Raw genomic sequence first — 72,089 nt, 5'->3', positions numbered from 1 at the left:
CAAATGTTTTAGACTATTTAGACTACTTTCAGCTTAAAAATTTTATGTAAACTGTGAAGTGGGCCACAGAGGGAACAGTTTGCTCACAGAGGAGGTCTTAAACAGTCGTGTGTGTGTGTGTGTGTGTGTGTGTGTGTGTGTGTGACTTTAACTCTAGAACATCTTTCTTTCAGATCTTTGAAACAGGACTAAGTTTCAGTTAGAATGCTTTCCAATTTATAACTGGCACAATGACTCACCGGGTAAGACCATGCACACATCTGACATCCTTAGTTTGATCTCCAGAACACACACTGGAAGGATGGAATCAATTTAAGAAAACTTCCCTCTGGTCTCCACTGGTCCACTTGACACAAGAGTGCCCGAAAGCATGTACAACACACACACACACACACACTACATATACATACTAAGAATAATTACAAACTAAATAATATTAATATTTCCATCATAGTATTCTTTAACTTTTATGTTCCATTGATCTACTTAAAGGGTCAGATGGGCCTTTTGGGACTGTGACATTTGTTTTGAGAGAAATCCATTCTCTGCTTAAGAATTGGCCTTAGAGGTTGATAATTGGTTGGCTTCTGTCAAGATATTTGACACACATTCACCATAGCTTACATTATACTGCAGTGGTTACTCTCTTCTACTGAAGAAGATATTTTCTTCTACTCCCAATTTTTTGGTTGCTGATTATAAATTTCAAAAGACAACAAGGAAGCAAAGACTCTCAGATGCCATCTGAAACAGAGCTGGCAGAAAGAGGTTTTTCAAGTCTGTATCCCAAAGAAATGTCTGGAATTAAAAAAAAAAATAGGTGCAGCACCTGAAAATACAATATGCTTTAGTGCAATGAATTAATGCATGAGTTCTCATCATTTATCAAGCAGGAACTAAATGGTATATGGAGATGTGGAGCGTATTCCAGAAGGCTCTAACCACTCATTTGACCTCATTTTCCAGGGATCTTCAGAAGCAAGGCTAGTTCCTGTATTCTCCAATGGCAAGCCTCCCCCAGAGACAGCGATCTCATCAGCATTTGCTTCTCTCCTCTACAACTCAGCATTGAATGCCCAGCAGCCCACTGAAGCTTCCAGGGAAATTAGGGCTCTAAGGGGAAGATAAAGGCTCCTGAGACCCCACTGGTCTGGGCTGCAGTTGCAAACTGGGTCATGGGGCCTCAGGGATGTGGAGGTGGTATGACTTTGCTGAAGACTTGACATCCAGCCCTGTGGGGGTGTAAGCAAACGTTTTGCTGTTAAGTTTTAAACCCTTGTTATCCTCAACTTTCTTTCTATGTGAGAGTCTGATACGCAGGTAAGTTTCAAACTGGAAAATTATTTGTAACTTTTAAAACAAGGAAGTAGGTTAAAGTTTTAGGTATGGGTGCATCATGGGTCATTTTTGTCAGGCTATAAAAAGTTCAAGTCAGAGTTAGCTGTGAGGAGCAAAATGATCTCTCAACACCAGGACAATACTGACTGAAAACAAGAGGTAAAACAAGGTTCTCAAAGGTCAGATACAGTGATCCCAATCTCAATCTCTCTCCCTCCCTTTCTCTCTCTCTCTCTCTCTCTCTCTCTCTCTTGTGTGTATGTGTCTCTGTAAATGTGTGTGTGTGTCTCCATCCCTCTATTCTCTCTGTCTTGTTTTTTTCTGCTTCTCTCCATATGTTTTCTAGTATTCTTACCATGTGCATAGATGTTTCGAATATGGAGTGTTTACAACCATGGGTTCAATACATAAATCATTACCAAGTTCATTAAGCATACTCCGGAGATTAGATGAATGAACACCCAATTCCCAAAGAAAGAAGGTACAAAAGGTGGGACACTAAAGAGAAAACTGGAAAGGACACAAATAGAGCTCCATTCCTGGTGGAAGGAAGGTTGATTCTCTCATAGTATAGAAACAGGTTAATGGGCCTGATTTACATCCATTGCCCCTAATGCCTGTGGACCTAAAACATGAGCTATGGAAAAGCTTAATAAGTGTCAGTGATGGGGCTGGAGAGATGGCTCAGTGGTTAAGAGCATTGCCTGGTCTTCCAAAGGTCCTGAGTTCAATTCCCAGCAACCACATGGTGGCTCACAACCATCTGTAAAGAGGTCTGGCGCCCTCTTCTGGCCTTCAGGCATACAGACAGAATATTGTATACATAATAAATAAATAAATATTTAAAAAAAATAAGTGTCAGTGAATATCTGAAGGTTTTGAGCAAATATATTGGCACAAGCTCTCTCTATAGTCATGTTCATGAACTTCTGAAAAAAGAATGGTATCTCCTTGCAGTCAGAATTAGGTGCTGTTAGATCTGAAAATTTCAAGGAGAAAGACCAAATTCATTATTGCCCAATTAGAGCAAGTTTTATTGAGTACTAGACAAGAAGATGAACATTGGTCAGGTCCATACCTGGGAATCCCAAAGAAATGGTGCTTAATTAGGTCAATCAGATGCATATAAAGACCAAACCCACAAAGCTTTCTGCTTTCATCCAATGGGGGCAAACATACATCCTGTTGTACTTCCTACCTACACATCTCCCCCTTACGTGTGATCAAGCATATCAGCTGGAGCAACCAATTTTATTTTACTGGAGTGAAAACATGTGACTTGTTATCTTACATGAGCAATATACCCCAGAATTCCAGGAAGTTATCGCTCCTTAGGCAAGTGGGACTTACAGGTTAACTTTTGCTTTTACAGTGGGAGTTTCATATCTCTTTCTCAATAACTTGGCACAAAGGTAGTGTAGACAGGAGAAACAAACCTTAAATTAAATCCTTCTAAGTATTCCAAAATTTGCTAGCAAGGCAAACAGTGGTTCAGACTATATTCAGGGGAGATGGGCAAAGGAACTCTAAAAAACACTTTTTAAAAAATGACTGTGATGAAATTATAAAGTTAATGCAGCAACAAATTGAGAGAATACAAACTTCTTTCTGATCAGACCAATTAACAAGAGGCCTTTAGTATATGGGGCAACTTGAAGATGCTGTAGATGGAAGAGCATTGGCCACAGGGAAGCTCAGCTATTCCCTCATTTATGAAGGACACCACAGTTCATAGCGGCTCACTTAACAACCTTCAATTTGGGGTATCACTCATTTCACCAATGAGAAATTATTTCTCACATGTCTTAGGCCGTTCTTTCTCCTATAAATTTTAATTTCTGAAGCATTTGCAAAACAGTCAGTGTAGGCTGTTGGCTCCTGATTCAGAACTCCAAATGTAATTTAATAGACACTGAACTGTAAATTAAAGATAATTTACTTATGGATATTGTGTTGACAGACAAAAGTACACCTTACATTATTTATGGTAAAGTATTTTGAATAAAATTCTGTACAAATGATATAATGTATATAATTCAGATTTTCCAGGAAAAAAAAACATTCAAAAGGAAGAAAAACACTGAGTTGGATTTCATCACTCATTCTTTCATTCAATAAATATCCACATCTGGATTCACTTTGGTTACCTCTTAGTGCCTTCGATTGCAAAATGTTGTGCTTAGAGTCCTTGGGATTGATGCTGCAGTATTATGTAAACACATTTTAATAGAAAAGAGGGAAAAACATGATATATTTAACTCAAATAACAGCATCTTAAGGAGTCTGGGAATCTTTTTCTGATCAATAAGAAAAAAAGCAAATGGTCACATCCTATTGGTTGTGATATATCAGTTTGGAGTGTGTACTCTTGACATTGGCTTATCAGACATGCTGGGAGATAAACTCTTATGGGGGACAGATGAAGCCTGTTTGATGACAACTATTCATGAGTATCTCATATTGTTTTAAGTGTGTGTGGTAGTTTGAATGTAATTCATAGAGATTGGTACTATTTGGATGTGTGGCACTGTTGGGGTGAATATGGCCTTCTTGGAGGAAGTATGTCACTGGGGGTGGGCTTTTAGGTTTCCTATGCTCAGAATATCGCCCAGTGAGTCAGTTGACTTCCTGTTGACTTCAAGTTATAGGATATCGGGGGCATTGAGTATCAGCCTCAGCACCTCCCTCACGGTCTAGTTATTATCTGCTATGGTAAGTAAAAACCTGGCTAATTGGATCTGAGCATAAATGGAATAAATCAACTCATGTATGTTACTTCTACATGTTCTTTATTCCTTGGGCAAGAATCAGCAGGAAGAAGGAGGAGGAGAAGGTGATCTCCCCCAAGTTTTTAGTTTTAACAGACACAGTTAAAAAATTCTATCTGATAAACAATGATATCATATGCATTTTAGAATGCAATTTAGAGGGCAGGTAGAACCTGACAAAGCAGCATTCCCAGAAGTAAGTGACACCATCCAGGAGGGGCCAGCATCCAAGGAGAAATATCTGACATTCCAAACCATTAGATAAAGTTACTAAACATCCCTGAACCCTGGACTCACCCACACCCAGACTTGTCTGTCTGGTATCTGTTAGCAAAGGTAACTGGGGGGGGGGGGGGCGGTGAATCTAAGTAAACTTGACTATTGAAACAAAGAGTGACTGTTATCACTCTAAGGATTCATTGAAGGTCATTCCATTGTCCTTATACTGCTGAGGTATTTTGGGAATGAATCCCATTTTGAAGGGAAGAATCAAGGTTTCACAAGATTTTTACAGATTTGACAGTGACTTTTCCAAAAGACAAGTGTTCCCACAGCTCTGCTGAATGGATTTCTTCATGTGGCTGTCCTGCAGCTCTGCTGAACAGGTTACTGTATGTGAATGTGTATGTGTACACTTCCCGTGGATCTGCCTTTGGCCTGTCACTTGTCCATTTGTTGTATAGTAATTATGGGCTCCAACAGTACGACTCTCAGTTATTCTCCCAGCATGACATCTTTCTGCCATGATGATAAAGGATTAGAACTCTGAAATTTTAAGTTAGCCACCCCAATTAAATATTTCCTTTATAAGAGTTGCTGTGATCATGGGTGTCTCTTCATAGCAATAAAAACCCTAACTAAGACAGTGTGGATTTGAGTTCAGAGGGTGACAGCTAAGTTTTTGCGTTCTGGAGCAAGGGTATGAACAGAGATGTGTAGGCTATGAACAGAAAAGGTAGTAGTTTGTTAAGAGAGAGAAATACCTCTAAGTCTGGAAGTGAGTCAGAACAAGAGTAGCCTTGGCCTTGAAAGAGGTTTGGCTATGGAAAGAAGATGATATTTTGTTATTAATTGTGGGTTATTTATATATTATGCCTTTTCTGCACATGTTTTGTTTTGATGAATGCAATTTGAGTTGATGGAGCTGTATCCAGTCTTCCTCTGCCATAAGTTTCCTTTCATATGTTAATCTTAGAATCTCTGGAATCTTTCCATTCTACTCCCCTAGCATGAAAATTCTTTACAAATTCTGTGAAAAAACATAAATAACCTTTACTTACTTTCCAAAAAAACTCAGACCCAAATAATCACACAGAAACTATATTAATTGCAACACTGACCAATGACTTAGGCATATTCCTACCTAACTCTTACATTTTAAATTAGCCCATTTCTATTAATCAGTGTATCGACACAAGGCTGTGACTCCCTCTCTCTCTGTATCTTTGAACTTCTGGGGTAGAAGTTTACTCTGTTATACATTAGCTGAAACAGTTTTATTCATCAATCAATAGAAGCAACACATAAACAGAAGGATATCCCGCATCAATAGAGAACTTTGAGTGAGAAATTTGGGCTCCCTATAGGATATTTTTTTTCTACTGAAGGAAAAAAAAATGGGCGTCTTAACTAGAAATAAAGGTGCGGGTCTTAAGTCCTCACTACTAGGGAACCTAAGCTAGGAGACTTATAAGTTTGAGGCAAGTCTGTGAAATTTGGTGAGATCATTTCTGAAAATAAAAGTAATCAGAGAACCAAGAGATCTCAGAGAAAGAGTGCTTGTTTAGAACATGCAAGATTATAGAGTCAATCTCTGGGACTATAAGGTTAAATAAATGAGCAAACAATAAATAGATACATTAACAGCAGAATAAAAAGTATCATGACATATCAGAGTTTGGGGTCAGAAAGATTCTGATAGAAATCAGTTTGGTCACATAGTGCAATAGAAACGGCCCCATGAGTCAAAGGATAGGGACACAGGTGATGGAAGTATAGCATGAACTTATGATTGAAGGAAGAGTAGTCCATCAGTTGCCAGTGGGCTTTTCATATTTTCATGCACAAGCTGTGCTTTGTTGATTATGGCAGTTTTAGTATCTGCAGCATAATAGGTCCTGGGTACATGTTTGTGTGATTACTATAATAACATATGCAAAAAAACCTCAGAGAATAGTTGATGTTTGCTTACTGAAAGCCATTGTTAATGTTGTTATTATCATTAAAATGAGAAAAAAAATCATGAATATCCCAGGGATAGAAACTCTCCCCTTTGTCATTGGCAATACCATTCAACATGGCTAAGGTTTTGCTCACTAAAGAGGAGGAGCATGGAATCCATGACCAGGGTATAAAAAAGTGACCCTGTCTATCAGCAACAGTCAAAGATAAGAAATGGGGAATAAGTTGCCATTCTAGGTTCAGGAGAGTTGAACCCAGGACAAGCAATGAGCGCCCAGGTTTCGTGTGTGTCCTGTTCCTTTGTTAGTGTTAATACCCACATCCCAGTTAACATGCAGGCTTCCATACATACAGCGGGTTCAATGAAACAAAAATAACTTCATAAACAACAATAATGACAAAAGAAAAGTTAGGAAAAAGTAAAGAAAACTGAACTTATACAATAAAGTGAATACACTGAGAGCAAAAGACCCAGAAGTCTTGAATTCCTCAAATGTCTGTGTAGGCATTGATTTCCTTATTTTAAAGACTTAACACTCAATCTCTGGTTTTTTTTTTTTCCATTGTTCAAAGCCAATCACATTTTTCCATCCTACATTTCCCAGGGTTAGCTGGTTTTCTCTCAGTAATAATGCCACTTAATATGGCTGAGCTCGTGCTTATTAGAAATGCAGAACCCATCAGTCAGAATCCATGAGTTCTATTTACATAGCAAAGTCAAACAAGAGAAACCTCAAGCCACAGTGAGGTAAACTAAGCCCTTCTCGCATTGCTAATGGGTTCTCTGGAAAAGGAAACAAGACTTCCTTGTTGTTGAGCAAACTTTCTATTGCTAAGACCAGCCCACTCCTTGACTAAATAGTCAAAGAAAGGCTTATTGATATAAAGGACTCTGAGTTCCTAGGAATTTACTCCCAGAATCCTGATCACAGTCAAGTGGGTATGCTACAGAAATAATTACAGGAAAATGAGGTCAGAGCACACCAGTGAGCCATGCAGTCTTGAGATCACAGCTGTGAAGAGAGCAATTCTTAGGAATCCTTACTTCTCCTAAAGTGTGGCATAACCGGAGATCAGGCTCATACCCTGCCGCAGTGCTATTTAAGCCTTTTCAGGAATGGAGAGCAAACTCTGAGAGTGGCCAGGAAAAGCATGAAAGGGAAGCTGGCTGATAGATCATAATCTTTGGTTCTCCAAAAAGACTCTCAGAAGTGACTCCTCCTAACCACTGTCCCATGCATTGCTCATTGCATATGGGTCAACTCAGCTTCATCTAGATATAGGGCTGGGGGTTGGATGGTACGGGGGTATAATGTCTGACAGAAATTCTGCCTTTATAGAACTTATGTGAGGAAAAACTCTATCCAGTACTTATCCTGGTAAAGAGTCGAAAACTTCATAGGTACAAGCTCCATTCTTAAAGACCTTCATAAGTTAGTTCTATCTTAGTTCAAGATTTTAGAAAGCATCTCCAAATAAGAAGCAGTGTGACTTGAGTATCAGTGCATGACCAGTAATGGAGTCGGGAATGATGCAGGAGCCTATCTCTCAGGATAGAGAGGCTTTATTTAGAAAGCACTAGAAAAGGGGAAATGACAAATACAGGAAACTGAGAGAGGTGGTGTGAGAGGAGAGGGAAATAAGGTCGACAAAAAGGTTGCTAGGGTGACCAGACTTCAGAGTATGAAGGGGCTTGCTGAGAATTTCAGGGAGTTAGTATCTGCCATGCGATACTGACGGGATGAGAGAAAGAATTGAAATACCAGGTGGCAGACAAGTAGAAAAGTTTGGAAATTTGTTCAAATTGCCTTTGAACTGATGAATGCCAGGCCTAAAGATGAAACAGTTGTCTAGTTTGTTGGAGTAAAAGAACCGAATCCCCACCGTGTGTCGTGGGGAGGGAAATGTGGTGTACAAAAAATCCACTCCCCTGCAGTGCCAATTGTGGGGTCCTAAGTTCTTATAATCAAGGCCCACCCCGTAAATGGTGTGAAGCCAGTAGCAACCCATAGCATGCTGGGCCTGGGTCTTCCCAGAGTCATGGTGCTTAGAATGCAGCACAAAGTGGGTGATAAACTCCATATAAAACATTTGGATAGAATTGAGATATCAGAAGGCAATTTGTATGTGGGTGTTCATCGATATATGTGCCTGTGGAGGTCAGACAACAGCTTCAGGAGCTCCCCCCCCCCCCCAGGCTGTCCGTCTGTGATGTTTCATTTTCCCTCCTTGAGACTTGGGGATGGTTGATTAGAATACAGTGACTACACATGGGCATTGGGATCTACTTGTGCCTGCCTCCCCAGTTCTGGGTTATTGTTATGTATCACCATGCTATGGGATCTGGGAATGAAACTCAGGTCCCCATACTTGCTGGACAAGCATTTTACCCACTGAGTTGTCTCCCCATGATGTAATAAAAAAGTTGTCTCAGGATGAATTTTAATGGGTGCACTCTTTGCAGCATCACACAGTCTACCTGCACTTCACCATGCAGAGTAATATCACAGGTTCATTTCATGACATCTCTATAGTTGTAGGTCAAATAAACAGAGGAGTGTTGGGCAATCCCATGGGGTTCCTTTTCTCTTAACAGTCTTGCCGCATTCCGCATCTGTGACACTTCAATCTGGTGAAAAATGAAATGTAGACACAGTGGCAGGACTTACCACTATAAGGAGATTTCCATTGCCATAGGACTTTATAAGTTTAGACCTCCAGAGACACATCATGTTATCAGAAAACCTAGCTCAATCCTTTTCTTTAATGGGCCAGAAAATTGCTTTAGAAATATTAAGGTATTAAAATAAAATAAGAAAATATACAATAACACAAACACGAACTTCTTTAGCAATATCTAATATCAATCCCTGAATTGTGAGATGATGATGACATAAAATAACCTAAAAGGCACACACTGGCCCCTAGGGAGGTACTTTGTAAACTTCATGATGTGTCCTTTCTAAACATCCAATGAGAGGTTTCACATGACACCATGGAAACAAGGCCTTGTAAACCTAGAAGGACCGAAGCATATATGAACTCACAAAGACTATGGCAGCATGCACAGAGTCTGCTCGAGTCTCAGCCAGATGGTATCCTAGATATGAATGAAGTGGACACATGCCCCCATCCCTAACCCAGAAGCTATCTTCAATTGACAATCACTTACAAATGAGAATTAGTGCCTTCCAAAGGAGTCTCACTGGGTATGCAAACCACTCTTAAGGTCAAGTTCCATGCTCAGTAGTATATACGATGGTTTCCAGTTTTGTGTTTTTATGTTTCCTTTATTGTGAAAGTGTATGTCTCTGAATCTATATCCTCCTCTTGTACTTTACTTTGGTTGTTTTTCTTCTATTTGTTTATTTTGTTCTATTCTGATTGGTGTGTTTTTAATTTATCATGTTGTATTTTTTTAATGCCTGATTGTGTTCTAGTGAGAGAGAGAGAGAAAGACATAGCATGCATTTGGTGAGTGAGCAAGTGGGGAGATTCTGGGAGGAGTATGGTGAGGGGAAACTGTAATCAAGATACACTGTATGAAAAAGATTCAACTTAAAAATATATTGTTGAATCAAATGGCTAATCATTGTACTGATGAGAGAGTTTAACAAATAAAGACACTTACTATTAAGGCTTAGGATCTGAGTTTGATCCCTTGGACCCACATGGTTGAATTGATTTCTAAACATCCAATTGGAAACACTGAAGCATATACAGGCAAGGCTGTACCTACTGGATGTTCTGAGAGTCTGGCAGTTTGGTGGCATTTTTGTGAAGGATTTTCATGGCAGGGCACTTCCTCACTCAGAGTCACATCTCCACACATTCATAAGAATAAATTAATGCTCCGGTTTCTGTTGACCCATTTGTCACAAATGCCAAATAGTGGACGGACCTGCATGGAACTTTCACTGATATTCTATAGAAGGAGTATCATTGGCCTACCCAGACATGTCTCTAGCAGTGGCTAACATGTCTTGTTCTCTGTCGACTTCTTCATCATAAACTCAATTAAATTACATCTACCATCTTAAAATACCAAGTTCTTTCTGGTGAGGACAGATGCCCAGAATGTGTTCCAGTTCTGCAATCCATCATTAAGATCCTAGTAAAAGAAGCCAGGTGGTGGTGGCACACGACTTTAATCCCAGCACTTGGGAGGCAGAGGCAGGCGCATCTCTGTGAGTTTGAGACCAGCCTGGTGTAGAAGAGCTAGTTCCAGGACAGGAACCAAAAAGCTACAGAGAAACCCTGTCTCGAAAATCCAAAAAAAAAAAAAAAAAAAAAAAAGATCCTAGTAAAAGAATAAAAACAAAATCTACTGAGCATCTATTTTGAATCCCGTTTATTACACAAATAATGCCAGGTAAACACAACATTTTTGAAGCACATGACTCCTCAATCATTTAAGACATCCACTTTTGTGGTGATATTTTGTTTGTGATGTAACAAATAAAATTTGCCTGAAGATCAGAGTGCAGAGCTACGCCACTATTTAGGCATAGAGGCCAGCCAGTGGTGGCACACACTTTTAATCCCAGCACTAGGGAGGCAAAGGCAGATGGATTTCTGTGGATTCAAGGCCACCCTGAGCTATATAAGCTTGTTGTAGTCGAAAAGAGAAACAGAGACAGGCAGTAGTGGCTCAAATCTTTAAGGAAGGTGGAGATGGGAAGAGATGTGGATGGCCGAGAGAGGAATATAATATAAGGCGGGAAAAGACAGGAGCTCAAGGCATTCAGTCTGAGGAATTGTAGAAACAGGATAAACCATTTGATCTGAGGATATCGTAGAGGTAAGAACTTGTGGCTGCTCTGCTTCCCTGATCTTTGAGCTTTCACACCGTAATATCTGACTCTGGGTTCTTATTATTAAGAACAATTAGAAATTGCATTGCATGCTTTTATATAGCTGATGTGGCATAGTCCAGAATAAAACCCATATTTGTGCTATTTAGGTAGCAGTCACTTTGCATTCTATCACTCTGTCATCAGAAATCTAGATAACGTCCCTCTCTGGGGAGCAGATATCCTCTCCGGGAATTAGCTCTATCTTCTTTTTGACTGAGCAGCAACATGTACATTTGCCCAGACTATAGGTTTGTAGAGGACACTTGGAAAAAAAAATAAAAGGAATACAGCATCACATCACTTAAATAATTACACAGAAGCTAACACTTCTTTCCAAACAAAACATGGCCTTTTGGTGTCAGGCCAACACCATCCCCAGAGGGATGGTTGCAATGAACTTGTAAGCACAAACAAGGAAAGCTGAGCGGACACAAGTCCTCTGCTGAATTATCCTATATTGACACTGGAACATTCAGACTATAAAATATGCAAGAGATGCAAGGTTGAATCAAAGTGCACTCTGGAATGCGCACCACACCAACTGAAGAGTAAAATGTGATTTAATTTACTATATAATTTGCTTGTTCAACAAAGCTGAAAGATAACTCACTTAGTGCCACTTTGCTTATAAGTAAGCCGGTAACTGGTGCTGTTCTTCCAGCGAATGGTTCTGTTGTTGATGCCAGAGAAAGCTGTTTGAGTGGAAAATACACAAAATTAGGGGTCTGCTACTATAGTACTTAGAGTGTACCCCTTTTGTCCTCATCAAGTTTATTTCTGTACAGAGGCAATTATAGTTCTTTGTTTTTCTAACTCGATGAAGTCACTGTGTCTTGCTTGGTGGCACACAGCTAGGGTAAAAGATGCATTCAGCCAAATTTAGAACCATTTGGAACTCATGAGTTGTGAATTGTGAACCAAACTTGAATCTTTTAAAAGCTCATCTGCTCTTCAGTGCACGCCAGTTCTGCTCGCAGCATCGCAGTCTGGGCCTTCCTCAGAGGACCAAAGCCAAGGATCCTGATGTTCCTCATGCTTCTTGCAATTGTCACTCTGGGGTTAACAATGCAAACTCTTAGAAGCAATATGATGAGTGTACCACAAGGCCCTGGCATCAACACCATGAAAGGAGATATTCCCGAAAGGTGAATAAGGACTCTGTTTTTTTCCCAACCTTTTTAAATTATCTAAATGTCTCTTCAATCTTACTGTCATCTTTTTGCTGATATTCTTATACGGATGAGCTCTAATCCAAATCAGCCAGACCTGAAAGCGGGTTTCTCCTCCATATCTCTCCCACTGAAGTTTATCATACATATTCTCTTTCAAAATTAAATGTGTGTGCATGTGTAAGAGACAGAAAGAGAGAGAGAGGGATAAAGAGAGAGAGACAGAGGGGAGAGATTTAAAAGGGAAATGTATGTAAGCTATGGTTTATAAACAGAGACCAGACTTGCAGGTGTAGGTTCCTTCCTTCTACCATATAGGTCCTGGAAATGGAGCTGGTTATACTTAGTAAAAAGCACTTTTACTATCTAAGCCAGCAGTTCTCAACCTGTGGGTGCTGGCCTTTTTGGGGTCACTTATCATATGTCCTATATATTACATAGTTACATTATAATTCATAATAGTAGCAACATTAAGGTTATAAAGTAGCAACAAAATAATTGTATATTTGGGGGCCACCACAACATAAAGGATTGTATTAAAGGGTCACAAGCTTAGAAAGGTTGAGAATCACTGACTAAGCCATCTTGAAAGCCCACACTACTCATATACCTATTTTATCATCTTTGTGAAACCTCTGATTGTATCATGCTTTCGTTTCAACATAATTCCAAGATCTGGTCCTTACATGTGTATTCTGTCACTTCCTGGAAAACTCATATGTACCAGGAACTTGAGTTTCTCCACGAGTTAAGTAGCAATGAGTAAAGACAAGAACCATGGCCATTCTTGGATTCATTTAAATCAGTTGCAAATTTAAAAATTCCTGATTATCTCTAAGGAAGAACCTACAGCTGGCACAGAAAGACCTGGTAGAAGTTGTCCCATGACTATACTTTAGGGAAATCATTGCTCACAAGGAAAGCTTGCCAGGGAGGGTGGGGAAGAAAGAAAGTGGAAGGCTTGTCTGAGCAAAAGAAGCAGCACATGCAAAGGCCCAGGCAAGTGAGAGAGGAAAACCAACTCACAGGGTCTTTCAATGAGTGTGTGTACACGAGCCTGTAGCAGGTGTCCAAAAGCACAAACGTGGCTCTGGTTATGACTTCCTACAGCATGGATGCAAGGGAAGCCGCAGGTCCCAGTTCATGAAGGACATAGCTCAGCGTGCTGAGTTTGGACCCTTTCGTGAAGATAAGTACTCAGGTTTAACATTAGCTTATTGCATATTTATTTGATGTGTTGGTGTGCATGGTTGTGTGTAGGTGCACATGCCACAGTGTGAGTCTAGTGTTAGAAGACAACTTTTATTTTTTTATTTTATTTTTATTTTTTTTAATTTATTTATTATATTATGTGTATAGCATTCCTTCCACGTGTGCCTGCAAGCCAGAAGGGGGCACCATGTCTCATTATAGATGGTTGTAAGCCACCATGTGGTTGCTGGGAATTGAACTCAGGACCTCTGGAAGAGCAGTCAGTGCTCTTAACCTCTGAGCCATCTCTCCAGCCCCAGAAGACAACTTTTAGAAATCAGGTCAACCATGTGGGCCCTAGGGATCAAGCTCAGGTCCTAAGGCTTAATAGTGTCTTTACTTGCTAAACTCTCTTATCAGTACAATGATTAGCCATTTGATTCAATGATAAATTTTTAAATGGAATATTTTTCATAAAGTATATGTTGATTACAGTTTCCCCTCACCATACTCCTTCCAGAATCTCCCCACTTGCTCACTCACCAAATGCATGCTATTTCATTTTTTCTCTCTCATTAGAACACAATCAGGCATTAAAAAATACAACATGATAAATTAAAAACAAACGAATCAGAACAGAACAAAATAAACAAATAAAAGAAAAACAACCAAAGTAAAGTACAAGAGGAGGATATAGATTCAGAGACATACACTTTCACAATAAAGGAAACATAAAAACGTAAAACTGGAAACGGTAATATATACTACTGATCATGGGACTTGGCCTTAAGAATAGTTTGCATACCCAGTGAGACTCCATTGGAAGGCACTAATTCTCATTTGTAAGTGGTTGTCAATTGAAGATAGCTTCTGGGCTAGGGATGGGGGCATGTGTCCACTTCATTCATATCTAGGATACCATCTGGCTGAGACTCGAGCAGATTCTGTGCATGCTGTGAGTTCATATATGCATCAGTCCTTTTAGGTTTACAAGGCCTTGTTTTCATGGTGTCATGTGAATCCTCTGGCTCTTACAGCCTTTATTTCCCCTTTCCTACAGGGTTCCCTGAGCCCTGAAAGGAGGAATTAGATGGAGACATACCATTTAAGCCTGTGTTCCAGGGTTTCTCACTCTCCAAAATTTTCATATGTGTGTCTCTGCCTTCTTTTCAACATACTGCCGGAGGACACTTCTCTGAGTATGGATGAGAAAGACAATGATCTATGAACATAATAGAATGTCATTAGGAGTCAATTTTTGTTATGTGCCTTTATTAGAACAGTAATATTTGCTTTTCTCCTAGACCACTGGATCTATTCTCAGGTTCTTGGCCATCTAAGAACTGTTGGGGATGGGTTCCATCTCATACAGTGGCCTTAAATCCAATCATATAATAGCTGGTTACTCCCACAAGCTTTGTTCCACCATTGTACTAGTGCATTTTGCAGGCAGGACACCATTGTGGATAAAAGCATTGGGACCTGGGTTGATCTTTGCTTCCCTCTTTGGTAGTATACAGAATACCTCCCAATACAATGAAAACTAGTCAATATGGATAAAGCTTCTCGGCGGTACCAGTTCAACTTCATGTTTTATGAGTTGTGTAGCTGTTGTCTAGCAATGGTGCCTTGCTGTCACTTTGTGGAGGGAAGCAGTTAGCCTTGTCAGTAGCCTGAGTTGCTTGGGAGACCCTTTGCCCAGCAACTTAATTAAATGCAACCCATTCCCAGAACTAGGAGTTTCATTTGGCAATGAGAGATATGCACTTGTGGTTCTGTCTCCTCTGTTATTTGGCAATTCTATTTAGATCACCTTCATATAGGTATACATTTTAGGAAGCTTCTGCTTTATTAGTTTTCTCCAGAATTCCTCAAATGTCCCTTAGTTTTAGCTGTCATTTCCTATATTCCATCCCTTAACCTCTTCCCTCCCTCTCCCCATTTGGTCATCCCATTCCAGTCCCCCACACCCATGCATAGCTATTTTCCTTTGTTATGGAGATCCAGCACTATCTCCCTAGTCCATTACTCTATCCATAACCTCTGCAGTTATATGGATTCTAGTCTTCTCATTGAAGATTTAACAGCTAATATCCACATGTAAGAGAATACATACCATATCTATGTTTTAAAATACAGTTCATTAGTCAGGATGATTTTATTTATAACTCCAGTCATTTACCTGTGAATTTCATTATTTCCTTATTGTAAACATCTAGGTGACATTCATTTGTGCAGTTAAACCGTATTTTCTATATCTGTTCTAACTCTGAAGACATTACTAGTACTTCCAATTTCTGGCTACTATGACTAGAGCAACAAGGACCATTAAAAAATGGGTTACAGATCTAAACAGAGAATTTTCAAAAGAGAAAACACAAATGGACAAGAAGCACCCAAAGAAGTTTTCAGCATCCTTCATCATCAGAAAAATAGAAATCAAAACTTTGAGACTTTATTTTATGCCTGTTAGAATGGTTAAGTTCAATAGGACAAATGACAGAGCATGCTGGTGACAACATCGAGTAAGGAGGACACTCATCTATTGCTGATGGGCATTTAGACTTATACAATCACTATGGAAATCAGTGTGGTAGTTCCCCAGGAAGCTGGAAATCTCTCAGAATCCAGCTATACCACTAGTGTGTATATCCAAAGGTGGCCTCATACCACTACAGAGGTGCTTGTCCAATGATTAATTTTCTACTACAAAACAGACTCTCTGCCTTTGCGAGAATTCAGAGTTCTTGAGGAGCACACCCTTGTTTCCATGAGCAGATTTCACGCTGATCTAATGAACATATGCCAAACATATCAGAGATCCCTGTTTTTGGCTCCTGCATATGTGTTCACGTAAGTGATTGCTAACAATAACTCTGCATGGTCTCTTTTAATTAATAGTGTAAGAACTCTCCATGTTTTCTATACTTTTTCCATTACATACTGTGATTCTAGACAGGATTAAGTGTATGGAAAGTAAACACATTTTATCATTCAGTAAATATTTATGGAGCACGTATAAGATAGAAACTGTTCTGGCTGCTGAAAAGGTGAAGGACACAGATGAGGACTCTACTCCCATGATGCAAACTTGTCTTTTTGAGGGAAAGGGACAACAATTTTGTATTAATTCAAACTATGCAGTGTTAATACCTGAGTGAACACCTTAATTTGATCCAGGAGGGGTCTAAAAAATATAAATATCATATGAGCCAAAATCCAAAGAATTAGTAATGTTAACAGAAGACAAAAACTGAGTGTCTTAGGTTAAGGGGAGTCTAAAGGCAACAATCAGGTTAGAAAGATAATGGAAAATTTAGGCAATGAAGTCATCTCAAGTTTCAACAACTATAAAATGAAGAACAGAGCACATAGGGACAAGGATTTGGGGCAATAGTGATGCAATACAAACCAAGCCGAAATTGTTCCCATTTCACTGTTTTTGTTAGGGGGAAGAAAAGGATGACTTGGCAGAAGCTAAGTTGAGATCATAGAAGCCATTGTGGAGAAAAGACTTTGGTTCGTTTTTGATAAAAGACTAAAAGGGACCTAAGATACAGAGGCAATGGTGCTGGGGTGATTGCAAGACAATAGTATGCTTGAAACTGCGAAGAACCTTATTATCTTGACAACTTACATCTCTGTGGGAAGGAATTGACTAGAAATTAGGAGAGAGGTGGAAATGGCAATGCCCCTCTGGAATCCCTTAGCCAATAAAGGATGAGAAGGTGGATAATGTTCCTGTGTCTTCAGACTCCTGGGTCCAAGTTCTTAGTGTGCAGCATCAGGACTCATCCCATTTACAGTCAACTGATACTTTTTTTTTTTTTTTTTTTTTGGCCAATGAATCCCATTGACTTTCCCCCTTCCCTTTTCTTATTTTTCTATATCTTCACTCTTTATTCTAATCTCAATTTATATATATATATATGTATATATATATATATACATATATATATATGCACGCCTTGTGTGTTGTCATGCAACCTTTTGTTGACAACCAACATCTCTAGTAATTTTTTTGACATTAGTCACAATGTACAAGAGATGTAACATAAAACTACTCTCTTTCAGGTGTGATGTTTGTATGGTGTGTGTGTGTGCACGCGCACAGGTGTGTATATATATTGTGCATTCGGCAGAACTTAATATAAAGGTGCTATAGGGAAAAGTAACAGGAGATCCAGATACAGACCAATGTGAGTTACTAGCAATGGCTCAAAGAAGCAGTACCCAAGGTCTCCATAAAGGTAGTACCAGCGGTGACAGGGTTAAGAAATAACCAGCAGAAACACTTGGGAGGACTTAGTTACTCTTTCATATAATGGCGTTAAGCCCCTACATCTTCCTTCAAAATAAGATGATTGACATAATGAGAACAATAATATGCAATGGCAACCATGTCAATGGCCCAATGAGTCTGCTCCTGATATGCTCAGGAAACCAATTTCTTTGCAATAACTCATGCAGAGAGGAAAAAAAAAAAACAGGCAAAAAGTGCTAGGCACTAAACATGCAATTATAGTTTTCTGATTTTAAAATTGTGTTTGGGTATGTGGTGCACAATCTCTAAAATATAATTACCGAGGAACATAGTTTAATTTGTATCAGTCACAATTTACGGCTTGTCTATGTTTATAGAAATGATTATGGTTCGAAGCTCCTTGTGCTTTCCTCGATGCATAAAAATGATTATCAAGGCTTTAGCAGAAGCTGCCTTCACAGAGAATTGGCAGCAACAGGCCCTTTAATCAGGAGCAAGATCCTACAGCGCCAAGACATGCAAATATGCAATCTCTGAACAACAGTTAACTTTTCATAATGAGGGTGTTGGGGACAACTGGGGTGAGACACCACAGAAAGGACCAACCTAACCAAACGCCAGCAATAAATGACTCCTGAGCACTGAAGGCTGTTCTCACTCCTGCATTATTTTGTCAAGTCCAAACACAAGCCGAGTTTTGCCATCAGTGTATCACACGATCACTGTCCTTATGGCAAATCGACTACAAGGTTGGCTGCCAACCTTCCCTAAATGATTTCATGGGCAGAGAGTGAGGAGGCAACCCACAGGTAATGGTTCCCTATGAACTCAGCAACTGAACATTGTGGAACCATAGACAAGACATTTCCTTGCCCTGTACTCTAGGCTTTCTTATCTCTGTCATTAAAGAAAAAGAAAAAAGAGGAAAAGAAAAAGAAAAAAGAAAAAAAAAGATGATGGAGAAAAATGGCTTTGAAGATTCTACATGTCCCAAGAAGTGATGAATGCTTTTCAAGAAAAGCATTTAGTTTTTAGAGTAGCCAATCAGTGACTATCTGTATGCTCACATGGGCACACTTACCACATAGATACATAGAGGCCACATTAAGGCCGTTCAATATCAACAGATATTTCTTTTGTGTGTTAGAAAGATGGAAAGGGTTTGAGATGTAGATTTTCTGTAGTATTCTATTTATTAAACAGTGTGGCTATGGACAATTTTCAGACCCTTTCACCTGGTAGAAAAGAATATGAAGTTTAGAGGCCTGAATGTGACAATATGGATGACCCACCTGTCCTGAAGATCAATTCATTTATTGGGCCACCTTGAAAGCTGCACACCCTGTTTTTTGGTAAGTAGTTAATGCTCATTTTTCACAAGATTAAAAGTTATTCGAGAGAGGCAGATAGAATTATAAATGCATTTAAAGGGATACTCTGCTCCATATATCCCTATTATAAGGTGTTTAGATAAGACTTCACAGGTACAAAGTTCTCGCTGATCATTATATTACACTGGTATGAAATACAGGCTGCGGAAATGTCATTTCATACCCCAGAGTGGGTTTAAAGGCTGCAACCGCATATGTAGAATGATTGTGTTGGAAGCCATTTCACTGTGAGTTTCAAATAATAACTCTGTATCGAACTACCTAACAAGTCACAAGAGAGGAGAAGAAAAGGAGAAGGTTGGGGAAGAGCGGAAATATTAGCTTCCACAGGACTATTGGGTGAATGGAGACAAAGACTTGGGAGAGAGAATAAACCATGGGGCTTTATGAGGCAAGTTCAACCCAACAGTGATAATAGCTAAATAAAAATCATATGAAGAAAGCATACCTCTGGGGTGTAAGAAAGGTTAATTAAGGTTAAAGAGGTATAAATGAAAAAAGGGTAGAAAGGTAAGACCATAAGGTTAAGTGGAAAGTCTGTCACATGGGTCTTAAAAATAACAACAGTGTTGGCCTTTTGGAGGTATGGGAGGGTTTTAAGCAGAGAATAAATGGAATCAGATTTTAAATTCCTCTCCTTGACGGTGCTCCATGGAAAAGAGGCTGTAAAGGAGCAAGGACAGAGTCATGCGTGATCAGGTGAGGAAGGCCAACTGGAAATGTTCATTCGGGAAATTGGAATAATGAGGAAAGAAGGATTAGGCTCTTAGAAGAAGTTCTCAACCTGTGAATAACAACCCCTTTGGGGGTTAAATGACCCTTCCACAGGGGTTATGGAAAGCTATTAGAAAAACATGGATATCTATCTGTATCTATCTATATCTATATGTATATCATATATATATGATTCACAACAGTAGCAAAATCCCAGTTATAAAGTAGCAACAAAAATGATTTTATAGTTGGGGGTCACCACAACATGAGGAACTGTATTAATGGATCATAGCATTAGGAAGATTGAGAATCACTGCTCTCAGTATTCATCTTGAAGGCCAAATGGTCAGAATTTCAAGGTGGTGTGGACTGTTGGATATGAAGTCATCTAAATGATCCCAAATGAGTGCATTTAGTGCAAAACAAGTGAATCGTCATCAAGTGAGAGAAGAGGTCTTGAGTCAGCTACAGATTCTGAGTGAATAGGTATTTAAGCATTAATTTTGAATTGAGGATTAGATGCTTAAGTTTAGCACATGGCACTGAAATTTATTTCAACGTTATAGATACACAGGAGACATTTAAGACAGAAATAGAATTATCGTCCAGCCCAACAATAGTTCTCAATGTACACACAAAGAAAAGGAATCGCCTCAGAGAGACATGTGCACTTCTGTGTCCTTTGCATCATCATTCACAAAAGACAGATATGGAAACTGTCTGTCTACCAGCAGATGAACAGGCCAGCGTTTTCATTTCATTTTCTTATAGTGGAATATTATTCAGCATTGAAATAAAATCTTGTCACTTGTTGTAATATGAATAAAATCACTCTCAAAGAAAAAAGCTGCATGACTCACCTATATAAAAATATAAAAATTAGATAAAATATAGAGAAGTATAAACTAGAACACTGACTACCAGGGACTGAGAGGTTTGACAATTAACATGTAGATTAAATGATATGGACATATAGTAATATAAAATTGTTAGATGTCTAATGTATAATAGAGTTAAATGTATAATAATATAATTAGTAAGTTGTATTTAATAATAATGTTACAAATTGGAAAAATGCTAAGAGATTGAATTGTAGTTGATCTCATCACACCCCTGTGGTAAGTACACCAGGAGATAGGTATGTTATGACTACAGTAATTATTTCATGCATGTGTCTTAGGGGTCTTATTTGCTCATATGATCTACCTTAAGTATATATAATACACAAATACAATAAAAGATAAAAAAGAAAGCAAACACCCCCTAGGAGTGCTGAACTGTTGAAACTATGTAGAAGGAACTAATTATCTGGTTAGAGCCTTGAGGCTGAGGATCAAGAGAAGAAATTAGTAAAGTCCATGACAAGGAAAAGACAGCTGGAAAACGAGCAGCTGTGGGAGGCAAAGGTCAAAACAGAAATAAACTACTCTGGAAGCCAAATTAAACAAAAAAAAAGAAGATTTTAGGGAAGAGGAAGCATTGAAGTTATATAGGTTTACATGAAAAAGTAGTGATCACTGAACTATAGTGTACACAGAAGCTGTCAAGAGAAAGGGTTGATGATCAACGGTCCATCCTGGGGGGAAAGAAAGAGGCCAGATAGGGCAGGTAAAGACCATGTTTGTAAGCTACTTGTTCAAAGGGAAGAAGGGCAGAAGCTGTTAGGAAGAATGTGGTCAGGAGATGTGTGCTTTCTCTCAGTTAGGTTGTGAAACAAGGAGAAGTTGATTCAGATGTTGTGGGAATTCTGAGGACACAAGAGACATTTCTCTATGAGGAACAGAAGGGGAAACTGGCTGACTCAGAATAGCAGACACCACGTGCATGCAGGTCAGTCTGTCAGAAGTCCAGATCGTAACGGCCAGGAGGTCACAGGCGTTAGGGGTAAGGATCATGAGGTGTGTAGAAGGCTGGCTCTGCCTGATGGTCCGTATTCCATCATGAGTGGGTCTGCACTGCATCACCCTGTCTCCTGCCCCTCATGGATTCTTCAGTGTGAAACCCAAGATCTGCTCTCTCTGTGCTTAAGAGTCTCCAATCGCTCTTCGAATTGATTAAGAAAAACTCTAAAGTCTGACTAAATTTTTCTGGCAATTCTGAATGTGCACTTAAGGAGCAATCAAAACATATATAAAAGAGAGAAATTCAAGGTCAATAAACCTCCAGAATTATGCAGCTAGAAAATTTACTTTAAAATGCCATTTTGATTACAGAAATTCAAAATAATAGAATTTTTAAAATTGCTTGTAAGAAGAGAGATGCCAGGCTTTAATGCAGAGAAATTCTGGACACCTTAAGCTTCCCCAGGCCCTTAACTGAATGTTTGGGTTCTATGTTTGTAGCCTGAAGGTAGCACAGGGAAAGCCAGATTTAGGGGGCTAGTGGCAGAAATGAGTGGGAGTGGGAATTAGTGTCTAGCTAGTGAAGAGGTGCTGCAAAAAATGTCAGAGAAGTCCCATCCTATGTCAGATGTGAGTGCAAAGATGCAGAGCAGGCGAGCCAGGAGAAGCTGCAACAGATGAGAACAGGGTGGGAAAATGCTGACATTTTCAATCCCACTGGTAAATCTTCAATAACAAATTCAGGATACTGGTCTACCTCCAGTCAAACACAAGATTCAATACCTGCTTTTTTCTTGGGCTTCTTGAATGCTGTCTTCCATTAGAGTGCAATTTCCTCATCCCAGATAAGCATTTATTTTACTTTACAGTGTGTGTGCGTGTGTATGTGTGTGTGTATGTGTGTGTGTGTGTGTGTGTGTGCATGTTGATGTACACATGCGTATACACATTGGTTGATGCCCTTCCTTAGAAGTCATCCAGTATATTATATTCATGGATTTCTTTTTTTCATGAATTTTCACAGGATGTTTCATTAGCCTGGAACTTGGCAAGAAGGCTAGGCTGAATGGTCAATAAGCCTCAAAGCTCTTCATGTCTCTATGGCCCCTCCCCAGCTTGAAGAGTACAAGTTTCAGACTACCACACTGGATTTTTTACATGAGCTCTGGGAATGAACTCAGGTCCTCAAAATTGTGATATTTCTTTTAGCAGCTCAATCATCCTCCCAAACAACTAGATAACTGTATTTCGTGGCCTTCTTAGTCCTAATGGCTGTGTGTGATGGTTTGCTTTTTGTCAACTTGATAAAAAGCTAGAGTCATCTGGGAAGAGGGAGCATCAGTTGAGAAGATACCTCCATCCAATAGTCTGGATACAAGTCCATGGTAAGTTTCTTAATTAATAATTGATTGATTGTGAGTGGCCCCATCCTTGGACAGTTGGTCCTGGGTTGTATACAGAAGAAAAATGAGCAAACCATGAGAAATAAGTCAGTAAGGAGCATGCTTCCATATTTTCTGCTATACTTCCAGATTCTTGTCGTGATAGAGTCCTTGCCTTGTTTTCCCTCAGCGATATACTGTGATTGGGACCTGTAAACCAAATAAACCCTTCCCCAAGTTGCTTTTGGTCATGGTGTTCATCACAGCAATAGGAAGCAAACTAATATATTGTACATTCAATATGTTTACTCCTCACAAGACTTCACTTGCTAAAAGTTTGGTCCTAAGTGTAGTGATGTTGCTAAGTGATGGAGTTTTCCAGAGCTGAGGCTTAGAAGAAGATGAATATATTCATTCTTTATGTGTCATAAGACCTTTTCTTCTCACTGAGCACCCATGATTACCTATTTCACCATATTGTTCTTTAGCCAAGGAAGCCCTTTTAGGAGCCGAAAAGATATCTGTACCTTGTTATGAAATATGATCAAATGGGAGTTAAATCTTACTTGTTTACAATATACACAACCTCCAGAAGTTTGTTCTGGCAATAATAACAACAACCAAAACAAAACAAATAAACAAAGAAATAACAACAACAACAAAAAAAGCATACAACTCCAATCCTTTTAGCTGTTAGCTTGATGGTGTCCTCCTGTCCGGAGAATGCTTCCTTGTTCTTGCCCCCACTCCACCCCTACGATCTTGGACCAGTACACACATACAGAAAGCTTGCCATATGTCACACTTGCCTTCTGAAGGACGTCATAGAGGTAGCACGTGGACTCCTCACAAACAACTCATGATCACACTGATGTCACAGGTAAACAAAAGTGCAATTATGCTCAGAGATCTTATTATTCAGAGGCACTAGTCTCAACTATCAGATTTACTGGTATTCAAGCCTTCCCAGCCGGAGCACGCCTACAGATGCCTCTGAATCTTTGCTCTGGGCCAACTTCACAGAGTAGCTAAGTTACAGTTTTCATAAGCAAAGTTTTATTTCCGTATTTTCATACTAAAACTGCTTTTTCAACAGGCCCAGGTTTGGTCATAAACAATTAAACTCATCCACTGAATTTGAGTATAAGCCAACTCCAAATGGTCTCTTATTCTATCTGAGCCCAAGAAAGAAGATAAAACACAGCTTGTTAAAATGTTATAAAAATGACAGAAATGGATTGTGGTTACTTAAGAACTCACTCCTGTGTCCCAAAATACCCCCCAAATCTATAAGTGTATTAGTTATCCCATAGGTGCTATCTAAAACAGAGAAGTGGTTAGTCTTGTCTATACATATTTTGTTTGATATTTCTTTCTTATGATTCTCCACACTGATGAAGTCATTCCTGGAAGCCCATAATCCCCTGTTTATAGGTCTTTGTAAAAGATCCACCTGGCAGGCATTACAAAGGAGTCTGACCTGTGCACATCAGACCTAGGCAGAGCAAAAACACAGTGCTTTCTACAGGTACTCATTAAGACTCAGACCCCTCTGGCTGGTCATGCTTTTCTCACAGTGCATTCCTTTCTCAGGATCTTCCCTGGGCCTCTTTACCTGAAGCTTGCCCTAAAGTCCTTTCCAAGCACTCTGCCACATTCTGACTGGAATGAGAAAATCTTAAGGAACACTTTCCCTGCTTTGTACATTAATACTCCAGACCCTTCCCCTGTTTATCTGGTCCACAAAACTGTAGAGAACGTTTTTCCTCATATACTGACCTCTGCTCCTCAAGTGACACACTGTCACAGTACAAAGTGGAAGAGAGGTAGTTTTGTTGTCTGTGATTGAGAACCTGGTTACCTTGCTATCCCATCAGTCTGTAAGTGATTGAAACATGATTATTACTTCTGCTTTGGTTTGTATCATTAATCAGTCACTGAGAATTGATGGCAGATCTTCTGTCAGTTCGATGAACAAACATCATTGAAGATCTGATAAAGATATTTTGAAGTTTGCCTGTGTGTGCATGCGTATATATTTTCAACATACACTAAATCTGCTCAAAGTCTCCCACCTAGGACACCAGGAGGTTATTCCAGATTAGCAGACTGGACGATATGGCTTTCTTTAGAAGTTGGGGAAGGGCCTCTCCTGGGTTAGGTTATTTAGCAATTTCTCTGCTCTCTACTCATTAAATGCCTGTAACAATATTCTCTCCTAACTTTGGATATCAAAAAATATCTCCATAATTGTTAATTGGCTTCAGAAACACAAAGCCAGCTCAAGTTGGAAGCTTCAACTCAACATTCTATCTATACCCCCACAATATCTTTTCCAAACAAGTACCATGATTACTCTTTATATAAGAAAAACCGAGTAAGGCTTAGATAAAAAGACATTGCCAAAATCACAGGTAGGAAGAGACTGAGGTTACATTTTGGCTGAATAATTACCCCCAGACTCAAAATGCCCCAAACTATTGCACTTTAAAGTGTAAGAGAATGTTCTGGAAGCATAGTCAAACCAAAGCTGCTCTGTCAATGTCTGAGAAGGCCACATAAGGGAAGCATCATTTGGATTTGTGCTTGATGCCATCAGAGTCCTTAACTCTCAGAGCCCACAGTAAAATTCTTAAGATGCTCCTCTGCCAAAACAGTTGCATTCTGCTTCCTGCTGTATGTTCTTTGCTCTCCTTCTGCATATATCATCAAATTTCAATTTTCCTGCAAAGGTGTCCTAGTGACATTCTAATAGGGTACTCTTGTCACATCCTGTCTCAACAATTTTCTTTGTCAGTAACCAAAATTCAGCCTTCTGTCATTTCTGCCATCATTTTCTACCTCTTGTGTATTCTGCCATCAAATCCCTCTGAGTCAGACACTATGAATGGCTGATGAGAAGAACATTTTCTGTAACAATAAATGTCCTGCTTCTGAATCTGAATGAGATTAGCATATTTAGTCCCAAACTGTCCAGTCTCTCTATAGTCAATTCCCTCACCTATATAAGTGAAATAATAAACCTTGTCTTGTTAGGGGATAGAGAAACAGCTCAGTTGACAAAGTGCTGGTTACATGAACAGTAGGGCCTGAGTTCAGATCCCCAACATCCATATAAAAATGCAGACTAAACACTGTATCTACAATCCCAGTGTTGGGGAGTGGAAGTGGAAGGGTCACCAGAGTTTGTTGGGTAGCTATTCTATCAAAATTAATGAACTCTGGATTCAGTGGATATCTTGTCTCAAAAAATAAGAGAATAATTGAGGGAGATATTTGATATTGATTTCTAGAATTAATACACACACACAGGGAGAGAGAGGGAGGAGGGAGGGAAGTAGGAAAGGAAAGAAAGAGAGCGGGAGGGAGGTGTTTGTGCAGCCATACACACAGAAATCTATACATATGAAACTCATAACCTCTCATTTTAAAATAAAGCAAAATATTTTGGGCACATAATGCAAAATATAGACCACATGCTCAAAATTGTTATTCCTTCTCTACAAATTTGCCCTTCTTGCTGTGTTTGGCACAATCCTCAGAAAGGTGCTGCAAATGTCTTTTAGCGGATTTCCTTGAAACACTACGCAGATGATGTAGATTAACTTTGGTGAAAAGAAAATATTAGCAAGATAATCTTTTTAGTGTGGAAGAGAAAGAGGGTGAGGGAAGGAAACATGCAGTCATCTCTCGAGGTTGCCACTGTGAAGCATCATCAATAGCCACGCCTCCAAATCAAACTTTTCCCTGCTTTGCTCATGCACACATGGCATGTACTGAAGCCATGGAAGAGGCTATACTTCAGAAGTACAAGGCCCCATGTTTAAAAATATTATTACACTATGTGAGTAGGTATCTCTGTGATTGGTTCAACAGAAAGCCGAATAGCCAAGAGCTAGGCAGGAGAGGGTAAGAGGAACTTCCAGGCAGAAAGAAGAACTCAGGGGATGAACCAGGTGCAGGGGAGATGCCAGTGAGATTAAGAGCAAGTTGGACGTACAGAATGGAGAGGTTAATAAGCCACATGGCAGAACGTGGATTGATGTTCTACAATAGACCCAAGTTCACTTTTTCATGAGTAAAAAGGTATCACAGACATCGCGAAACATAGTGTGACACAAAAAGGTGACTTCTTTCTTGATAAGAATGTCACTATCAACACACACCTTATTACAGTTGTTATCAGTTATATATTCTGTAGGAAAGTATCTAAGAAGGCTTTGGGAACAGAGCTGTGATGGGGCGCACTAACCCTTTCCCTTAAACAAATGATCTGCCCAGACTGTTTTCTTGTCTATGAGTGTGAGAAGGTGCAACGGCTTCCAACAGGGCCCATCTCCCCAACCATGGTGGCCTCACCTTACACTTTCAGTTAAGACTATAAACTCTTTGTTTTTTCCTTCAGTGAGGAAACAGTGGGTGAGGAACAGGACAGGTCCTAGGTGCAGCAGGTTTCAATTCTTTAGAAGTGCCTTAAGCAAAGGTAACCTGAAATTTGGCTGATACCCTCTCATCCTATTTACTCAGTAGGCTGATAGAACACCAAACCTACTCACAGCGCATTCCAGATTTCTCCAGTTGTGTTCTCAGGTTGCCCATGAACATAACAGTCAATGTGCAGCGTTTATTTGCTGCTTCCTAGCTGACTCCCCAACCCCCTAACTGTGATCCTGGGGTTGTCTTCTGAATAAACTACTTGTCTCAGGATGAGTTTCTAGGGGAAGACAAAACACAGCAATCAATGTCAGTATATAACACTTGAGTGACTGCATGTCAACAGTGTGGCATGCTTATTTGAGCTGAGGTTCAGCCAGGCAGCCAGAAAGAGTAGAAATATATATATATATATATATATATATATATATATATATATATATAAAATAACATGTAATATAATATTGTGTATAATAATATCTGAAGTCTATGTGACAGCTATTAGAAGTATGGACTGGAAGAACAGAGCAAGAACCCTGCTTTGAAGCTTCCCACAGGCTCATGTTCATCCTCTAGAGACCCTGAGCTCTACTTTCAAGAATTTTAAATTGATAGTGGTAAGATTCTACTGGACACAGATTCTACAGTCAATGCATTTTGTACTTAGACGTCTGCAAAAATCCTCTATAACAATACGTAGCTTTGTGCTTGACTCTGATGTGAAGAGTGAAGGGCAGATAAGTTGCTATGTTAAAAAGACCATCATAACCAAAATAAATACTCACAAAATCAGATTATTGGGTATTTATATCTAGCATTGAAGAAAATTTGATGCCATATAATAGCAAAAACAAAATTTAAAGTCCTTCTTGATAAGGTCATCCATAGACATGCATCTAACATACACCCAGCTCTGTGTTGACTCCATTGCATGCCATGCACCTGTCACTTAATACTAACTACTCTGAAAATATGTCTTATCTCATGAAATGTGGCAAATTGTCAGCTCTTTAATGACTGAAAGCATTTTATCATCAACAATGTTGTTTCACTAATGTCATACTCCACAGCAGCTGCGGTTTCTTCTTATATTTTAATTTTTTTGATGGATCTAAGTGAATAATTAAATCTTCCTGCATCTTGGGGGTATTTCCTGTTTAATAATTAGCCTATTAAACTCCTCCAACTGTTCTTACAAGAGATTCAATTCTGGATATTCTAAAAGAACCATTGTATGCAGTGAATTAATCTTTCCTAGATACTTGGAATAGTCATGTATGGAGGGTTTTCTTTTTTGGATAGAATTGTGAAAGAGTTTTCAAGATCATTATCAGGTGCTGTGAACTTGTTGAGGGAACCAAGGTGAAAAATGTTGATTGGTGATGAGTATATTTGAGTTTCTTTTACGTCTACAATCAGTGAATTTCTTCTGAGCCTTTTCTTTTTCTGTAATTTTAACCACATTATTATATTTATTCTTTAAATAGAGAAGTGTCGTTCGTTTTAAAGTATAGGAAAGGAGATAAAAAAAGACAACTGTCCTGGAAGGATCTTATCAGATAGGAAGGGTGCTGCAGTCAGTAACACAAGGGAGTTTAGGGTGTTATAATGATTTTGAGCTCTCATTGTGGTTGTAGCTAAAAACATCTATGTGTGCTAAACGTTGTAGAAAAGCACAACAAATACAGTTAATTTTAGTGTGTTATAATTAAAAAGAAAGAAATAAGTGGGGAATGAGAGTAGAATGTTGCTAAAAACAGAATGGTATGGAAATGCTTATTGTGTAGGAGAAACAGCACAGAGGTGTCTGAAAGTTTAAAGTCATGCTCAGGAACATTGGAGTTTTAAACTGATTTCTTAGATTTAAGGCCTGTGGTGTTTTGTGTCATCATTTACAACCAAATAGAAATCATGGTTTGACTTTATATAAGATTTCTCTGAGGCAAACAAAATGTCTCAATGAAAAGATCAATCTTGGGACCTTGATCATTTTCAAGGAAAGATTTATTTACATTTTCCATATTCATGTGTGGAGCATTTTCCACATTCATACTTAGATTAAATCTTTTAGCTAAATATTAAATCATACACATAAATAGTCATCAAGAACTGCATAAGGAATTCTAGCTTTGTGTGAAAAACGGAGAAACAGTAAAACTTCAGAATTACCTTAGCAAAAACTCGGACTTTCACTTTATGTATTTGATTAGTGCAGTATCCTAAATACTAAATGTGTATGATAGTTTATTTCATGCCTGGGAAATCAAATCCCATCATGGCTCAGACCTCCCAGGGTGATGCTGTTGCAATGTGTTGATCTTGACCAAAACCTTGACCATGTTATGGACCTAGGACAACATGGACTCTGTGTTATCAAAACCAGACAATGGTACTGGGTTCCAGTCTCACTGGTATAGGAGAGGTATCCTTGGACTACTCTAGATATCCCCTTTTCTTTACTTAAAATTCTTAAGAGTAGAATATGCTGGAAATATAATATCTTGAGATATACAGAGACTAAAGCAGTCCAGGCTCAGTTACAGGCACCTCACAAAACAGAAAGTCCCTCATCCACTTAGCCTAAACTAGACTGACATGTTTGCCCAGGACATGAAATCTAAGCAAGGCTATTTTTGGGGGTCCTTCAGGAGACACCTGGACAGACAAAACTCCATTTCTTCCCTGCCCTAGACAATACTTCACAGCCATGCAGGATTTTCCGACAATGGCTTCCTGCTTAGAAGTAAGTAGTAAATCTACCTTATATGCCTTGTTCAAAGGAAGAGTCTGTGCCACCACCCTGAACAAGCTAGTAGGCAATACAGAGTGGCCTATTTCACAATGGGTGGCATGTTATCCACAGAAAATACAGGATCATTGTAAATGCTTCTAATTGGTAAGAATTATTGGACCTCTGAGTTAGATAAAATAGTTTTTACCTAAGTTATTTTTTATGATAAGTAACAGGGTCCCTGTGAAAGTGCACTGTTCTATCTTCTGTTTTCTCTACCTATCTGATATTAGTGTTGGATAATTTTGTTGAGTTCCTTGGAATGATCGTTTAAGGTTTGTTTTGTTTTGGTAAGAACAGGAATCAAATGAAGAAGAACAGGATTTCCAGTTGTTTGAAATTATGCTGAAGAGTGGGAGAAATCTTGACATTTGACTGATCTCAGTCTCTACCTTCATCCTGGCCCACCATACAGCAAGTGATTCACCTTCCTGAAAAGTAGGTGTGAATTCTCCAGGGTCTTCATCTCTGGTATTAGGCATGAGACCTGGAAAAATGCAATGCAAAACATGAGTCTCCAAGGGTATTCTTGATCAGATCTAGTTCAGGCCTGCATAGTTCGTCTTACAGGTATTCTAGCCATCAGGGACTTACTACATGAGTCCAAGCAACGATCAGCAGTAGATTTTGTTACATAGACTTTCTCATAGATTGAAACATGAAGACAGAGAAGGAGGCTCCTAGGACTTAAAGGTGCTTACAAAACTTACCAAGTTCAGGAAATGAATAAAACATAAAACAAGGTCCCTCCTCAAAGCTACAGGAGCTACAATGGCTGGGACACTTTCATCATAGAGCTTCATGAATGTACCCACAATCCTGCAACTAACCCCAATCATCTCATTGAATCACCAAGTTAGACATGAGTGGCTCAGTTCAGTGGTCTACCATCAGTGTCCTTTCTGGGAAAAACAGACATTTACTAATGTCACAACAGGAAAAGACACAAAATAGCTTCCAAGCAAGAGTGAAGTATATTTGATATAAATCTGCTGATTCTGTTCAATGATAAACTTTGTATCCATCTTTGATAGTAAATATATATGCCCAGTGGAGATTTGGGAGCCTGTAATAACCTAATGCCCCTCCGCACTGTGTTTAGAAATAAATTCTAAAATGTACAGAAAACAAGAGAATGAAAAATCGAAAGAAAAACATCTTTATAGAAATCTAGGTAGGATTGCGAACTACGATTGAGGTTATGACCATTTATTTGCAAGAACAGCAAGAAGCATGTGAGAACCATGATAATTTAATCACTGGTCCTGGAGATTCGGGACTTTATGTCACGACATCACGGAGAAAGGGTTGTGTCTTAGCAGTACAAAAGTAGAAATCAATTTCCATTTAACACTCGAAAGAAGATTGTTACTGCTCTAATATGTCATTGAAGCAAGGAGACGCCTAGGTAGAATTCCCAAACCACCATAGGGTGCATCTTCTCATTCAGGATTAGGGTAGCTGCTTGAAGAGGTCCATGTAAATTTTTCCATTAAAGTACAGAATGGACAAACAGGCAGAGGAGAAGATAAGTCAGTCATTGTGAACCTAGCCTTATAAAGTCTATCACCAGGATGTCACTCCTTTGAAGTCTCTTATTTGCTCTATCTTAGAATTCATGAGATTCTAACACTTTCACACAATACTTTTTGCTTTGATGTAAAAATGGGCCTTAAATTACCCACCATTTAGACAACACTGAAAAGATGAGATGTGTGTTGCTCCTATCCAGGTGTATTTCAAGTCAGGACACATCACACACACACAGGGTTTAGACACACTTCTAGCATGCAACATCCATTAATTCATCCAACAAATTTTTATTGAGCAATGATTATTTGCATGGCAACCCATGTATACTGCAGTAACTGACTCAGACATTATATATATATATATATATATATATATATATATATATATATGAAGGCTTCACTATCTTTATTTCTAACAAAAACACGTCAAGCACCTTGTCCAGGAATCTGTGTCTGGTAAGCACTTCAAAGGGTGTTTTATTCTTTATTTATTTTTGAGATTATGTTAATGCATTGGAAGTAAAAGCAAATAACAATAGTTATTTCATTTTTTGTTTTTGTTTTGCTTGATAAGAAAGGAGACTTCCAAAGCCTTATTCATAAAATAAAAAAAAAAACACCAGAAAGTATATTTTAATGCTCTGCTATCCGATCTTTATTAGGCTTAAGGTCTTTTTTAAAAATGCTATAACCTTACTGCATGTAATAGCTTTTGTATAATCACATTCATCTTTTGATCTATTAAGTATGATTAGTCTGAAAAGATTCTATGCTCCTTAAATAAGATATTCTATTCAATTACTACTGTCCAACAGAAATATAATGCAAGTCACATGTGTGCCCTTAAATTTTATAATGGCCACATTTAAAATGAAAAACAGAAATGAGATTTAAAATACATCCAAAATATCACCAGTTCAGCATTAAAAGCAACAAAAATATAAACAAGATATTTTACATTCTACATTCTTTATACCATGCTTTCAAAATTATATACGTACATTAATACATATGCATATTATACATCATATATACATGTATCTTTGTGTGTATGCATGCATATGTAATATATGTAATATATGTATACATATATTACACACAATATTTATCTCAACCCAAACTACTTAAAGTTCATATGCTTAACAGAAATGAGTGACTTGTTGCAACTATAGTGGAGAATGAAGGAGTGGTGTTCCATCTTTAACTGTGTAGTCCATAAAAATCTCTTATGATGTCATCAACATGAATGATTTAAAAGCTGTTTCAGTCATGGATGTTCATAACAACCAACATAAAATGAAATCCTATCTAAATTTGTTGATCACACTTTGTTACATTTCTCTATGTGTTTATACATGCATGTACACGAAGCAGGTTATAGGTGAAAGTCATAGGACAACTTGAAGAAACTGATTCTCTCTTTCCACTATGCAGGCCACTGGGATAAAGCACAGGCCATCAGATTGGGCAAGCTCGTTTACTTGATGATCTACCTCTCCAGTCTTGATTCACTTTTTAAACAAAATATTTTAGCGCAATAGTTAAGAACACTAAGATGGGGTAGATATAGGTTAGATAAAATTTGTTTTTTGCCTTATTTATGCTGTTTTTTTCTCGTGTTTGTGGTTGAAGAATTTTATTTTCTGTCATCTCAATCATTATCCTTAACTCATTTTCACTGTTTAACCCTGTATTATAATGCACACACACATGCACACACACACACACACACACACACACACTCGTTCACACAATGTCTATAAAATTCTACATAAAAGTAACTGTTCATAGAGTAAGAAACAGGAATAGTCTTCCATGAGCAAAAATTATTTTATTAATTTTTTTTACCTTACCTCAGAGTAGTGGCAGTTGAAACTAGGAGATTATTTTAAATGGAACTGTTGTAGTTGTCTTCTTTAGATATTGAGTATATCAGACCGAAAAGTACTGACACATCTGTCTGAAGTCCCTTACAATTCATTAATACTTTGTTTTGAAAAATTCTCACTCTATTCATAAACATTTAATTATTTCTCAAAATATTAAATATTCATGAATACAGAAAGGACTTGTGTGTATACATAAAGGTTTGTTTTTTTAGAAATACAGTACTCATAAAGGTAACTCGTCCTTCTCTGAGAATTTTGACATTTCATTAGCTTAATCATAGTGTTAACACTGTCGTTGCAAAAGAAGTTCCCAGAAATACAGTAGCTGTCCCTTGTGAGCACCTCAGCCAGTGAGAGACTCCCACAGAGCACTAGGAAAGGGAAGGCATCTGAGTGACCTATGGCAGCATGATGTTAGCATGTGGCGCTATGACATTTATTCTACTGATGACACACACAGTGGCGGAATACACAGATGTAATGACAGCACATTTGCAGTGCTAAGTGTCCCCCAGACACTGGTCTCCCTACTTCATATCCATCATGTTCCCTAATTCTCACACTGACTTGAAGAATGCATGGCACATGGCAATTAAGGATCCTATTGTGGTGTGGGAGGCTGATTATCTTACAAACAATGACAGAGTGGGATGGGAAGAAAGATACTTTTCCCACTCTAATGCCAAACTCTCAAACTAGACTGTCAGCCAACTCTCGGCCTCCATAACAAAATGCTTGAGGTAAACAACTTAAAAGAGAAAAAATAATTATTCTGTCTGACTATTTCACGAGTTTCAGGTCTGTTTGGTTTTGTATCTTTGGGCCTAAGGTGGGTGGAGCATCATACATGAATGTGTAGTAGAGTAACACTTCTTGCCTTGAGATGGCTAGAGTTCCAAGACCAGACTTCCTTCTGCTAGTACCCACCACCTCTCACTGGTCCTCTAAACTCTGGACTGAGCCTTCAATACATGAGCCTTTGGGACACATTTACTACAACATCCATATTGCCATTTAATTGAAATATATTTTCTAGGAGAGTCAAAGATTTAAAAAAGAAAGATCTTCTGGAGGCTCACAGATGACCTAACTAATTAGTGCTAGAGCCAGAGCCAGAAACCAAGTTCTCAGTTCCAAGAAAATGATTACTTGATAATCATAGTCTGAGATTGCCTCTAGTATTTTAGTGTCTTTCACAATATCAGCTATTCTATAGCAATAAACAATTATGCTTTCTACAGCGCTATTCATAACAACAAAGGTAATAAAGGATGTGTGGATGGACTAGAACAAGGAGACAGAGTTGTATGCATAGATTGAGTATATTTCTTCTTTGAAATGAATGAGACTGTTACATTCAATATTGCAGATGAACCTAATAGACATTGTACCAAATAAAATAAGACAGGTACATGGATATTACATTGTGCAATCTCAATCATATGATGCAACTTACATGAAGTCTAGTGGAATGGTGGTAGTTGGGACCTGGAAGTTTGGGTAGAGATAAGGAGACAACTACATAAGGGCATGAAGTTTCCACTATACAGTAAAAAAAAGTTTCTGGAGGTCTACTGTTCTACAAGGTGACAATAATGATGATTTACTGTGCAGTATATTTGAAATTTAAGACTCTATGTTACTTATGGTCTTACCACACACAAACAAAAATGATAACTATAAGGTGAAAGGTGTATTAATTTGATGATGGGGATCATTTTACCAAATGCAGAATAAAAGCATCATATGCCATATATTTATGCCATATATTTATCATTTAAATTTCATTAATACTGGGAAGGAAAGCTATTATTAGATTCATAGGCCATGATTTAACCCATTCATCCAGTTACCTGGGTAAAGACTACAGGTTCTGAGAGCTGAGCCCCACAGGATGCTCAGAAGCCTCCATCCTGGCTGTTTTCCCAGTCTAATTCTTAAAGACCATCTGTTTCACTTCACATCCTTCAGAATGCTATTTTTGTTTGCCAGGGTTTCTGCATTCTCTGCAAGGGCCTTGATTATACTATCCCACATGTGAGCTGTTGCAACAGTCCTCCATCTTGCCTTTAATTCAGGAGTCTGCACATCAAGTCTCTTTCTGCCTGGGATTTGCAAGCACCACCAGAGTTCCTCCATGTAGAAACCCCAGGGCTCCATAGTCCAGGCTTTGTGGTAGCGTGTCAAAGGGTGAGCACTGAACACATGACAGAATTAGTATCTATAGTTTCTAGACAACACTTCACACTAGTCATATTTTACTATCTTCAGATTCTGATCTGAATCTTGTGCAAATTAATTTTTTCACTAATTAAATTTAAGTTGGTCCCTTAAAATTTATGCAAATCTGTTTGTTTCTCCATCCAACAGTTTTTAAAAAAAGCTTTCTAAGTACTCCTTTTGAACATTCTGACAAAGTCATATGCACGGGTAGCTACTTTCCCATACCCATGAGCCCATTGCATTTGATGGCACCAGATCATAGGCTTAGTCATTATTTATCCCACTACCACAGAGGCTACCTTCCTGCTAACAGACAGGTTGTTAATTTACGTAAGTGACTCGGAAAAGATGACTTAGCCCAATGATTCTCGACTTGTGGGTCATGATCCCATTGGGCTCTGAAGGACACTTTCACAGCGGTCACCTAAGACCATCAGAAATATCAGATATTTACATTATGATTGATAACAGTAGAAAAGTTACAATTATGAAGTAGTAACTGTTGTGGGATATTTGTACACTTTTTGAAGATGTAGATGTGCTGTGATTGGTGTAATAACAAGCTGACCGGCAAATAGCTAGGCAGGAGATAAAGGCAGGACTTCCAGGGACAAAGAGGACTCCGGGGGTGGGGGGAAGGAGTGGATACTAGAAAACACAGAGAGAAAACAAGAAGTGCAAGATCAAGAAAGGCAACATGACAGAATGTAGACTACTATACATGGGTTAATTTAAGTTATAAGAGCTAGTTGAGACAAACCTGAGCTAAAGGCCTTGCTTATAGAATTAGTAAGAAGTCCTCATGTCATTATTTGGAAGCTAGCTGGTGGGGCAAAAAAAATAAAGACTTGTTATATGACCCTCAACTTGGACCTCAAATATTCACATAGGGTCTTAGAAATCAATCTTCCCTAGTAGGCTTCATTTACAAAGGTGAGGTTCTTTTAAGAGACCTTGCCATGTAGCATAGCACTTGATCAGCTGGTGCTCTAGGTAAAAATTCCTGCTGCATCATGGACACAGTGGCTTCCCAGAGCTGGGGTAGTAAACACTCTTGCTTGAGAGCCTAAGTGGGCAGAGGCGGCCACTAGAGCTGTGTGGTGACTGCCTTGGCCATTTAAGGCTATTCTTTTGGTCAGGGAAGGCTGCAGGTATGCAGTAAGGTGGTTTGGACTGAGAAAATCTTTAAACAGATAGGGTAAAAATTGGATATATCCAGCTATAAAAATAGTTTTAAAATAGTCTTTTTTAAATAATAAATAGTAAATAATAAGTAGTAAAAAAAGTCTTTAAAGAATGAGTAAAGTAATATCAAAAACATAATAAACCACAAAAAGATAGAAAATACACAGGATGTCTAGATCTTGTATGGTACTTTGCTTTTTTTTTTTTTTTTTTTTTGAGACAGGGTTTCTCTGTAGCTTTTGGTTCCTGTCCTGGAACTAGCTCTTGTAGTCCAGGCTTGCCTCGATCCGCCTGCCTCTGCCTCCAGAGTGCTGGGATTAAAGGCATGCGCCACTGCCCGGCTCTGACTTTGCATTTTTAAATGCTAATGGGAAAAAACAGTAGCTGCTAAGAGACAATGGATTATGGAGAGGACTGTTGAATTAAACCAGTCTTTATACTTTAGAAATGGCTTGGCTTCAAAATGGAAATCAGGAAATGTGTTGTGTTGGGGGAGATGTTATGCCTTTGTTTCCACAAAAAAAAATATGGCTCTCTTCAAAATTAATAAAGATCATATTTCATCAGGGAAGACCTTCTAAGAATCTTGGCTATAGATATGAGGGGGAAAGACAAGAAAAACTACAGGATGGTTTAGATGTATGCTGATCCCTCAAGTGGGAACAGCTCTCAGACTGGATGGGAATGATAAATCTTGTTGACTACAGAGTCCTTGTGACTTATTATTTATTATATGTCATTCTTTCAAATAACATGGAAAGATTTCTTTACAGTTTGGTTATATAGTTAGTCCAAACAGACTTATAAAGTTTACTGGCCTATTACCTCCTCAAATATAGAACAAAAATCATCTTTAGTTGACCTGTGTACTGCCCATTCCATACCTGTGTTAATGTAGATTTATATGTTACATTGATACGTTTGTGTGTTTTCAGGAAAAAACGGACCAAACACCACTAAAAGCAAATATCCCAGGTGATTCAGCCTCTCAGAATGCCTCTGTTGCAGTTTTCTCAAAATTCTGCATCCGGAGCAACTTCAAAGCTGCTAGCTGAGATGGTCCAGCCTCACAGACTATTCCAGCCAGGACTTCCAATCAGCTCTGCACATTTTCATTAAACAGAGACTAGACAACAAATGATAAAATTAGTTCTCCTAGAACTTGATCATTATCCCAATTTTCTCAAGGTCTCCTAAAGATGTCATTGCTCCAGACAATGGGAAACAGTCTAGAGAATACAATTCCCACATTCCCAAGAGGTGAGTAGTGTAGGTTGTTTTGGTTGTTTCATGAATTATAAATGTTTGTCACCACTTAGGGGGGTTGGTTATAAGTTTTATCTGGACATGATCAGGAAAAAAAATAAACAAATCAGGTTGTATTTAAGGATCTTTTTTTTCTGAAAAAAAAAGGGGGATATAGAAATGATAGGGTAAAAGAATAGAAAATTAAATCTACTTTTAAACTAAAAAACAACTATTAATATCAAATATTTTACATTGGTATAGAATTTTGTATACTGATTCAAAATTAAAGTTACTTTTGCTATAGCATACTGTATATATATTTTAAGGTATTTTTATATATTGATAGAAATTTAAGGTTACAACATACTGTATGTGAGTTCTAGTCTTGTTTAAAGCATTGTGCCTGTGCAGCTCATTTAAAAATGCAGTATATAATTAAAAAATGGAAGTTTGTAGTTAATCATATATAATAATCAAATTTGTAGTCATGTTAGTTATTTTAAAGGTTATACAGAGATATAGTTTAGATAGATAGATGGTTTTCAAACATCAGGGACCTACAGAATATGGCATTTAAGATGCTTTAATAATCTAAGGCATTTCATGACATTGATACAGCAACAACTTACTTCAAAAAATGATAATGGGTGTCGAAGAACCTTCATATGGAGTTTGTTTTCATTGTGGCAAAGTTAGTCACTGGCAAGAAACTGCCCTTGCATTGACTGTTGACAGTATACTGTCCAAATGGAGCAAGCAGAACATAAAAGAAAACTACTGTCAATCTTTGCCAAAACAAGATGTGACAGACCTTCAGTATTCCTGCTTCACAGAAGAATCTGTCAAATATTCTAGTCTTGTAGGCCGAAGATGGATGCCCCAACATTGCAGAAGAACCTTGGATTATCCTGGCAGTCAGCTATTTCTATCATTTCTGTAGTTTTGGAAGTTGCTTGCTCTGATCTTCCTATTTACACAGGTAACATTATATTCCTTTTTGGGTCTCTGGTGGAGTTGAATAAAAGAATATTTTAGTTTCAGTTTTCCTTGTTACCAAATTGAAAAAAAAACTAACATGAGAGGTGTAAAGCTAATTAAGTTGAGAAACATAAAAGTTTAAGAATCTTATCTAGGAAAATATTTAAGTTTAAAAAGATGTTTTTAGAATGGCAATATAAGTTATGGTAGAAAATGGTTTACTATAAAATTTGGACTCAGTAAGATAGAGAAAATATTATAGTACTTTCTCTAAAATTGCCAAATACAAATAAACTTGACATTGGAAATGTAATTTTTAGCTGATAATTGGTCTAATTATATGTAGTTTTAATATATATATATATAAAATAGTTAATAAAAAAGCCTTTCCTTTTTATTTAGACAAAAAAAGAAATGTTGTAGAAAATTTGTACACTATGTGAAGATTTATTTAATGTGATTGGTGTAATAAAAATCTGAACGACTAGTAGCTACCAGGACGTATAGACTGGACTTCTGGGGATAAAAAGAATTCTGGGAAAAGGGAAGAAGGGAATTTCAGGAGACACTGAGAGGAAACAGGAGGTGTAAGATGAAAGTGAGGTAATGCCACATGACAGAATATAGATTAATATAAATGGTTAATTTAAGTAATACTCTTTAGTTGAGACAAGCCTAACTTAAAGGCCAGGCTTTCATAATTAATATGTCTCCTTGCCATTATTTATAAGCTGGACTGTAGGACAGAAAAAGACACTATAAATAAAAGTAATTTTATTGTTGGGGGTCACCACAACATGAAGAATTGTATTAAAGAATCACAGAATTAGGAAAAATGAGAATCACTGATCTTGTCCCTGAGGTTTAAATTTTCCACCCACAAAATAAAAATAATACCTCCTTAATGGAAGTCAAATAGGCAGCCAAATAAAAGGTAACAAAAAATGTCCAGCTTTCCATCCTTTCCGTGGATTCTATTACTGCCGTTCATCCTACTGACAGCTTTTCTTAACCCTTATATCCAGCGGGTTAGCAAAGACCCTTGTGTTCTTCCAGGACATACTGTAACTATGACTCTCTCACCACCTTCCTTACTCTCTACCAGGATAATTCAAGCCAGTCAACCTCATTGGATTCTGAAGATTCTATTCCCCTTCCTCTATGTGTATGTTCATTTTAATAGATAAATTAGTCGTGTCTTTTTCCTTCTTTAAGTGTAGTAATATGGGGCGGCAGGGCTGCGTCCCCCACACCCGGCCGCCCACATGGCTAGCTTATGCTCCGAAATAACAACACACAAACTGTATTCTTTTAATCACTGCTTGGCCCATTCTCTTCTAGGCTAATTCTCACATATTAATTTAGCCCATTCCTAATCATCTGTGTGTAGCACCCCAAGGTGCGCTTACCGGGGAGATTCTAGCCTAGTCCATCCTGGGTCCGAGCTTCATCCCGGGAGCAGGGCATGGCGTCTCTCTCAGGCGTCTGCTCCTGAGAGGAAAGCTGTCGAGACTCTGACCTCACTTCCTCTTCCTCCCAGTGTTCTGTCCTGTTTTCTCCTCCCACCTATCCTCTAACCAATAAAATGGGCCAGGGCAGTGCCTTTATTAGCCAATGACCTTCCTCCATCATTTAAGCCCTCATAAAAATCTTCAACCACAATAGTAACAAAATTCAAACTCTGCTTCTATGGACAAAATCCTACACGAACCATCACATGTTGCTACCTCTAGTTTCATTTCATATGAAGTAGCCTGGTCAGTCTATGAAGAACTCTAAAAATTGCTATCCTGGATGGATGCCTTCCCTGTGAAATGCAGACTAGACCCTGTCTTCACCTACTGCATCCTGTCTTGTCATTTATTTCCCCTCAAAGCAGTTACATACAATTACAAGATTTATAACTTTGCTCATTTGTTGCATTCTCAATGTATTAATATAAACATGTTCAGTAAAAATATTGGGTGTAGCACTGGATAATGTTAACAGCAGATTGGGCTCCTAGGAGAAGCACAATAAATGTCAACTAATTTTTAAAATCCAGTAAACAAATTTGTGGTAACAATGTCCACAATAGAGCTTGAGAGAACATATAGTGTTTCCCTATCGTTCCATTTTATTGCCAGTGTTCCTCACTGCACTGAGGTGGGGCTCTGCCTCCTTGTCAGCTAAGCGTCCTCTACAGCTTAAGGCATGCATCAGACAATCAGTAAATATTTAGAGATGGAAAACCGTTTACTTATTTCATGCTTTGTGGAACTCGAGCCTCAGCAATCTAACAAGAGAGTTGGGGAAGTTATTATTTTCATTTTATAACAGAAGAAAAATAAGGGGAAATGCTTAACCCATAACCATATACATATGAAAAATGAATGAGTAAACAGAAAATGCCAGATGAGGCTAGGGATGTAGGTTGCAGCAGATGGGGAAAATCAGTGAATACATGCTTGCAAATTCGGACTTTATCCTGTATTATCTCACAAAACAGTTGCACAAATTAGCAGTGTAATAATCACATTCATTTCCTCATGTCATATAACAGTTCTGAGTTTAAACTTTACAGTTATGACATCCAAACAATCCATTCCACTGAAGAACTGGCTGGTTTCTCATCTATTCTCTGCAGTGTGGTTGGCCAAGTTCTTCCTCCATTTAATTTACATGAAGCTCTCAGTAATTTCCATCTGTGCTAGGTCTCAAATATCAAGTCAGTTCAGAATACCCTCTTCGACAAACATCTACTTATCATTTACCTATTCATGCATACATTCATGCACTTTCCTAATCATTCATATGTATTGAGCACCCATCATAAACCAGAAACTATACTGGGACTCAAATATTACATTTCAAAATAGACTTTTATAAATGTGTGCATGCAATTGTGTGTATATTTGAATATCTCAGAGAAGTGGTAATTTTATTCAATAATAATAGCCACCGTGCATTTGGAATCTTATAAATTATGAAGGTTTTGTAAAGAGATAGATTTATTCCTTGTGTAAATGCCACATGGAATGCTTATGCTGTACCTACTACTTGGTACAGAGATAAGCCCAAATCCCTGACCTTTATTCTATGTCAGAGGAGAAAAGATGCACAAAGGGCACATATTAGCAGGCATCACTCTTCACAGTAGCTGTGTGCATGAGTGCCATATTTTCAACTCATACTTTACACATGAAGTAACTGAGGGTTCTTGGTTTAGCACGAAGCCAAAGGTGATACTGTTTATAGGTGACAAAATTAAATATGAATATCAACTCCAAAACCTTTTCTTAGTCTTTCCCTTTTTTTCCCCATCCTTCTTTGATTCTCTATGTCTAAATAATTAATCCAAAAACCATCAGGCGGAACAGAGTAAGGCTGAATTCACTGAAACCTGGGTGGAGTCAGCAGTGGTGTATTGGAGCAGGGTTATATAACAAAGATTAATTCAGTTTTGTGGTGTACAAGACCCCAACAGAGAATAGTAAGGGCGTAGACAAAATACCTTGGTACCAGAAGAAGTTTTCTGAAACACCTCAAGGATAATACATATTCCCATTCATGAAAAATTTGCAAAATTGAATGCATGCCTCAGTCTTTCCTCCCTCAGAAGTGAACACAGATGCCAACTCTTCATTGCAGAAAGTCAGCAGCATACCATCGGCACACCTTGTAGAGTAGAAGATTTTCATAGGTCTATTATGGAGTCTCAGTTGCAAAGAGATGAAGACAGGATCATTTTCCTATATTTGTTCTGAAAATGTGTGATATAATAATAAAGTAAACTTAGACAACCCACAATAGAAAACACATAATTGTCCTTTGATTTCCATACAAGTCAAAAGTGTGAAATGCTGTTGGTTATTTCTCACTCTTTGATTCTTTTGTTCTTTGGGGCCTGCCACCCAGCTCCAAAATTAAGCACACAGAAGAAACTTATTCTCACTTATGAATACCCAGCCTTAGTATGGGCTGTTTTTAGCCACTTTTTCTTAACTTGTCCTGTATATCTTATGTCTCTATGCTTTTATCTTCCTCCGTTTCTGTTTGTCTTTCTTTACTTCTCACTCCATAGCTTGCTGTGTAGCTGGGTGGCTGGCCCCTGGAGTTCTCCTCTCCTCCTTTTGTTTCTCAATCTCTTCTTCCCCGATTTCTCTTTCTATTTATTCTCTCTGCCTGCCAACCCTGCCTATCCTTTCTCTTGCCTGTATATTGGCCATTTAGCTCTTTCTTAGATTGATCAAGTATTTTAGACAGGCAAAAATAACATTACTTCAGTGCTGTGGGACAATAGTTTTATCCTGTACAAATCTGTTTCTTGTACTTGTTTAATAAAATGCTGATTGGCTAGTAGCCAGGCAGGTTATAGTCAGGGGAACTAAGAAGACAGCAGAGGTGAGGCAGGGAGATCAGGAGAATTTTAGGAAGGGAAAAGAGTCAGTCTGCATCTGTCACCCAGACGCAGAGGAAGCAAGATGAAAATGCCTTGCTTAAAAAGGCTAACATAGACAAGAATTATGGGTTAAGATGTAAGATATAAGAGTTAATAGGAAACCTGAGTTAATAGGCCAACCAGTTTATAATTAATGTAGGCCTCTGTGTGTTTCTTTGGGACTAAACGGCTGCAGGACTGAGTGGGACAGAAACCTCTGTCAACACTTCAGAGTTAAACAAGTGCCACATAAGTAAATTCAACACATTTTCGCATCATTAAACAAATGTTTCACAGTTTAAACAAACACAACACATCTTAAAATCATATTCTACAACAATGAACTTTCCAGAAATAGTTATTGAACAGTTCTTTTGAGAAATAATGTAATGACATGGGGTATGATTATACATTGCATTTATCACTACCAAGGACATTCTTAGGACACTTAGAAACATTTGATGGATTTTAAGGTCAGACAGCCCTGTTTATTGTGATAGTTTCTTTGTTTGGATGGCATTACTATGATTAAACAGAAGGATGTTCTTTAAGGCAAAATAAATATTAAAGTGTTCAGAAGACATGGCACATCTACTCAATAATACTTACAAGGTTTAGGGATTATGTAATAAAAATAGTTTTTTTATATTTTTTGTAAATAACTCAAGTACCAGCTGAATATTCAAGGCTATGGTAATCAAAAGCAAGAAGGCAATTGAGGCTATCTCCTTAAGCCTCTTGAAAAGATAAAGAACTTCTTCTCCCTACAAATATACAAAAGTCATGAAAAGAAGAAAATTAAGCCAACACTTTCTTGTAGAATTCTCTATTAGGTTCTTTGTGTTTACTTGGGAGGGAACTACTAGCTGCTTTGTGCTTCTATAAGAAGGAACAAAACCTGTCTCCTAAATTATTCATGTGTTGTATTGAGTTAAGATCACGGCAGGTGGTATGAGATCATCAATCCAGAATGTGTCATAATACTGTCTTGCTCAAGGAACACACAGTCAGGAACTGCCATCAATCTTTGTTCATGTGATGTTCAGCCTGCAGTTTCTGCTATTCAAGATTATGCTTAGCCTTTCTCAACTTTGAAATCCACTTTGTTACTGTGGCTAAATCCTATTCTTAATTGCCTATTGAATCAACTTGAGCTTATAAAGCCACAAAATCTGCTAGTCAACTTCTCAACAATGAAGAAAACATAAAAAGAGCTGAAGAGTTTGAAAACTATAGCAAGAATGATCTTAAAGTCTCCATTGCAAATCACTCTATTTCATGTATTTGTTCTCAGTTCTGTATTCATTAAACAATTTAGATGTTATATAGTTGCCTCATAATTTTTGATGATTATTCTTTTCAGTGTATGTCACACCATAAGGTATTACACATATTGTATGTGCTTGTTGCATTGTTGTTTTAGTGCTCACTAACTATTTATTCACCTGAGTGACTTACTCAGACTTCTCATCCAACATAATCCTGGCTGCTCATTCAAATGATCTTCACCTCATCACCATGAGCTTTTTCCTTTAAATAATATTCAAATTTTATAGTTCTTCTGATTGACATCTGCCAGACCACACAATCATTTGAGCATTAATTATCCTTTTTTTAGTATTGCGCTAATAAACCTGACAGACCCCATCCATATGTATACCTCAAGATTATATTTTTAATTGTATTCACTTTAGTTGATACATGGAACCTGTCCAAAATTATTGACTGTCATTAAATCAGAACTTTAGATTCTCAAGCTCATGCACTATATTGCTATTTTTCTATTGCTACATATGAGTAGTATTTCCTAAGTTAGTCAAAGCACATGATGATAACTACCTTTTTTTATTTCTGAATATGAAAATTAACAACTGAATACATTTATGGACTATGATAAGATGCTTTGTTATGCATTTTATTATGAATAAAGTGATAAAGCCAATAACATAGCCATCATTCGTGTGCATATGGTTCTATGTGAGAATATTTAACATCAACTCAAACTTTTTAAGGAACAACACTGCTCTGGATTGTAAGTACCTTAAATTAAGTGACATCTTAGCTATCAGTCCAAGTAAAGGTATACATAAAATTGATTCTCATTTAGAGAAAACTGGTATGACTATTTTTAGCACATTCTAGAAATATTTAGCAAATTTAAAAAATATGCAACTTTCACCACAGGAGTTAACTTCATCAACTCAACTAAGGGTACCCTATACTTGTCTAAACATTATTTCCTACTATGTTTGTGAGAAAATTTCTAGAGAATAGCCTTTGAAACCAAAACTTTGTAAAGATTTCCTTACCTAGAATGAGTGGACATTGCTTTATCCAAAAGGGCTGGTACAGAATGACAAGTTCAATCTTTCTTCTTAAACATGGAAATCCATCATCTCCTGCCTTCAGACATCAATATTGTTGTCTTTAAGTCCTTCAGATTTAGGCTGAGATTCACAGTGTTGACATCAACGCCTGGGCTTTTCAGTCCTGAACTAAGACTCACACTATTCTAAGGTGTTCACTCTTTAACCGCCACTACACAATGAGCTTTTCTGTGCACCCATCATACATCTTGGTTATAATAGTCTCTCCATGATGACTTGAGACAGAACCTGTGCAAATATTTTTCTACATATTTTTGTTCTGTGGTTTGAATATGGAAAGCCCCCATAGTATCATGTGTTTGAACACTTGGTCCTCACTTGGCACAGCTGTTTTGATTAACTAGGTCCTCTAAGACTACAAGCCAAAATAAGCCGTTACTCCCTTAAGTTGCTTCTTGCCAGGGATGTTTTATAGAGAAATGAGAAAAGTAACAAATCATCTTTCTCTGTGTCTCTGTCTCTGTCTCTGTCTCTCTCTCTCTCTCTCTCTCTCTCTCTCTCTCTCTCTCTCTCTGTGTGTGTGTGTGTGTGTGTGTGTGTGTGTTCTCCTGATTCTATTTCCCTGAAGAACTCAAATATACTTGCTAACTTCCATTTATTGTAGCTCTACACACACATTCTTGGAAGAAATTTCTTATGTGTGTGAAATGACAAGTACAAAAAGACTTACTAAGATTTGCTTCTAAGAGAAATAAATTAGAAATGAAATCTGAGTCATTAAATTATTATGAACAAACTCCATCATTGGTAGCATAAATAATGAAAATATAGACAAGAACTCATATGAAAGAATATTGAGCCTGCTTAAAACAATGATATAATCTTTGACTGCATTAGTATAGAAAGCCACACAATATATAATATTCAATAAAATACCAAAGGGTTGCCTATAATGTGGCAAAATAGAAGAAAAATTAAAGCATTTCCACATCCTGTATATCACAAATGTAAAAATACAAATATAATAATAAAAATTATAGACCACCAAACAATGGGCCTAAGCAGTAAATTATGGATTTAAAACAATATTTGCTAAAGCAATACACAACATTATTACTATCATACATCTTCATAGTATGAAGAAAACATGACAAGGAGTTATTCTTAGTTAATTAGGGGAGATGAGCAATTAGATAACTTTCAGGATATTCCTTGAGCTCTCCTGGGTCTAATCATCCCTAGTTCAGATAGCTTTTGACCTTTTCTCCTCTGAAAGTAGCAGCATATCCACATTTTCCTTGGGTTTTTTTTTTGTTTGAATAGATATAAAAAATAATCCCTGTCAACCAAAGGAATAGATGCCTGAAGTTGGTAAAAAAAATTGTTTAGTAGGAAATAAATCATGGAATGCATGTGTATGATCTCCTTGTGTCCTAATATCACAAAATACAAATGTTCAGCTCCTCAGAAAATTTTGGTTTTCTGTGCTTTGTTGTATCTAGGTATCTTTGATACATGATCCCTTTTGAGAACCAGTCTAGGGCAGAGATAGGCAAACTGACTTAAAGGCCAGATAGCAAAGAGCTTAACAGGCCACAAAGTTTTCAAAAGAGTGAACAGGACACAATCATGTATGAACTCATGGTTTTAATGTACAATGAATATGCCAATTGACAAATTTGGCCTAGCCATGTCTGGTAGCATACTTCATTAGCAACCTTTCCTTTCAGGGTCAATTGTTTCAGGACTCATAAAGGTCAGAATAGATTTGCCTCTTCCCACAGAACTCTTTCTTTGAAAGGCTCTGTTTAGACGTTTGATGTGCTATGGTCCTCCATATCCATAACTTCGTCTTGTATGGATTTGACCAATTGTAGACTGAAAATACCTAATAAGCTGGCATCTTTATCAACTATGTGAAAACACATATTTCTTAAATAGTATAGCATATTAACTATATAGTATACACATTGTGTTAGTGCAGGTGTTACAGGTAATCTAGAGATGATTTGAGTATGAAGAAATGTCCACATAGAGTATATTCAAGCACTTGGCCATTTTATAACAAAGATCAGAACACAGATTTGGATGTCTGTCTTAGTCTGCTTTCTATTTCTATGATAAATCAAATGACCCAAAGCAATTGGGAATAAAGGGGTTCAATTGATTTACAGGTCTTAAAGGAAGTTGGGCAGGGATTCAAAACAAGAACCTGGAGCCAGAACCAACGCACAGATGGTAAAGGAATGCTGCTTGCTGGCTTCTCATTATGTTCAGCTACCTTTCCTACACCTTGTGCCTAAGAATGGAGCCAATCATATTTGACTGGGCCCTCCCACACTAGTCATGAATAAAGCAAATGTCCAATAGATTTGCCTATCAGCCAGTCTAACAGTGTTTTTATTTTCTCAGTTGAAGTTCCCTCTTGCTAGATGACCATAGCTTGTGTTGAGCTGACAACATAATAGGTCAACATAGTATATAAGGAAAGTCTCAGGTATATTCCGGTGTAAATTGAGAAAGTGCTACTTAAAACACTACAAGGGGAAAAGGTCTGAGAAAAAGACAAAGATGATACCACTAGCGATCTTATCTAGTCTACAGTGAGAAGAGTAAATTTCATCCTAGCAAAGTGCAAAGGGCACATTGCTGCCATTAGTGTGCTAAGAAAGGCTTCACTGCAAACAATCACTACGTTACTAGTGATCTGAAAAGACTTGAAGACATCTTGCTTATTGGTAATGTCAAACAGAAACTCTCTAATTTCCATTTTGCCCCATGAAATGATTCACTGAAATCTGGTAAAAGACAGTTAGGATTTATGACTGTCTACGGACCATAGTCATCTTCCATAAGCCCTCTAGTAACACGAGATAGTAGAATCTGAAAGGATTCTTAATCTAATTTTCCTAAAATTCAGGAAGGCTAATGAACTCGCTTAAACTTTTATGAAAATTAGCTTTTGTAATTACATCTTTCTCTGGGGACAAAATTCATGGCTTACATTGAATTCTCAGATATTTGTCAGAAGCTGTGGAGAGAAAAGGAAACTTCCAGATGTGAGCTCTCTCCCCAACCAAGGAAAATCTTAAGTACTTAATTATTTTAAAATATTTGAAAATTGTTTAACTTATCCAAACAACACAGAGTGAATGAGAAAACTTAGGCAGTTTGGATGCTCAACTTACTAGACCTGGATGGAGGTGGGGGGTTCCTTGGACTTCCCACAGGACAGGGAACCCTGATTGGTTTTCGGGCTGAGGGGGGGGGACTTAATTAGGGGAGGGGGAGGGAAATGGGAGGCGGTGGCTGGGAAGAGACAGAAATCTTTAATAAATAAATAAATTTAAAAAAAAAGAAATTCTATCATATCTGAAAACTAAACTAAAATTCTATAGCATAGGAAAAATAATTAAATCTGGAATGAAGGAAAAACATTATTACTGAGACCTAATAAATAAAAATATCAGAGGAACATAAAAAGCTGTGTCAACTAATTTGATAATTTAGATGAAAGAAGCAATTCTTCATTAAGAGACACAAATTGCTGAAAATAATGATAAGGAAAGAGGACTGATAGAACACACAGACAGATTAAATTAGTAATTTTACAATTTTTCCATTAAAGGAGACCTTAGTTCCAGTTCAAATCACTTCACTTGCATTTAACATTTTAGAATTCTTAAAGCCAGTTAATGCTTTCACAAAATAGATGAGAAATGGACTTATTGGTTGATTTTATGAAGTCAGTGCGACGCTAATGCAAAAATGGATGACAGCATCCCAAGAAACAGAAGACAATTATCCCTGTAGACATCAACATAAAGATCTCCAGCAAAGTTCTAAAGAACAATTCCAGTAACATTTTTAAAAAGTTACACCGTGACTTTGTATTGATCCCAGTAGTGCAAGTTTGATGAGAGATCTGAAAAAAGAGAAAAACCAGGAATCATGAATCATATTAATAAAACACAGAGAGAAACCCACAACCTTCTTAACAGTCTCGAGAATAATATGGAAATTTCTACACATTTCATGATAAACATAATAAATTAGGCGCGAAAAGGAATTTCCACAAGTTGCTGAAAGTCACTATAGGCACTCACAATACCATCCTTCCTTGGGAAACATTGGCCCCTTTACTTTTAAAACTTTTATTATTTCTTTGAGAATTCTGTACATTGTATCTTGATTATATTCACCTTCCTTCCCAACTCCTTCTGGATTTATTTACTTCCATGTCCACCCAAATCTGTGTCCTCTTTTTTTTTTCTTTAACCCATCAAGTCCAATTTATGCTGTGCATGTACTCAACAATGTGGGGTCTTTCACTGAAACATTGTTGACCTACTAGGAGCCAAACTCTTGAAAATACTGATTTTCCTCTTAGGGGCTAGCGATTGTAAAAAGCTCCTCAGCTTGGAGTGATACTTTGTGCCTGTTTTCTCTGCTCATGCTCAGATTTTGTCTGGCTGGAGCTTGCATAGGTAAAATCCTTCCCTTTAAGACTGGGACCAAGATCCAGAAAAGTACATCAGCTTCTGACATCTCTGTTCAACATGGTACTGGAGTTTATAGCCAGAGCAATTAATCAAATAAATGAAACAGTTGGTCAGATTAAGAAGGAACACATAAAACTATCTTGATTTGCTTAATCTTGTATAGAGAAATTTCTAAAAAAAAAATCCAGTAAAAACATAATTAGAAATAATAAAGTAGTTTATCACAGTTGCTAGAAACAGTGTAAAATGTTAATCACACACAGTACATTAGTAATGATCATTCCAAAAGTAAAATATTTCAATCTCCTGCGGCATAACAAATAATGTCTTTGAAAACTTAAGTACAGGACTGCAGGGACAGCTCAAGTATTTGCTTTGCAAGAATGGGGTCCTAAGTTTGAATCCCAGAAGACATGTAGAAGAGGTTTAGTGCAATGGCACACTTGTGATATTAGTGTTAGGGAAATGGAAGCAGACATCCTAGCTCATAAGCAAGTTCCAGGCTGATGAAAGATCCTATTTCAAAAAAGCAGGTTGACAGAACCTGAGAAATGAGGGGAAGAGATTGTACTCTGAACTTCCACATACAAACAAGGAAATGATTTGTATACACACATGCACACCATCATGCACACACACACACACACACACACACACACGAAATTTAAGTACAAACATGAGGTCCCAAAATACCATCTCAAAAGAGATTAAAGTTGACTATCCCCCTTGCCATGCTTAACACTGTTGAGATTATACTATCTTCTAATTGTTATCCTATTCACTACACTTTTAATTAAACTATCAGATATCTTTCTGTTTTTCCAGAATTGGCAGATCTTTTCTAAAGTTTATATGAAATCACAAGTATTATCATTAGCCATAAAAATAGGGATCAGACAGGAAAGCTTGACATTCATATGTTTTTAAAACTTCATACAAAAAAAAAGGAAGCAACACAGTGTAGTGCTTTCATTAAGGTAAACATTAAAGGAAATCGAATGGAATTGAGGGGCAAGAAATAAGCCCTTAGGTTTACGCTCAATTTATTTTTAAAATGTGTGCCATTAAATTCAAAGTAGAAATTTTTTAACAAATAGTGCTAGAAGACACAAGAGAATGAATTTAGTGCCCTACCTCACTTTGTACAAAAAGAAACTCAAAATGTGTCCTAGATCTTAATGGAAAAACAATATTATAAAATTATTATCATAAAACAGTTTCTAAATTGAATCTTCTTGACATTATATGTGGCTATGCTTTTTTTTATAGATATAATGCCAAATCACACATACAATGCAAAGGAAAGAGAGAAGAAAGAGGAAGACGGAGGAGGAGATGGAGCAAGAAAGAGAGAAAGAGGATAGAAGTTTGTAAAAAAGTAAAACTTTTATGTGACAAGCAACATCAAGAAAAGGGAAAAAAACCTCCCAGAATGAGAAAATAGTAACCAAACAGTGTGCATGAAAACGGACTTTTATGTAGACTATATAGAGTACTTCAACAACAAAAAGATAAACTAATTTGAAGATATGAGAGGATTTAAATTTGCTTCTCTCAAAAAATATACAAAGAGCTAATAGGCATACAAAAAGATTCTTCAGTTCTTAACTAATTAAAGATGCAAATAAAAACAATAAAGAAATTTCATTTTCCAGTAACTGATAGGTTCAATCAAAGGGGGGGGGGGGAGAGAAAGAGAGAGAGAGAGAGAGAGAGAGAGAGAGAGAAGACAAGTACAGATAAAGACACGTAGAGCAATGGAGAACAGAATTCCACACATACCACCCCCATCCCACCCTCACCAAATGCTGGTGGGAAAACTAATAGAGGCAGTCATTTTGCAAAATCATTTAATAGCTTCTTAAATCATTATAAAGTTCCCATTCAAATAGGCAGTTCTCACTTGGGTGAGATGTGTGTATATGTGTCTCTGTGGTTTTTCTTTTGGGGGGAGTTGTTTATGGGGTACAACCCTTGTTTTATGTGGAGAAACTTGTTCTAAAATCACATTACGTTGATGCTGCCTAGTTGACACACTAAAACACATTGGATGGTAGAGTTTTATTAATTATATTTCAGTAAAACTTAAAAACTGTTCTAGTCAAAGTAAACAATAGAGCATAACATTAATTACAACCCTCGGATAATCAAAGCATCTATAGTGTACTACAGGGAAGTCATCAAAACACTCTAATTAACTTGACCATAATTTGGCAAACTTCTAACATCTCCCTCTGTGGCTTCACTTTTCAAGCCTGATAGAAACCCCAAGACCACTTCCCCCTTTAGTGAAGCCTTCAGTGTGTGCTCCAGAGGGTTAGCTTTTCTTGTGTTGTCTCAGACTCCAGCTAAACTCGTTCTACTGGCAAACCATGCCTTGGGTGGAAGTCAGTCACGTGTGCTGTGTCCCTTGCATATGTGTTGAAGGTGGTTCCTCAGAAGATGGTTGTGCGTCCTCAAACAGGGGTTGAAAATTTGTGTTCATTCAACTACAGTTAGACAGATGACACATTGTGCTTCATGTACACAGTTGTTGACAAAAATATTCCACTTACCTATGTTTTAGTGACATTGGGCATTCCTGCACTGCAGTCCACATTTCCAGAGTGTTGAACGTTTGAGGAAATGGAGAGCTCTGCACCCACATGGTTACTAAGTCAAGTTCAAAATTGCAAATTGGTGCAGCCTGGTTTTCCCCTAGGAGCCACCATCCCTGCCTACCCAGGCAGTCACTTTCCTGTGTCCACTCATTGCCTGTCCTGGGCATGCTTTGGATTGAGCTGAGTGAGTCTTTCAGGTATTGGGCAGTTTCTAGCAAATGAAAGGCACCTTCTTTAATTTTGCCAAAGTTACCTTGAACAGGGTCTGTCATCAGGGCAGCTCCAGTGCTGGCGTAAGTGGGTGAATCACCAGAGGGTTCATGCCTGCCGTCATTCACCCTGTTATCAAGAGGTGTGCCTTCCAACAACCTGTGAGTCACTCTTCAGGGAGCTTGTGGTTATCCAGTCATCTAGTAAATAATTTATCATTTTTTTATTTTAATCAGTAAAATTCCCCCTAAAGAGTCTTTCTTTCTTTCTTGCTTTCTTTCTTTCTTTTTCTTCTTCTTTCTTTTAAAATCTTTGGGATCTGGTTAGAAGTCCAATAAATTTCCCCAGGGGAAACTGTTTCAGGACATTCTTGATTGATAAACTTCTACCCCCCAAGTTGTCTTACTTTTCCCTGTAACTGCACCTGGCTCTTCAACCACTTTGTCTGCAGAAAGATAAGTAAGGTGACCCCATTAGCCTCCGGACTCCCCATACTGCCTGCGATTTTCACTGTGTAACCTTAATTGTTTCTCCTCCTATATGATGTGTAACACATGCCCAATCCATTTTGGAATTCAAAAATTTCAAACTTTAGATCTCTACAACTCCTGAAGCATCTTGTTTCCTTTCCCAATTCAGCGTCCTTCAGGTCCACACCTGCTCCCAGTCTCTACTTATTGTCAATAGCAAAACCTTTGCTTACACACTGAGCATATATCCGGAACCTCAGCATATCTCCCACTGGCGTTCCAACACCTGACCAAGCCAGCCTATCCCCTACTAAAATCCAGCAGGAGCCTCTGTTGCTGTCTTCCTAATATGATGGATCCCAAGTCCGTTTTAATGGATTATCAACCCAGCAGTAGTAGGATCACCTTGTTGCTCCTAAGAGCTCCTGTTATCTTACAAAACAGTAGCCTGACAGTCTCAGAGACACAGATGACCCACATTCCTATTTCTCGAATAACCCCACTAAGACACTCTCCCTTCTTCACTCCACTAAACTGGTGCTCCCTGGACACCCTGGAATGTTCTTTCTCATGTATCTGTATGTCTAGTACATTAAGCTCCTCTTTACTTGGATTTCATTTTCTCTATGAGGCTTTCACGGATAATTCTTCAAAATTATTCTCCAACTACTTCTGATCTTTACCTATTTATTCTTTGGCTTAGGAGATATCTTTGTATTTTATACCAATCCAAAACCTGAAATGCTTGAAAAATTTGTTCATTTTCTGTGATTATATGAGTTATGGATATAATCACTTCTTTTAAATTACATACATATATACATATAAGTGTATATTATGTGTGTATGTGTATTTGTGCACAGGAACACAATACCCATGAAGACCAGATGAGACTGTAGGATCCTCTGGAGCAGGAGGTACAGGAGAATATGAGCCCTGATGTGGGTGCTAGGAACTGAACTCAGGTCCTCTGCAAGGGCAGTAAGTGCTCTTAACTACTGAGCTGCTTTTCTAACCTAAGATAATCACCTTAGAAAGAGAAATGTCTATTTGGGCTCACAGTTCAGACTGTGATGAGTTGTCCTAATGCTTTGAGCATTTTGTAAGGTGTTGCCTTACAAAATGCAGAAAGAACTTCTGGCAAAGAGAATTTCTGACAGCCAGGATAGCAGACAGAGAAAGAGGAAGGGCCTGCCTCCCATATTCCAATGGTGTGACCTTGAGGTCTCTTACTGGGTATTGTCTCATTTTTCCCATTACCTCACATCTCAGCTCCCTAAGATGCAGACAAAGTCTGTGACATGTGGACTTTGGGTAGACATTTAAGGTCCAAACTGTAGAATTCGGCTCCTAAACTCTCAAAGTTATCTATCCTTCTTACTATGCAAAAGTACTCAGCCCATACCCAGAGTTTTGAAGGCATAAAAATCCTATTGCTGTTCTGAGAACCAGATATAAAGTCTCTGAGAATTTTTAGATTCAAATGTAAGTAACTCTAAAAGTAAAAAAAAAAAAGAACTGATTATTTTGTTTTTCTTTTATTTCTTCCTCTCACATGCATTATATCCCAAATGTACCCCCAAACACACCTGTTCACCTCCCCTCTATTTTAGATCCACTCCTCCTTTGTCTCACTTCAGAAAATAGTAAGGTAGGCCTTCTGAGTATATTGATCAAACTGCATAACAAGTTCTAGTTAGACTAGGCACAAACCCTCATATCAAGCTGGATGAGGCAACACAGTAGGAGGAAAGGGGTCTCAAGGGCAGGTAAGAGTCAGAGACAAGCCCTACTCCTATTGTTAGTAGTCTCAAAAGAATACCAAACTATACAACCATAACATATATGCAGAGGGCTGACCTGAGACCTATACAGGCTGTGAGATTGTCTCTTCAGTCTCTGTGAACCCTTATGAGTCCTGCTTAGTCGATTCTGCGGGTCATGTCCTCCTTGTGTCCTTGATCACTCAGGCTCCTCCCCCTCTTTCTCAGGTTTCCTATGCTCTCCCTAATGTTTGGCTGTTGGTCTCTGCATCTGTTCCCATCAGTTGCTAGATGAAGCCTCAATGACCTATGAGAACAGCAGAATATCATTAGGAATCATTTTATTGACTTTTTTTTTTCTGGCTGTGTTTGGTTCTATCCTAGGTCTTTGGAATAATCAGCCTCTGGTTTCTGGCCTTCCATACAGTGTCAGGGTGAGCTCCCTCTTGGGACTTGGGTCTGAAGCTGAATCAGACACTGTTTGGCCACTCTCATAAGTTCTGCACTACCATTACCCCAACCCATCTGGCAGGCAGGACAAAATGTAGGTTAAAAGTTTGTGGCTGGGTTGATGCCTCAGACCCACCACTGGAAGCCTTGAATTGCTTATTTTCAAGATCCAATGATGAGATAGGAACAAGATAAATGTTCCCTTTCCAAAAGACTGCATGGTTGACAAAAGGAATTGGACCACAATGAGACTAAAACCCAGGAGGGCAATTAAATTCTGAAACTTCACTTATAGCATCCTTTTCCTTCATGGGAAGATGAGAAAATCCTCCATCAGCTTTGTTGTTTGTACCCATAAGGCCTCAGTCTCAGTAACAATTTACTCATCGATTCTATTTCTTTCACTGTAATAGATATCACAGATAAACAGCTTGTAAAGAGAAAAACTATATATTTGGATTAACATTTGCTTCTTTTGGACCTGTGGTAAAACTTTGGGTTGTGTTAGGGAGCATGCAACATAGCAAGAGAGTGTAAGAAAACAAAAGAACCATGATCACACAGTCCCCTTCAGAGGAAAAACCCCAGCCATCAAAAGACATTGCACTAGACTCTACTCATATAGAACCCTCCCTCGCCCATCTTTCATCAGCCTTAACTTGAAGACAAAAGCTAAACCACAAGTCCATTTTCAGAGAAACTTCAAAGCCAAAGAATGCCATGTTACTATGCAAGGATTTTCTATTTCAGATGATTTCAACCCTAAGATTCTAGGATAAGGTGTGTTCAAACTGAATAAACAGTTATGTTGATACTTCCACATTTTTTCCCAAATATCTGGATATGCAAGCTTTACAGGAGCAGAAAGTTTTCTTGGAATTGCTTCCTGCTGAACGCCTATGTATGAAAACAGGCCCCTTCAGGTATTTCATTGGTCAAAACCCAGTCACATGACCTAGCCATAGGGAATCCTTGGAAATGTAGAGGTACAGAGAGAAAGGGGTTGGACTTTACCCACACGTTACAGTTCCAGGATATGAGATAAGGCAGTGCTTATCAATCTTGTGCCCAGTCTGAACTGTTCCAACCCTTAGGCTAGTGTTCGTGACCTGCACCATCTCTGTCTAGACACAAACAGTTCTTTTTCCTTAGCCAGTCCAGTCTCTGAATAGGTTCAAGCTAGCTGTATTTCAGTGAAACGGAAGTTATGCTAGGATTCAAACCTGAGGAGCTTTTGTTATGAAAAACCCAACTTCCTTCACTAAATAAAGGCTAATTCCTTTCTCCCTAGAAATTTGGCAGCTCCCCAACTGCTCCCACAAAAGAACATCTTTGTAATGCTCCTGTGTTCCTCCCACCTTAGAACTTCCTCAAGCTTGAAAGTACCTCACCCTGCTTCCTTGCTTGAACACAATAAACTTGCCTAAGGCACACTGAACTTGAAATTTACCTGCGAAGCTGAGTGCAGACACTGAAGAGTCAAAGGCTACAAAAATTTATAAAACATATCTCTATACAAAGACATGAAAAGGAAATGGAAATTCATATTCTCTAGCCATATTTATAATGTTCCAATTAAGTCCCAAGAGGCAATGGCTGCTTCTCTAATGTCACCCCAAAGACACTAGGAAAATATCTGGCACAGAGCAGGACCATAATGCACAAAGATTACTCTATCTATCTATCTATCTATCTATCTCTGCAAATGTGTAATGTGAATAAACTCTTAGGTAGATACTATCATTTTATGCTTTAACATTGAAAAAGTAGGGATTCCCAGAGGCAGAATGGCCTCCCATTGCAAAGAGAGTAAGAAATAAAGCTTACAATGGGAAGAGTTCCTTTTCCATGACCTCTCACTGCCTGGTAAGTTAGCGTGAACTCCTGTCAATACCTGTGGAAGTCTTTGTTCTTAGGCAGCCGGCACAGACAGAGGAGGTTAGCCAGACCTTGCAGGCATTGCTCCAGATGCCTTCTGTTGTGCCCAGGTGGTACCTTCATACAGGAAATGCAAAAAAAAGCTTGTCAAGCTCTCTTCCCCGTCCTTTAGAAAAATAGAAACAGGTGTGGATGCCTCCCACACAGCCACATGAATATTACTATCATATCTACATGCACTTCTCTGCATGGAGATTAATAACAGCTATGCTGAGCTTAGTGGGCACTACTTAATGCATGACAGGCATTATGACTTCATCCTTTTGTTTCATTTAGCCATTATGTCAGCCCTCTGCCCAAGCCTGTCATCTCTGTTTTCAGTAGTTCAGTGACTGACTTAGGGTCATACTTACCATGGTGTCCAACCAGAAGCATGCATGCTGAAGTTGAGATCTTGATCTTGAGGATCTGGTGCACGCCAAGAGATGAACACAGATTCCCATGCAAAGACTCTCATGGCTTTGAATACTTGAAGGCTTTCTCTGTAGATAAGGGCAAGAAACTCATTATTTCTAATCACTCAGCCTACTTCCAAAGGGTTTTCCAGCTTAGAGATGCCCATGGGAAAAAAGCATGGAAGAGGAGAGAGAACTTTCAAAGCAAGGACTCGCCTGTCCTGGCACACTAACCCAGAACTACCTTTCAACTTCCTATACAGATATTTTCTTATAAATTTCCTCATTACTTTTTTTTCCACCAAGAACAAGATAAAAAGAAAATGACATGTAATAAGTGCCAGGTCTGGCGTAACTGAAGAGTATATTCCTGAGAAGGGGAGTGTGAATTAAGGAAAGAAAAAGACGAGACAGAAGATAAAATCAGGAAGGCTTCTAGTGAATACTGTAGAAAAAAAAAACGTGACTTTATTACTCACAGTCCTTGTTACCCTTATTTGTATACGTAACAAGACTTCCAAGATACAAAGAACAATCAAGTATAATTACCTTCTTATATCTCAAAACACCTGGCAACCACACCCTAAGTCAAAACATCCTATTGACTGGCCTTTCAAGAGTAAGGCAACCAGTAACCACAATCTTGGTCAAGTATCTTGTTCAGTAAGAATAGGTCTGAACTCTCTGACCTTTAGTCAGAAAAGAACAGATTCAAAACCATGGGCCCTCACAACTAAGCATCAATTGAAATTTAGAATCTCATTTAAGAGAGTTTGAAAAAGGGTAGGATTGACCTTATTTTACATAGGAAGCTTCTGAGGCTCTTTGGGATTACCTCCATGGCGACCCTATAACTTGTAGATGTCAGAAGAGAACAGAAGAATATGTTACTCTGGACCCTGCACAAGTCCCTTTACAGCTTGTAAGCGTGGTTAGCTTCTTTGCAAAGATGAAAGTGAAAAAGAAAATAGGTATTGAGTGTGCTACAGCCCTGTTGGAAGATTTTGATCTGAAGTTTTATATCTCATTCTCTCACAATTACCCAAAACAGTTTCTGTTCATTTGAAAGTAATAAACATGGGGGCCCCATCATGCAGTAGCAATGTGGCAAAGCTGGAATTCAAACCCCAGCTAAGATCCTGGCATTCATGCCCTTCTACATTGCCAGATGCTCACAGAAGAACACACTGTGCAGCGGGGAGCTGGGAGGACAGCCTGCCTAACAAGGCAGCTCTTACCTACACTCTCTCCAGGACATCAAAGGCTTCATTTCTCTGGAGAGGAAACAATTATATCTTACAAAATGTGTCTGTGCGTGTACGTTTGTACGTTCAAACAGACAAATGACACCCAACTGTGAATAAATGCTTTTAGAGCCAGAGCCTTTTTGATGAAGAAATGCATAGCAGATATTCAGTCACCACCAAGCTTGTTTTGTTATAGTCACTTTGCTGGGTCCCTATGGATTTTAGTTTTAGTATTTCAGGAGTTACTCTGGAGTGACTATTCAGATAACCTGTTGGCTGTATTTTTGCTTATTTGTTTTATGTTCAGCCTTGTGGTTAAAGAATGAACAAAATCCATACATTCTTATTGATATTAAAGGATGCTACGGAGACTCTACTTAGTTATGATAACAATTTCACAACCAGTGTAAAAAGATTACTAGGGACCATCCTAGAAAATACAAAGCAAGAGATATCTCCAAAGACTTAATCAGCTGGCAGGTCAGCTCTTAGATGTGCCAAATGGGGAGGACATCACTGATAGATTTATTTCAGTAAATCTTTCCTAGAAAAGCTAATTCAAAGTTAGTACAGAGGGAGACAAGGGCAAACGTAATGGATCAGAATAACACTCAAGCTAGTGAGAATTGGGACTGGGGTTATCTAGATGACAATGAATGTTCTAGGAGATAATCAGAGCAAAGTAAATGAGACAGCCAGTGTGGGATTATACAGTATTGTGCCTGTTAAATACTGATGTTCCTTTGGGAATCACAGGCAGTGGCAGAATCCAGTCCTGGAGCTGATGCTGTTAAAACACTATGAGGATGTGAGAGTACTACACCATTTGTCTTGGATTGGAAAAACCTGAAACAGGGAATAGCTCAACATGTGTCTGGTACATGTGTCTGATACAGGGCTGTCTTAGCAAAGCCTCCTCAGAAAAGGGGGGTGGAATCTTCTCAAGACAACCAGGGAAAAGTGATGAGTTTGATCAGCTGTGTGCAGCCAATTGTTCTCTCCCTGCAAGTCAAGCAAAAGAATGGACCTTAATTTACTTGTACAAGGAAGACTCACGGTCACAGACAGAAAAGGACCCACCACTTTCACTCACTGTAATTCTCATGTGAACCACCCTCTTCAAGTTCGTCTTTAAGAAAATAATTATCAGAATAAGGTGAAAGCTTTCTCCAAAATTGAATAAATGGTTTGCTGATAAGAAACTATTTAGTTTCTTCTTCCTCCTCCTCCTCCTCCTCCTCCTCCTCCTCCTCCTCCTCCTCCTCCTCCTCCTCTTCTTCTTCTCCTCCTCCTCCTCCTCCTTCTTCTCTTTCTCCTCCTTCCTCTTCTCTTTCCTTTTGCCTTTTCTTCTTCCCTCCTCCTCTCCCTGATCTTCCTTTTTATCCATTTAAACTTGGGTGAACTTGTAGAAATAAAAGTGTTTAAAGGTGACAAGTCCTGGTCCTAGAGTAAAGTAACAATAAAGTAAGTCCTCTTTCAGCTGTTAAGTGTGAAAGTAACTCATCTTTACCAAGTAAAACTTTTACTCTTTTGCTAAACAACAAAAGTCTCATTCAGACCCCTGTGTCTGATCAAGATATACTACCTGATAGAAACAATGGTGTTTGATGACAGGAGGTTTTGATGTCACTAAAGATTCTTGAGCTATTGTTAATGAAGATACTGATAGGTTTGTTTCCCTAGTCAACAACCAAGAGAAAAATTTCAACTAAAGTCAGTAAAACAAAAGAATAGAAGATTTATTCAGAGTGTTTTCAGGTCTTAAATTGTCAGGTATTTAAGGTAATTTGTATACCCATTCATTTGGGTTGCTTTTGTGAGCTTTGATCTCCATAGGGCAGCACACCCCCGCAACAAACTCTCAACAGAAACATCTGTATCTTACTCCAAGGTTGGAATTCCTTTAGATTAGAAGATGGGAGAAGATGAACATGAGTGTCTTAGAAACCCAGAAATATCATAAAACATTTCAAAAACAGCGTGCTTATCATTCACTGTTGCTGTTGCTTTTTATTTTGGAAAGGATATAAAGGACTCAGAGGTGGAATGCTTGCTTGGCATACTGAGTTCAGTTCTCAAAACAGCAGTCAAATAAAATAAATGAAAATGCAAGTGTCTCATTTTCATAGTAATCATATGAAGATACACTTTACAGCATTTTTGAAATTTTGCGAATAAGCTAAGACAACTTAGGTAACAAATATATCAGGGAGTAGCTAGATGGCAGATGGCACGGAAATAGACTTTTGACTTCAAGGGAAAGCTACAATTCTGTTTTGAGATTCTGAGCTTCTTAGAGGACAGGGTAATAATAATAATATAGGATGTGTCTTAGTCCGCGTTATTATTGCCGTGATGAAACATCATGACCAAAGCAAGTTGAGGAAGAAAGGGTTTGTTTGGCTTATTCTTCCATATCACTGTTCATCACTAAAGGAAGTCAGGGCAGGAACTCAAACATGGCAGGAATCTGGAGGCAGGAGCTGATGCAGAGACCATAGAGTGATACTGCTTACTGGTTTGCTCCACATGGCTTGTTCAGCCTGCTTTCTTAAAGAACTCAGGACCATCTGCCCAGTGGTAGCCCTGCCCACAATAGACTAAGCCCTCCTTCATCAATCACTAATTAAGAAAATGCTTGCCTATAGCTCAGTCTTAGGGAGGCATTTTCTCAATTGAAGCTCCCTCCTCTTTGATGACTTCATCTGTGTCTTGTTGACCTAACACTAGACAGGACATGATCCATAGTACAATTATCGTCACTGAAGACCAAAAAAAAAAGATATTAATAAAGACTTTTTAACAAAGTAATTTCATACATGAGGAGTTCTGTGGGACAGAGGACAATGGCTTATACCAAGGGCTGGCAGTCCCAGGTCTTGTTAGTGGATTTGAGAACACTGCTTCCTGTCTGCAGATTTCAGGCATATGTGAACACGGATGATTAAGTGAAAGAGAATGGGCCATGGAAATCCATTTCTAAATATTTCTATCATCTAGTAAGTTGTTGTATGACTTTATAAAAGCTAATGACACTGTGAGAACAGATTTGCAACCCACCCCCTGCCAAAATAAACCCCAAACAGAATTATAAATTGAACTAGAAGGAGAAAGGATATCATCAACAACAAAATCCAGTTTAATCACCAAATATATATATATATATATATATATATGTATATATATATATATACATATATATATATACATATATATATATATATATATATATATATATATATATATATATGAAGCTCCTCACCACTCAGAACTTTTCTCTGCTTGTGAATCTGTTCAGGTCTCCATTCTTTGATACTGGGTCCTTAGAAAGTCCAAGCAAAATCTAAAGGCTCATTTTTAACATCCATTTGTGGGAGATAATGAATGAAATTGACCTACATGCATCAAGACAGACCTTTAGGAAATGCCGTATTAAAAAAAACTCACACTAATCACAGAAAGACAGATACCTCTTGGGAATAATTGTATCAAATATTTAAAAGTTTAGCATATTGTTTGAGGGTTAGAACTTTGTCAAATTACAAATCAAACTCATCTCAACAGCTTTCTTAGGAAGGGGGTAGTGACATGGGCACAGGACCTTGAAGCAAGGTTCAACTTTACAATGAAGCTGTTCTGTGAACCAAATTTTGTAAAGAAACCATAAAATGTTAATACCTATTAATTATAAATGGCAGGTACACAGATGGTTGTTAAATTATTCCCTTTTGATTCTGTATGTTTCCAATTTTGCCTTTTTGAAAAATCAAAACATACTTGCTCGATACATTCACACTGAGAGGTAAACACAACCATCCCGGGACTCTTAGAATGCAAAGCCATAATCAGGGGTTGTACTCTAGTCCCTGCAGCAGACTACATGGCAGTGGTTCAGAGTAGTGTTGAGAGGGAGTCTTCAGTGGCAAGAACTCCACTGAAATGAAGCCTGGATCTAACTGTCCTTTTAGAAATCTAGGCAAGATGGCTTAGCCAGTAAGGTGCTTGCTTGAGTTCAGATCTTGGGGATCAATAGAAAAAAGCAAGCTCTCTGGCCTTCACCTATAATCCTCAAACTGGGGAGGCTGAAAGAAGGGGATTTCTGGGGCTCACTGGCCACTTTCTGGTAAATCAATGAATTCCAGATTCAATGAGAATCACCTTCTAAAAATATAAGGTGGAGCAGGATTGAGGGAAATACGTTCAAACAACTTCTGGCATTTGTGTACACACACACACACACACACACACACACACACACACATACACACACACACAGCCTAGAATTATTTCTGGGACAATTTTGGCTCAGACTAGGTTCCTATTATGATTGTTACGGACCATGATACTTTTGGGAGGATATCTCTTATAAAGTCTATAATAAGGAATACTTCAGTGTATTGGTTGGATACTAGGAGGCCCTTAAAAATTCTTTAAAATAGGCATTCCCATATATTGCTCAATATTTCTCTGAACGTGAACAAAATCATCTTGCCAGAGGAATGAATATGTTGAAAAAATGGCTCTTAGATTACAGTTAACTTTTTCTTTTTTATTAATTCATTTGTTCTTTGACATTTTCATATCATTAACTTTCTTGAAGGGAACTAGTTCAAAGGACAGGGATTTCTAGTATGTAAGGTATGACCTAACAATCCTGTGGACATACATGTGAATTGCTAATCTAGTTTTCATTCACTTCAAAGCTCATACATTCACTTCCAGGAAGCTCCAAATCTACTATTCAATCCCAGGTCAGGTTAGAGCATCTGTAGACTGTGTGCTCATTGTTGTGGATTTGGTGCCCCTCCATCCTGCCTTTCAGTGCCTTGGTGGTGGCAGCTTACATCATCTCCTTTTGTGCCAGAGATGATGCATTTCCACTGTTGCTTGGGTCCTTATGAGCTGCATCGAGTTGTATAGCAGCATTTCCCCCATTTAAAGGTCCTGGTCACAGGAATGACTTTATCTTGTTCCTTCCATCTGTATCCTGGTTCTCCCCCCTCCACCCCACATCTCTACTTGGAGATGGTCTTTCCATTTCCCCATCCCCAAATAAACTTCTTACATTAGATCTGTTTTGTGACATGATCTCTTACCTTGACCAGCCTGCCAAAGCTACTCTTTTCCACTGCTTTATCATTACACTCATCTGCATTTTTCTTATTAAATAAAAATTTTATGTATATAGGTGTGTATCTGTGGGCCATGGGTGTGTAATGCCAAAGGATTCCAGAAGAGGGCATCAGATCTCTTGGAACTGTAGTTTCAGATGGTCTGGAACTGACATTTGGGTGCTGGTACCTAAATGTAGGCCTTCTGGAAGGACATTTAGTGATTTTAATTGCCAGACCACCTTTCTGTTCCCTCATCTCTTTCTTAATATTTATCAAATGGCTCATGTTTTTCTTCTCCAGTGAATGTGTGAAGGGAGAGAAAATACTACATTTACTTTGGATACTAATGCAATTTTCAAAAGTCAATAGTGTCACTAACTTAGGTATGAATTATGGCAATTATCTTTCAGTCTTATGTAAAATTAAATGAGAGCTACGTTTGTAGTATGTTGAGTAGATACCAACATAGAAATCCTCACCTCCTTTTCTTGAAGAACATCTTACAATATCAGTCCTTTTATGGCTCAGGCTAAGTGATCAACTAACAATAAAGATTATTCAACTATAAGGTGACTTCCAGTATAGGCATAAAATAAACATAAACATTACTGAGCAATGCATTGTCGCTTCTTACCATGTACTAGGCTAAAATCTTTTTGATTTTATCTAATTTATTTTTCACTATAGTTCAATTGTTCTAAAATAGAAAGTTATCTCTCTGTAGGAAAAACTGTATAGGAAAACACATAGGATTATTGTTGTTCCTTTTGGAGATTACAGTTCCCAGCATTCCCCTGGACTACGGATACCAGCGCAATGAGAAGCCGCACATGTGCAGGACATTTCTCCCAGATGCCACTGCGTTCCCCGTTGAAAACGAGGGTTGCCACAAGCTGCTCCTCTCTCCCTCTCTCTCCCTGTCTTCCATTCTGTCTCTTCATACCCGTCCCTCACCTGTTGTTACCCCCCCTCCATTAAAGTGCACCCACGTGGGACCACCGCATGTCCATGTCTCCTTCCTAACCCCACACCTCCGTGTGTCTCATGTTTCGCCTCTACCCTCCAACCCCGCAGAAAGAATAACAATTATAGAAAAATGCATATGCTAGGAATTTAGCAGCTCACTTAAGGTCACAAATTAGTAAACATCACACCTAGAGTTTTACCTGAAATCTATGGAAATATACAAGTGAAAGTCATATGATCAGGTGTAAAAAAAATAAACATTGATATCAAAGTCCTCCCTCAAAAATGAGAAATTGTACAACATGGAGAAAACAGGGCTGTTAAAATGGGACCAGAGTTAAACAGATGTCTTGAGGCAAAAGGAGGTTCAGTGAGACTGTGGGAATTCAGGAAAGGCCAGAATCCAGCCAAGAAAGTAAATTGGATGCTGGAGAGTACTAAGGAGACCTACAAGAAGCTGAACCAGCAGCAGGTGGGGATTCAGAAGGCTCATTCTTCCAGGGGAGAATTAAGGACCATCTTGGAAAATAACTTTCCTATCATAGGTACTCATGAAACTCTGATTTTAACTCTTTCACTCCTTTACTTCTTTTTTTCCCTTCCTCCCTCTCTTCCTTTCTTCCTTCCTCCCCCTTCCCTTTCTCTGTGTGGGTATTTCATAGCTTTCTGTCTATACCATATATTACCCTTCAAAATGGCTTTCCCTGAAGTGTCTTTCAGCCATTTGAGATTCTTCTGTTGAGAATTCTCTGTTTAGATACTTAAGGAACTGCTCGACATCCTTAGCCTTCAGGGAAATGCAAATCAAAACAACTCTGAGACACAGTCTTACACAGTGAGAATGACTACGACCAAAAACACCAATGATAGCCTATGCTGGAGAGGATACAGAGAAAGCAGAACACTTATCCATTGCTGGTGGGAGTACAAACTTGTGTAGCTACTTTGAAAATCAATATGACAGTTTCTCAGAAAATTGGGAATTAACCTCCTTCAAAATCCAACAATACTACTCTTGGGCATATACCCAAAGGATGCTCAATCATACTTCATAGACATTTGCTCAACTATGTTCATAGAATCATTATTTGTAATAAGTAGAACCTGGAAATAGTCTAGATGCTCCTCACACACTCACCCAAAGAATGGATAAAGAAAATGTGGTACATTTATACCATGGAGTACTACTCAGCAGAAAAAAAAATATATCTGGACATTTGCATGCAAATGGATGGAACTAGAAAAAAAACCATCTTGAGTGAGGTAACCCAGACCCAAAAATGAACACAGTATATACTCACTCATAAGTGGATATTACATATGAAGCAAAGAATAAGCAGCCTATAGTCTGTGACTCTAGAGAAGCTAGATAGCAAGGAGAACCTTAACAGAAACATCCATGGATTCCCCTGGGAACAACTTAACTGAGCTAATGGGAGCTCACTGACTCCAAAGCTGGAGCAGGAGAACCAGCTTATGACCAAACTAGGACCTCTGAATGTGGGTGACAGTTGTAAGGCTGGGACAGTTTGAGAGGTCACAGGCAGTGGGGTCAGGATTTGTCCCCACTACTTGATCTGTTTTTTTGGAGCCCATTCTCTTTGGAGGGATACCTTGCTCAGCCCAGATATAGTGGGGAGGGCCTTGGTCCTGCTTTAAAGTAATGTGCCAGACTTTGTTGGGAAACCTTACTCTCTCTAAGGAGTGAATGGCAGGTTGGGGTGGGGAGGTGAGAGGAGTGGGAGGAGGGGTAGAATGGGAACTGGGACTGGTATGTAAAATGTCAATTAAATAATAAAAATAAGTAAATTAAAAATGGCTTTCCCTGCCCAAGCTATTGTTAACCAATCATGCCTAGCATTCGGAGGCTGAGACAAGGAGAGAGTGAGTTTGAGGTTAACCAGAACTACCCCACGAGTCCTACCCTATGTGCAATATAGTAAGATGAGCTCTTAAACAATGACAACAACAACAACTGTAGCGGCGTAAATGAATGCAGACAGATTGTAAAGAATATATACAGCTTTAATGAAGAAATAGACTTACAGTACCATGGTTCCCGTGGAGAACAGGAAGCAGAAGGGGGGGTTGGGCCCTTGCCCGGCAAATTTATAGGTAAACATTAGCCCCAGGCGAACCCGCCCCCAATGGGCTGGGCTTAACCCTACAAACAACACACACTCACAAACAGGAAGTACCTTTCTGCAAACCCAAGGGTGCCCAGGAAACATACACATCATTGTTTCGAGAGTATCTTTTATTTTTTTATTTTTTGGGGGTATGGATCTATCCTGGAACTAGCTCTTGTAGACCAGGCTGGCCTTTGTCCAAGAGATGATTTCGAATATCCTTATTTTACATGTTGAAAGTAATAATTTGAAACTCTGAAAACTACTTTGGTGGTTTCATTACAAAGAGAACAGAACAGTGGAGCATTACCAGCTGAAACAAAACCTGTACGATGGAGAAAGATTGTGGTTTCCTCTCTTACTTCATTTAAATCAGGGCTGAAACTATTCATCAATGGGAAGAGTGAGTTTCTGTGGTGAATAATATTGGTTCCATTCAAGAGTGAGTCAAGGGCGTGTGAGCCAGGAGTCTATGGAGCTGAAAATCCAAACGTGTATGACCCTGTGGAATGTGAATGCCTTGGGTAACTGAACAGAAACTGCAAGTGAAAACATTCAAAATTCTCTGTCGTCAAACATTTGACCTAAACCTGCTTCGCTAAGTTGTTTTTTTTTTTCTTATGCAGTACATCAACTGCCTATAATCGGAGTCTAGATTAAATGCAAGAATCATTTATTTCACTGACCTTGGGCATTCTAGGGGCATTTTTTTCTTGCTGAGATATTTCATTGTTAAGAATCAGAAAAAAAACATTTCTTCTGTAACTCATGAGCCTCTGACACAACACAACACAGTGCCAGGGCCAACTGTTCTCCGGGTCTCTCCACTGCTTACATTGCTCTTTTACTTGACCCCCAGAAGGGACCTATACAGGAGCTACTTAGTCCTAAAGAAAGGGAGACTTGAGAAAAATAAACTTTCTCTGTTTTAGTTTCTTTTCCATCACTATGGGCAACATATTGGAGAGAACAGATGAAAGGAGGAGAGATTACATCTTTCTCCCTGTCTTCTGCTCCTGCATGTTTGAGCAAAACAGAACATCACGGTGGCCACACATTTGTGGAGGAACATCTGCATCTGTCAGACAAGAAGTGGAGATGAAGGAAGGTACTGAGGTCCACAAACCCTGTGACCTACTTCCTCCATGAAGCTCCCACCTTCCACTTTTTCAGAAGCTCCGAAATTGGCACCATCAAATAGGGACCAAACATTTCCACACAAGCGCCTGTGGGGAGATTTTATTTTTAAACCTTAACAGTAGCCAAAGAAAAGCATTTGACATGAAGTAAAAGTAGAATTTAAAGCAAGAGTTTTCTTTTCCCCCAACCTTCACTATAAAATTGCAGAGTAGGTCTTATTTTACTTACTTGTTTTCCAGTAAACACATGTGTTCTTGATGATTTTTGAATTAGCCATTGTCCCAGTATGAAGGCATAAGTCACAAACAATCCCACACCAGTTTGGAATTATGATTAATAGGATGATTATTTATTTAAAGGGGAAAAGTTACAGATCACCGTCCCAGACAACAGCCCTCTGCACAATCAGGAAAGGAGCCTAGTTGCTGGAAGCAGAACGGAAGCCAGAGAGAGAGGAGAGGGAAGTGGCCGCTCTTTTAAAGGGAGAGAGACCACACCCCAATGGGCTGGTATCTCAGTGGCTATTGGCTGAAGGAGTGGAAGGAGCTCCTGCAACACCAGTAACCTATGTGCAACTTTTGAGCCCCTTTGATGAAGCAGTCTCTCTAATTTCTTTATCTCCTCAGTGGCCTCAGTGGCCTCTGTCTTGCTTAGAAACTTTGGAAGGCTCCAAGGATTCTGCCATTTCTGAAAGACAGAGACCTCTCTGCTCAAACATAAATGATACATAAATGCCATCTGAAGAAACATTCTTATGAACCCCCACCCCAGTGTTAGGTCCATGTGTTGTTATAATGTCACTTAAATATGCATATATATATAAAATCATTAAAATCACCTTATGCTAATAGCTTTATGGTAGTATAAAACCTAAGAATATTTATCAAGTAATCACTAAGAAAACAGAAGCCCATTATTGTCCATATGATCAACAATAGATTCAAATGATGGCCAGCATTATTGTAAATAAACTTAAAGGTATTCTCTCAAAAGAGCATATACAATAATTGCAGTCATAGCAAAGTATATGTGTGGGTATGTACTTGTGTGGGTTCTGTTTTTATCTCATTAGAGTGGAAGTTTTCCAACATTTGCCTCTTCAATATATTACTGTGAGTAGTGATGTTATTTGAGTCTTATTTTAAATAAATGCACAATTTTCATTTGAAGTTTGACCTTGGTTCTCTTCCTACACTATAGCAATGCTATCTGATGGCAACACAAGAGAAAAACTTGGGAGAAAATCACCTGGCAGGATGTGGTTGTGAAATGTTCCTTTAAACCATTTACACCAATGGTTCTCAACCTTCATAATCCTGAGGCCTTTTAAAACAATTTACCCTGTTGTGGTGACCTCCAACCATAAAATGATTTTTGTTCCTACTTCATAACTGTAATTTTTCTACTGTATAAATTGTAATGTAAATATCTGTGTTTTCTGACAATCTTAAGCGACCCCAGTCACATTTGACTGATCTTCAACGCCATCTCAACCTAAGGGCTGAGAACTGCTGATTTAGAACATACTGAAATTAATTGGCAATGATTGTGCCCAAACTTATTATCCTCCTAACTCAGTAGAGTCCCACCAAGTTGTCAATTTATCTTCCTATCTCTGTCTTCACCAAATCCCTAGCCCTGTTTTCTTTACTCTGTAAGAAGACAGTTCATGTAACTTGCCCATGACCATGCAACTAACTGTGCTACCTAGGATTTGAATCCAAACCTGGTGCTGCTTATTATAATAAGCCATTTCTGAGCAGTGAACTCTTGTTACCTTTTACCAGTACCCAATACGAGAGATATGATAAGGCCGTAGGCAGTGCTCAATTACAGGTGGCTGTTGTGCTTTCCATCTCTCAGTAGTGATAAGAAGGTAGTCATGTGCAGCTCCATTTTGAGGTGAACTTTCAGCACCTTATTGGTATTCTTCTTCTGTGGTTTTTAATCTAATTGAAGAAGGGACTTTAAGAGACCTCAGAGAATAAACAAGCACCAAAAAAGAATATTGATGACTTTTCTCCAACATTTTTATTTTGCTAACAGTTAATATTTATGAATGGCTAGAAGGATCACATGACAGCATTTGAGAACTGCTTCATGAAATGACCTGTGTAGGAGGCATATGTGTTCACATGCAACTCTTACATCTGAGGTTTATTTCTTTATATATTCAAGACTCATTTTTTTTAAATTCTTGTATACGGTTCCCATAGATATGTGAAATGAGCCCTCAGACCACCCAATGATGCAGTAATATTCATTTATTAGGAGGATACATCACCTGGGGGGATAGATTCTGTTGCTAGTCTGCAAGAGCAACAAACAATCAAAGCCTAGTCACCTGATAAAGTTCCTAGAAACTTATATCTTTTCCTCTATCAGCAAAAGGTACTCGCCCATCTTAAGAAGACACATGTCAATGATGCCTTCTGGCATTCCTCCAAAGCCTATAGGGCATGGACGTTTCAGAGCAGCTTCCCTGGAAATTAATAAATCCTAACTGATCTGACTGCATTCTTAGTAATCTCAACAGTACAGGCCAAGTGAGTACACCACATTGTGACTTGATTCGATGGCCAAAGATTAGGCCTCAGTTGCATTTCTATGGTTATTTCCTCTTAAAAGTGTTGAAGATCTTAGCAATCATTTAAAACCTGACACCATTGATAAATATTTGAGGCCCAAGAAATTTTGCAGATATACTAGAGCCATATATTAGTTAAAGGCAAAGCCAGTGTAAAGTCTACCTCTAAATTCATTCCCCCAACACTGCTGAGCATGAAATGTTTTCTAGCAGTTGGGGATACTGGCTGGCTTCCAGGGTGTTATAGTGGATTGGAGAGAAATAGTGTGCAAGACGTCCATGGTACAACACTATGCATATTCAGAATTGCACTGTCTAGATTCAAAGCTCAGCTCATCCACTTACCATACATGCTATCTTAGCTTCGTAATGTGAAAAGTGGTGCTGAACATCATTTTTATATCTTCATACTGTTTTATGAGTTATCTAGTATTTATGAATCTCTTGGTGACCAGC

This window comes from Microtus oregoni, unplaced genomic scaffold, assembly GCF_018167655.1.
Source record: "Microtus oregoni isolate MIOR12 unplaced genomic scaffold, Mior012 000049F_ref0000343, whole genome shotgun sequence".
NCBI classification, from domain to species: Eukaryota; Metazoa; Chordata; class Mammalia; order Rodentia; family Cricetidae; genus Microtus; species Microtus oregoni.
The sequence above is the reverse complement of the archived record's forward strand: the minus strand, read 5'-3'. Positions refer to the sequence as shown.